General features: G+C 45.6%; 3 protein-coding genes across 4 annotated transcripts; 2 read left to right on the forward strand and 1 right to left on the reverse strand.

Moving 5' to 3' along the window:
* Positions 1-3,278: 3,278 nt before the first annotated feature.
* Positions 3,279-7,059, forward strand: LOC144141104 (mitochondrial inner membrane protein Mpv17-like). The gene is made up of 2 exons (XM_077672631.1): positions 3,279-3,787; positions 6,245-7,059. Exons 1-2 carry the CDS (start codon positions 3,633-3,635, stop codon positions 6,630-6,632), a joined length of 543 nt encoding a protein of 180 aa, XP_077528757.1. The 5' UTR covers positions 3,279-3,632; the 3' UTR covers positions 6,633-7,059.
* A 3,452-nt stretch (positions 7,060-10,511) lies between these two features.
* On the reverse strand, positions 10,512-59,416 carry LOC144141105 (actin-related protein 6-like). Its single transcript, XM_077672632.1, has 11 exons — positions 59,232-59,416; positions 56,899-57,016; positions 54,413-54,481; positions 51,688-51,811; positions 44,632-44,767; positions 38,598-38,753; positions 31,391-31,511; positions 21,272-21,395; positions 18,014-18,089; positions 14,537-14,599; positions 10,512-11,197 (listed from the first exon to the last, which is right to left on the reverse strand). The coding sequence occupies exons 1-11, from the start codon at positions 59,306-59,308 to the stop codon at positions 11,068-11,070; spliced, it is 1,194 nt and encodes a 397-aa protein (XP_077528758.1). The 5' UTR covers positions 59,309-59,416; the 3' UTR covers positions 10,512-11,067.
* A 6,907-nt stretch (positions 59,417-66,323) lies between these two features.
* Positions 66,324-71,009, forward strand: LOC144141106 (tubulin beta chain-like). Of its 2 annotated transcripts, none has more exons than XM_077672634.1 (6): positions 66,324-66,507; positions 68,471-68,579; positions 68,911-69,018; positions 69,129-69,573; positions 69,663-70,099; positions 70,610-71,009. In XM_077672634.1, exons 1-6 carry the CDS (start codon positions 66,451-66,453, stop codon positions 70,789-70,791), a joined length of 1,338 nt encoding a protein of 445 aa, XP_077528760.1. In that variant the 5' UTR covers positions 66,324-66,450; the 3' UTR covers positions 70,792-71,009. The 2 variants fall into 2 exon arrangements, with proteins under 2 accessions (XP_077528760.1, XP_077528759.1); XM_077672633.1 differs by having other exon boundaries at positions 66,326-66,507; positions 68,908-69,018.
* The last annotated feature ends 303 nt before the right edge of the window (positions 71,010-71,312 follow it).

Raw genomic sequence — 71,312 nt, forward strand, 5'->3', positions numbered from 1 at the left:
CTGGCAATGGACCTTTTTCCAGTAGCGATCTGCGCATGCGCGGGCTGCTGGTCCGCCATTCTTGGCAGTAGCCTCCGGCAAAATAAACAAAAGGGCGCCCCCCCAGCTTTCTGTTTGGGGAGAGGCTATGCTGTCCAGAGCTGCGCGTTTTTATTTTTTCTCTTTCAACAGCTCGAAGTGGGTTCGTAAGTGCACACAAAAAGGGCTTTCTAGGGAAAGGGGCAAATACATTTGAGGCTGACACTGGAAGCACATACAAGCCAGTGGGGGAGTAACAAAAATGAAAAAAAGTAAAGAAAAAGGGGCGCTTCAACCACTGCGAATTAGTCACGGGAACGACGCCTGCTACGGTGACATTCACGTGAAAGGCACGGGTGACCGGTTGGTGCGGAAGGGGCTACAGTACCAGGATATTTTTTGTGGACGAGTTCTACGAAAGCTCGACGTTTTGTGGGCGTGCATTGCTGCCAATTTTAGTTCGGCGTGGCGGCCGCTAGGTGGATCGGTACTGGAAAAAGGTCCATTGGCTGCGCCACGGCTGCGCTACTGCACGGCTCCCCGGCCGACAGAGTCAGTAGGCCCAGCGTTTCGTCCGCCGGCCGCCGGCGGGTCGTCGCAATCAAGGAGGTTAAAAAAAAAATTGCTTGGTCGCAATTCGTTCGCTTAGTTGAAACGAAGCCAGGACACGTTTGTGAATGGAAGAATGTGCCTTTCTTTACTTGGTTTGTTTGTACACTGTGTCTAGCTCCAAGTCAAGGTCGCTTCACACAAGCGCTGCACATGCGACGCTTCGCTGACTGGTACGCCAGTAGGAAAATATAAGGCCTCTTGAAGGCGGGAGAAGAGTCAGCGAAGTCAATATAGGTACTAAGCAAATAAAATCAACTGATATTTTTACCGTACAGCGTAAAACTAGGGCGCGGGAAGCACTTTTTTACGCTGGGCGAACAAGCACAGCTGTCAGCAGCACGACTACGCATCTGCGAACGCTTTTCCGTCTACGAAATGCAATTGCTAGAAGTGAGCTACTGTGGAAACTCGGGCGACGCTTACTGCACGATCGCAGTACAACAAATAGTCACCTAAGCGGCTTGAAATGCCAAAACTAAATAAAAGTGTAAACCGGTTATACAATATATACCCTATATTAGCAAGGCTTTCGGTTCCCGCTCCGTAGCCTAGCAGTCTGGGGCGGTAGGATTTCACCGTAGATGTTTTGCGAGTCACGAGTTCGAATCCCCGCGGGTACGTGCTTTTTTTTTTTGAAAGTTAACTTTTTTGTTTTCCGCCGATGTTTTCTATATTGAGTTCACCTTTTTTGGGGCCGCAACGTTCATGGCTACACGAACTAGTTCACAAAACGCGCGCAGGCTGGCACTGGCGCGCTAGCGAGTTCTCGTTGGCGTGCTGTTGCCATAAGCACCGACTGCTTGCAGGCAGTGGGCACAGGCCAGAATGAACAGACCCTTGGCCTGGTGCGAACACGCTTTTTACGATACAGGCATGAGGGAGGCAAGCTCCAAATATGGGGGAAAAGCGCATGACATTTGGGCGTCTGCGGGTACGCGGAGGGCGTTCATGCACTGCGTAGGTCTCGGCTAGTGAATGCTACGACTACAAGCCGTCCTGGGAGGCTTATCTTGTGCATTTTACAGCCGACAACATGGCAGAAGCTCGGTACGATGATTACTGAGATATTGAGAATGCCCATCCAACAAAGCCATTGGTTATGTTTTACAGAACCGAAACCGAAACCGAAACTTGTGTGATTGCTAACCTTGGGCATCGTCCAATCACGGCGCCCCTCCTCTCAACGTCACAGCCTTAGTTGGTGCGGCCGCCGCAAACCGCGCATGGTAGTTTTTCTTCTTTCGCGCTTTGTAAAATAATTACCGATTTTTCAACCGTATAAACGATGAAAAGTGTGCTAATTTGAGCCAGTCTACGCAGTGCAAGCAAAAACGGGAGCTTGACAAATTCACTTCAGTGTCCCTTTAATGGCCTCATTAGGAAAGAGGGCAGGGCTGCCCCGCAACTCGCCCCCTCCACAACGGGTCCACTGACAGGCTTAATAACTGAAGAGCACCAGAGCTAACTGAAGCGCACCTCTGTTCGCAGACAGGGCGCTTAGAGCTCACTCAGACGGGGCAGGAGATTATCTCGCGCCGAAACACCCCGGTCTCGCAGTAGACCCAGGAATCATTGCCTATCGCTGTTGATGTGCACGAGCAAATTATCGTGAGACCTTACCAAGACACATGCATCCTGTTCATTTCTGATCATCAGCATGCCCCCTTTGTGGAGAGCACACCACACTAAGTACCTCCATATGGGAATGCCCCCAAGACCCCTTCTCTGAAATCACCCGCACGGAGCAGTGGAGGGAGGAGGCGTTGGTAATCTTTCACAGGACTGTACAAGAAGCACTGGTAAGAAGAACCACTGAAGTCGCCACACAAGCCCCTGGATGGGTGGCCACCGCGCGTGCCCCTTGCTGGAATCTCTCTCTCTCTCTCTGCCACTGTGACTCACTGGCATGCATTTCGGTGCTTGATCTGCGTGAAACACCATGAATGTATTGCAAGACCGCCCGTCGCCACTCTCTTGTTCTTCCTTTCACAACTTTTCCCTTGATAGTTTTTACAACCTTTTCTGCCACAGAGACCAGCACCGCATAACGGTACCCACTTTTCTTAAGCCTGTCAACTTGTCTGAGCAGACTTTCCTCGGTGCTATGAGGGCATCATTTCATGACAGTTTGTGAAACACGTGCATGAATGCGCAATGCCACGCTTGATTAGCTTGGAATGTGTTAAAACAAACGGGAGTAAATCTTTCTCCGACGTTGGGCGCCAACTTCAACATGCCTGTCAAGCGCATTCAATCAGGTTGAGGTCGAGGTATTTCAGGAAATACTCGGCGAGCAGTTCAGTTGTAAAGAGTACAAATCAAGCTAGGCAGATCCCCCATTTTGTTTATCTTTCACATATCTGCCCCGAGACATGCTTTCAGAGGAAACATGTCACATGGTACAGCAAGGTGTCGCATGCACATTGATTCGCTACTGAATCAGTATTCGAAATCCGCGGCTCTATACCGAAATACGCTCGCCCTTTAAACGGCTCGGACATATGTTGTTATAGAGCTGCCATAATGATTGATATAGTAGATAAAAAACTATCCTGGAACGTTTGTTTTTCTTATTGTTGAACAAAACCAAGAAAAAATAGTTGACTGACGCGCCAGTTTTGACGAAGTTTGAGTTGTTCGTCGCCAACGTAAGACAACATGGCGGCGCCCATCAACAAGTCGCGGAAAACTTTTTTGGCTTTTCTTCGTGGGGGCAAACATCTTTAAATGGTTTATCTGGAGCCGATCCTTTCGCATTCTCGTTCGCTCAACAGATTTGACAGTTCGTGCCCCTCCAAAGGGCCGTGCTTCGCTGGTTGTGAAGTGGATAGAGTCCGCACGTAGCAGCGCTACGTAAGCTGCAAACCCACGAGTTTATCTAGTCCGGCCCTTATCATCACTCATCCTTCAGCGCTTCAGCGTTGGTTCCCCGCAAATAACGCGTTACTTACAAGCGACTGTGCTCGGCCGGACTTGCTAGTGATTCATCGCGAAGTGAGAACATGCGGAAACTGTGGAGTGCGTACGCGCGGGTGATGCGTAATCACCCCGTGAAGACGCAGCTGATTACCACCGGCACCGTGATGCTTTCCGGGGACCTGATAGCTCAGACAGTCCTCGAGCGGCGATCCACAATCGATGTACCGAGGGCTGCGAGGTGTGTATGTGGTGTGTAAGGTTGCACGCCCGGACGGTTTCCCCGGTTTTGGAGCACGCGTTCTTTTCATTACTTCTGGGTAAGGACAGCGCGTGCTTGCTAGGTTCTGTGGCTTAGTTAACTTAGTCAATGAGTATCTGCTAATCAACGTTAACAGATACTCACCCAAGACAATAAAAGCGTGGAGGCGTGCTATAGAACATAAAACAAAGAAAAAAACGGGGAGGGGAGGGAGGGGGGGCTCCAAGAAGCGTGCTTGCTACGATCACATTCGACGCGTGGAGCTCTTCCAGACAACCTCGGACCTTCAGCAGAAAAGTTTTTAAGGTCTAAAGCATCCCTAGTGTGGCATGGGAGAGTTCTTGGAATTGAAAACGGCGGCTAGTGGGAGTTCAGGCGAGCGGAGACTGTAATTCCAAACTGTAATCACCTGTAAAAGTATTCCAACGTAGTCGGCCATTACATGGCACAAGTAGCAAACCTGAACAAGTAGCAATCGAGTCTGGGGATGCAGCAGTGCAACAGCATCTTTGTCACATTGCAGCAGCCATGAATTCATGTGTGACAAATACTAATAAACAAAGCATTACGTAACAAAAGGGATTAAAATCGTTCTCACGAAAAGACAAAATGCCTTATGTTTCAGTCCTGAGCGGGGTACACGAGAATGAGGACCTAGACGTAAAAATATTAACAGCAGGACAAGACCAGTGTGTGCTATGGCCAGCGTGCTGGGACATTCCCAAGCATTGCATTTAAATGACAAGCCAGCCTGAAATGGGGGAAATAAATCGCAAATCTTCTTGAAACACTGCAGGTCTTGAGGAAAAGGGAAGCATTAACTGGAAAAGTTGGAGATTGCAAGGAGTGAATTGGATGCCAGCTAAAGTAGATCATATCCGTTTAGAATGTTTTCAAATTATGGGGCTTTAACATGCCAAAGCATGTTACACCTTTGCTATGGGGCGCTCAGTAGTGGAGGGCTCCGGATTAATTTCAACCACCTGGGCATCTTTAACATGCACCGATATATCGATCGATTGAAATATCAATTGCGACCCTGGATCCCAATCATGAGGCAGAGATAATTATAAGGATAAGTATGGGGTGGAGTGCATTCGGCAGGCATTCTCAGATAACGAATGGCAGCCTACCATTGTCCCTGAAGATGAAAGTGTCTGACAGCTGCATCTTACTGGTACTCACCTACGGGGCAGAAACTTGGAGGCTCACTAAGAGGGTTCAACTTAAATTGAGAGCGACTCAGCACGCAATGGAACGGAAGATGATAGGTGTAACATTAAGGGACAAGAAGAGAGCTGAGTGGGTCAGGGAACTAACGCGTGTTAAGGACATATTAGTAGAGATTAAGAAGAAGAAATGGGCGTGGGCAGAGCATGTAATGCGAAGGCAAGATAACTGTTGGTCATTAAAGGTAACAGAGTGGATCCCTAGAGAAGGCAAGTGTGGCAGGGGGTGGCAGAAGGTTAGATGGGCAGATGAGATGAAGAAGTTTGCGGGGCTAAATTGGTCACAGTTAGCACAGGACCAGAATAATTGGAGATTCATGGGAGAGGCCTTTGCCCTGCAGGGGACATAGACAGGCTGCTGCTGATGATGAAATATCGATCGACGCATGGTCGATTGATGTTGTTGCTTTGCACCTCCACCTGAATGCATTTAGAAGATCATGCATTTTTTTCTGGAAGGGGTGTTTAAAAAGAACCTGTTCAAGAAATTTCGTAGTAAAATGGCAAAATGCAGAACCAACCAAAGCGAGAAAGTGATGTACGCAAGGCACCTTCTGGTGTAGCTGTTTGTCTAATATTGTTGTTGAGGTCAAAGACGTGGATTTAATTTGTGGCAACGGTACTTTTTTTGTTTTTGGTTAAAGCAAGAACAGGGATATGGCGAGGTGGATAGAGTCAGTCAAAGCAAACGGTGAAGCCACTTGACGGGAGGTCCATGTAGGTTCCAGGTGGAGAGGCCAGCGTAGGTGCTTTATGCGCCGATTTATCCTCTAAAGTGCTTTGGCAAAATGAACCCGCCATGGCGGTGCAGTGGCTAAGGCATTGTGCTGCTGAGCCCTAGGGTGCGGGTTTGATGCCTGCCGTGATGGCTACTTTTCTAATTTAGGCAAAGAACGGAAAAGCTCATGTTGAGCCTTCAGCGCACATTACAGATCCCCAGGTGGTTAAAGCTAATTCAGAATCCCTCCACTACGGCGCGCCTCATAGCACTATTGGCACATAAAACCCCCAGAATTTGAATTCTTTTTATTTAGCTGGACGATTTGCTTCTGAACATGTAAAAATGAAAAATTGCAGCATTTGATTAAAGGGCAGCGTTACTTGAACACTTGAGTGCAGTTCGTTAGTGACATAGAGGGAGGGCTTGGAGTGGACACATTGTCCATCCCACTTCGACCACATTCCCCCACCCTCAATGTCTTTGCAGGTTCTTTGTCATGGGCATTGCATTTGTGGGGCCCATCCTCCGCGTCTGGTACATCGCCCTGGAGCGAATCGTGGGCAGCACTGGTGGCGGGGCCATGGTGGTCAAGAAGGTTCTGCTCGACCAGGGAGTGTTCACCCCAGTGTTCATCCCCAGCTTCCTGACCACACTGGGGGCGCTCCAGGGGCGCTCCTGGGAGGGCATCAAGGACATGGTGCGGATGGACTACCTGCCCATCCTCAAGGCAAACTACGTGCTGTGGCCTGCGGCGCAGCTAATCAACTTCCGATTTGTGCCATTAGCGTACCGCGTGCCCTTTGCGAGCTGCGTGGCCCTTGTATGGAACACCTACCTGGCATGGAAGGCTAACCGGACATTCAAGAAGACATAGCTGTGTTGAAACTTGTTTGTTTTGGGCAATCTGTAAATGTTTTTGATTGGAGGAACTTCAGCAGGCGTGTTTCTAAGCTTTGCGGTGCTGTCATCTTGGCAAGATTCCAATGTTGACAAGAGAACAGGGGACACACAACAGTACCGACTTGCCTTTCTTTAGTGTGTGTTTGTGTGTGTGAAAATTTTATCTTTTCTTTTGAGCACCATATTGTCTATTTAAGATAGTATACATTTGCTTCTATGCGAATAAAAATTAGCTGTGAGGCAGCGTGCTCTCTCCTTTTCTCTTCTCACTGTGTTCAAGCGCTGTTCTGCACGATTTACTCTTGCCCATGTGGCCAATTTGCCTGTGCTCTGTGCTGTGGGTGGGCTGGCTTGGTCAAACAGTTTTGCCTTTTCTTCACGTGGAACTGTGGACAGGCCTCACAGTACCGTATTTACACGATTGTAGGTCGACCCTTTTTTTTCAAATTTGACAATCCAATGTTGGGGGATCGACTTAGAATCGAAATCGAACTGTCTACCGCTAGTAACGGCAAGAGAAACGAGAAATCTGGGGTGCTACGAGGTGTGGACAGCTTTGTACCCTCGTTCCCATATGGTTTACAGTGTTAACCGCATGTGGCGTTTTCTGCTCACGAAAATGCGCCGCGCTGATGCTACCGCAAATACCACCCGCATGCTGCGCGCTACGCGATCGGCGGCGGCAACTTGGCGGCGTCACCAGCCACGAAGAGGTGCGCGTAGTTCCAGCGACCGCTTGTGACCGCTCTTTAAGATATCACCGAAGGCACAAACGAAGACGTTTGTGCAAGAAAGGGGCTGATGATGTGGTCGAAAACGACACTATAAAGCATCATCCGCGCCGCTAGGGAAAGCGCAAATCAAATATCTGCCACCGTGGTAAGCCTAAACTTCTCCAGCAGCGCCAGCCGGCTGTCCCGAGCGCTTTCAAACTGCTGCCATGAAGAGCGCGCCTCCCCACTGGGGCAAGTCGTCAGGCTCCTCCCACTGCCGCGCTCGTCGCGCGCGTCATACCGACGTAGAACTAGAAGCTGCCGTGCGCGCGGAATCGGCGACGCGGGCGTAAAAAAGTCGCCCTCGCAACGCTGACGCGCACGAATCGCGTGCAGAAACGCGTCAAGAAGTGTTTTATTCGTCCCTAATAAACAAAATGAGTATTAGCGAATCCCTTGATTCAATGAGCGGAGCTAACGTAGCCCAAATTAAACAACATGGCGGCCGCTTCCGTTGGCCGCCATGTTGTTTGTTTTAGTATCGTGCGGCAGTGGCTGCTGCCTGTTGCTTCTATGGTTGTCACCTCGCAGCGAATGTGTTCTTCCCGCTCAACGCGTTGCGCATGGTTATTCCGGGTGCTTATACAAAAGCGTTTATTTTTTAGCATCTACCACACATACCGCGAGCGCCCGGCTCTTGTGGAGCATCGATCATTGATGGTAGAGCCGCTGTGTGGGTTGCCGGAAGAGCTTTTCTTTGTGATACGACTTCATAGGCAGCACTTTTTTTGAGAGAGAGAGAGAGAGAGAGAGAGAGGGAGAGAGAGAGAGAGAGATGCAACTTTTGGGGGTCGACCTACATTCGGGTCGACTTACAATCGTGTAAATACGGTATGTTACAGAGGTGCAAGTCATGCTGTTGTCAGCAAGGCGAAACATTTTGTCCTGTGCTGTTGTCATGTCTTTGTCGATTTTGGGCTTTTCTTTTTCATGAGTGTTTGATGAGTGCTTTTCTCATCATGAGTGTATACCAACGTGCCAAACTGGGAGTTATTCTAGATGCTTACAAAGATTCAAAGCTTTTTTAAGGGGGCAGATGGGTCTTTGGGGGCCGAAAAACGGTCAAAAAATAATTTTCCGGGAAATGGCATTTGTGGCATCCACGACAATTTTTTTTTATCAGTCTGCGAACTTCCTTATCATGAGGCACCACATTTTATTTTAAATAGCATTTTAAAGTGCACCCTACATCTCAGTTAATGAGAACCTCGATGGTGAAACGGCACTTTTCTTGCAATGTTAAGCTAGCATTCACCTTCAGATATCTCGACGCCCTAGGTACAACTAATTTTTTTTTTGCTTTTGATACGTCATTGTGCGAAGAATACAATGGTGGCAACAAATTTTTCAAATGGAGGCTTTGGGAAATTATTATATTGTGTTCAACTGACACCACCTCTGAGCCATTTCTGTAAGAGCACGGGGGAGTGAAGTTCACCAAAAATATGTCAAAAAAATTCTTCCAATGTTGTATTCTTTATTCATTTGTCTCCCTAGCCACGTGGTAATTGCCATTCTGTATGGAGTGGTTATGTTGTAATTGTGACCCAAAATAATGGCAATTATTGATTATCTCAAAATAATCAACTTGCAAAAAATCTGATTGATTGTAGGGTATAACGCGCCGGCGCAACGCAGGCGATGAGGCGCGCCGTAGTGGAGGGCTCCGGATTAATTTTGACCACCTGAGGTTCTTTGACGTTTGCCGAAATTTCGTACACACGGGCGTTTTTGCTTTTCGTCTCCATCAGAAAAGCGACCGCCGCGGCCGGGAACCGAACCCGCGACCTCGTGCTCAGCAGCGCAACGCCTTAGCCACTGAGCCACCGCGGCGGGTGTCTCGCAAAAAATCTAATTGCAGATTTCAAATCGGCGCACAAATCTCTGCAATGCTGTGAAGTTTCATTAAAATTGGTTAGTAAATAAAAAGAAATAGCTCTCAGACCAGTCAGCCCCCTTAACAGTGGTGTCAGCGTCGACAACTTTTACACAGCGAGGGAAATAAAGGATTGTTGGGTAATTTTGCTTGAAAGATGCTGTACATGGCTAAGGTTTTGAGCGTTTCGCCTGCACGCTAACAACAATACCTTGCAGCAAAGCCACCTTTATTGCAAGTGCTCTGGTTGAAATGGCTGCGGCTCGTGTTTTGCCGAAACTTCGCGCACAAAATCTACATGAAAATTGGCTACTATGATGACGCTATCATTTCACAAAGTTTCATTTACTCGTAATTAGTTCACAATAAACGACTTTGCGCCTTTGTTAAAAATTTTGAGTCATTCCTGTGTGAAATGTAAACAGCATCGCTGGTCATCCAAATTCTTAGTAGAATGGTTCCTGATTTTTACCTTTCACCACGAAACGGGTGTGGAGAGAGTTACAAAACAGGCAAACACGCAACTAAAGCCTGGTTTCATTTCCTTCAGGTATCAAAAGAAATATTTCACCTCCCTTTTGAAATGGAAACTATTTCAGATTTCAAAAGGGAGGTTAAACCTCTGTTTTTCTTTGTGTGTAAAGAGAAAGAAAAATAATCTTTTTTGCACAGAATACACCTTTTTGATCGCAGTGACATACAAATCCTGTAGCTTTACTCAGTTATTAATTTTGGGGCAACTTTACGAGGGTAATAGTTTCACAACTCTGAAAGTATTCATAGTTTCACAACTCTTGTTATTGGGATGGGTAATTAACTACTTATTAAACATTTGCAGACGAGTCAAACAGCAGCTTTAAATGGCAAGAATTTTGCTTGGCGCCATTTCAGGGAGTAATAAGTGGCAACAAGGAACCACAACAATAACAACAAACCGTGACTGTCTAGTGTCCAAGTAGCACCGCTCAAAGCTGTTCAACAACATTACGGATGGCTCCTGGCACATCGCACAGAACTGCTTGCTGTATTGCCCTAACAAGTAGCTCACCAGAGAAGACCACATTTGCCAAGCTTTGCAGCCTGCGACATTTTAGGGCAGTGTGAAGGACCACATCGACACAGATTATACTCTTTAATGCATTTTATTCTTTCTAGGTGACTTTCTTGAAATGTGCTCAAATGCATCATTCCACTTGCCACAGGTTTGAACCAATTCGTTACATAATGATGAGACGAGGGTCCACCTTTTTGGCACCAATTATTGGCACAGTAATGTTTGCACTTTCCATGAAGTGTCCACCATTAGCGAACAATGGTAACACTGATATCCACAGTAATGCTGAATTCTCTTCATGGAAGGTGAGAAGCAGTTTCCAGAATGCGACAGCTCTAACAGACAGTGATGAAACTGCTTAATCCGGATAACTGAAGAGCCGCACCCTTGTTGCGTGGTAGACCTACACTGGAATTGATCTCGTGAAGATAAATGCACCATGTAATTATACAGAAACTCTTATTTATTCCTTTACACACTTTACAAAACGATTACAGAAAGCACCAGTGAAGGAATCGGCAGTGTATCACAAACAGAGATTGACGATGGATGTGCACACTATGACGCGAGGAACTCAACTCGATGCCCATGATGAAGGAATGACTGTCCTCCTGCAGTGGCCTGCACTGAGACACGTGACCTCCCGGTCTCAAAGGTCATCACGTGACACCCCCAACTCGGATCCCCTCCCAGGGAGACGGAGAGGTCACGTGTCGAACTTCTCGAGGCAGTAGGAGGGGCCGTTCTCCTCGTACTGCTTCTTGGTGATGATGAGCTTGCTCATGTCCGGGTCCTGGAAGGCCATCACGCCACCGTGCCATGCGTACGTGATGGGGCTGCACAGAGATACGAGGGATTATGCAAAAAAAAAAAAAAAAAGGAGGACATTGGGTATGAGCTTGAAAAAGAGTGAGGTAGAATTGAAGAGGTATGCCTTGGAAAACTAATTCTTTGAATCTAATACTTAACAAAAAGAAATTTCCAGTTTTCGAAATGAACTGAATACAAGCTTATTCTACCTGGTGCCACGTAATTATGAGCTGTGATAGAGAAGTGTTTGGGGTGTTGTTCAGGGAAATCAAAACGAAACTGACGTCTAGCAAAATTCAGCGAGCAAGGGCCAAAGTTCACAAAGTGCATGAACGTATCTCCAGTCTCTTAAGTGGCGGAGACCCGCCGTGGTGGCTCAGTGGCTAAGGCGTTGCGCTGCTGAGCACAAGGTCGCGGGTTCGATTCCCGGCCGCGGCGGCCGCTTTTCTGATGGAGGCGAAAAGCAAAAACGCCCGTGTGTACGAGATTTCGGCGCACAATAAAGATCCCCAGGTGGTCAAAATTAATCCGGAGCCCTCCACTACGGCGCGCCTCATCGCCTGCGTTGCGTCGGCGCGTTAAACCCCTCAATCAATCAATCAATCTTAAGTGGCGGAACAAAGAGGAGCTTCTTATTTATTTCTTATTTGCAGGCATTCCAATTGCGGAGTATTATGTTCATGATAAAGAGACAGCTTTTTGTATACCGTATTTACTCGCGTAATGTTTGGGTGATGAACAGGGATCCCTGTGTGTTTCGTAGGCCCAAAGAAGGGAAGTTTCCCGGTGTGGGAAAACAAGTTTTGGAGTGCCTCGGCACCATGGAAGATGGTGCGCAGTGGGCTGCTGACAAATGTGAAGCCACAAGCGACTTCAGTGAGGAACACAGCTCCATGGCGAGTAGGGGACCACTAGCATGTTGCGAATAGAAAAGAAATTTCATTACATACTAACCTAAGTGTTTTTACAAGACAGGAAAGGCTTTGACAGCGTTTCTTTTTAGCATCTTTATTGCATGGAATCCCAACTTTTAAAAATCTGCCAGAACTTTTCCCCACATAATTAACCCTACCCCCAAATTCATCCTGAATTTTCTGGGAAAAAGAAAAAAGGTAGCTTCATTACGCGAGTAAATACGGCATTCAATTTTTGCAGACTCTGATGTGAAGCCCACCACTTGAGGTTACATGAAGTTGTTGACTATTAATAAACTACTGTAAAGTTCCAAAAAAAATGCCCACCCAAATTTCAGAAATATTAAGTGAAAAATACAACATGGACGATCTTTTGGGTGAGGTGCGAAAAACTATAAAAAAAAGGTGGTGGCGCGCACCGTTGAACAAAACTGCAGATATTAAGAAAAAATGCAAGATGCCCGAAGTTTCGGGTAAAGTGTGGAAAAGACCAATAAGTGAACACATCAACACACGAATAGATGATTTGCAGTTATTTTGTTCGCTCATCGGCACTGAAGCCACCGATTTTAGGGGGTGGGGAATCTTTGGAGTCTTTTAGCAAATTGAATATTTCACTCCTAAAGGGGGCGGGGCAATGTTTCGGGGGATGGCGTTCTCTCGAAACTTTATGGTATGTATTTTTTATATCAAGTTTCCAACCATAGTTGAGCTGTACAAGCTTGCCTCAACTATTTTACAGCCCTTCCAATAAAAAATAAAGCGCCAGATGTTTTACAAGTTATTTGAAAAATGCACGCATTGTCTAGACAGCCACCATGCTGACACAGACCGCAAAGCACTAGGACCAAATCCAGAACACAGCTCAGAGTGGAGACCTAAACCTTGCTAAAGCACATTTCAATGATTCTTTTTTATGTACAGATCACATTTCAACCTGGAGAAGTTTTTACGATTTGCTTATTGTAGAGTGAAGATGCTGTTCTTTAAGTCACAATTTTTCAAAGACATTCTTTTTTTTTTAATCCTCAAATACCGCGCACAAATTTAAAAAAGGGGGGGGGGGGGGGGGGGGGCTCGGAACGGACCAGTCTGCACCTGAGAATCAGTGACCCCAAAAGCTGCTTTCACCGCACCTCCGTTAACTGAACAAGACACTGGTCCACTCTTCTTTGTTTAGAGTGAAACTTTCACCACTCGTGGCTCAAATTCAATGTCCAAGGGACCCAGTTGGCCACTACTTTTAAGGCGAAACTTTCTTGGTTTCCCTGATGGCATTGTCAAAACCAAACACACTTCAGGAAAGCCAACTTTACACAACAGGAGGGAGCATGATGATGGTGAGAAAAAAAAAGGAAAAAAAAAAAAAAAAGAACGCTTTGTATGGCTGGAATCAAGCCTGGGTTGCTTGCATTATAAATTGATTGATTGATTGATTGTGGGGTTTAATGCGCCGACTCAACGCAGGCGATGATGTGTGCCGTAGTGGAGGGCTCCGGATTAATTTTGACCACCTGGGGATCTTTACCGTGCGCCGAAATCTCGTATACCCAGGTGTTTTTGCTTTTCGCCTTCACCAGAAAAGCGGCCGCCGCGGCCGGGAATCGAACCCGCGACCTCGTGCTCAGCAGCGCAACGCCTTAGCCACTGAGCCACCGCGGCGGGTACTTGTGTTATAAAGCCAACGTCTATTTCATTGTGCTATCATTGCATTGAGGGACAGTGCTCGTAGCACGGGCACTTTGGGTTCGTAGCACGGGCGTTGACTTTGTAATTCGGCAGTTTGGATTTTTTAGTTTAGCTCATTGGCAGTTTGCACTCTGATCGTTGACGCTTTGTTTCTGATTGCAGTGGCTTTGACCTGGCACGTCGGCATTTGATTTTCGCACGCAAGAAAGCTTTGCGTTTCAACCACTGTAGTTGCTAGACAGAGGGGCGTCCGATTTTTTACACCTACCCACCGGAAAAGTGTATGTACCCACCAGCCCCCTCTCCCCTCCCAACCACCAAAGCATCCCTAGATTGAAAGCATCCTAACAAAACAGGTTACCTTTCTTTTCACAAATATGGGGGACAGCCCCGAAATCAGAAAATAAGGAAGATTTTTCAGCAGATTTTTTTGCAAAACTTTCCCGCACAAGTGTTTTGGTTGAATCCAAGCAATGCACAATATTCTTTCTTTAGTTTGAAAAAAAAAAAAAGCTAATGTTAGCCCTAGAGTGAGTATGCACTTGATTCTCCCTTTAGCGCCCCCCTAAAAAATCCAGCCTGCCTACTCCATGATGAATCTCGTCAAAAGGCTTGGCTAAGCAAGAAGTTGTTGGGCAGTTATTGTGCCACTCTGCACTCCCTTCCGATCCCCGTCTCCCAGCTTCAATATTACTAGGCAGCCCAGATCCAATGTGGCAAGAAAGTGAAAAACAGAAATCGCTGCAGTGCAGAATGGCTCACTTGTCGGGGGCTGTGACGTTCACCTCGAAGATCTCCGGGCACTGACTGCGCAGCTCCGTGTAACTGCACGGTGGGAAGAAGGAGGAGATACAACCACAGGGTTTGTGACCGGGTGGGTCTTCAACGTCAAGCACCGATTTCAAGTGCCAATCAAGGAAGGAAATACAGTAAAACCTCATCAAAAGAGACACCCAAGGGACCCGGAAACAGGTCTCTTGTAACCAAAGTCTCTTGTGTGTGATGTTGCTAAAATAGGAACACCAACCAAACCACTTTTAGTTAATGTCTCTTATAACCAAGCGTCTATTGTAACAAGGTTTTACTCATGCACCATGGAGTGGGAATCTGACATGAGGGGGTGGTGATTGTCTTTCACCTTGTCAGTGGATACTGTATGCAGGGTGCCTTATGCAATCTTAGTTAGAAAAAAGGACTTTAAATCTGCACACACACACACACACACACGCACAAAAAAATAACGAGTGTACCTGTGTGTTTACCAAGTGGGTACTGCCAGAAATACAGTGAAACCCCAATAATACGAATTTCAAGGAACCATGCAAATGCTTCGCATGACCAGGGTGTTGTATGACCCCCGGTCATACGACGCATGAACAGCGACGTATAAACAGCGCCCTAGTAGACAGTCTCACGCTAAGGGTGGGCTGAGAACTTACTTAAACTACTATATTCAGCACGTTATCGCGTAAGTTGCGAACCTTTAGCTAAAATCCCAAGTTTGTAAAAACAGAAACGCCTATTTTGTGCCCCCCTCCCCTCCGTGGCGTTCCCGCTAGCCCACTAGCCATGCAAGCATGCTACATAACTCCCATGCCGACTCCCACAGTGATGGCTTCTCACTTCTATCTGGAAGAAAATACCCTGCCTTATTTCAGTGTAAATTTGTTTGGGTTCACACACAGTGCAAGGCGTGGATCTGGCATTCACTTCTCATTTCTTGCCCCCATGTCATGTAAAACAGTACTCATGGTAATTAACGAGTTGGTTTTGTCAATCAATGAACATCACAAAGGCACTACACATGCTGTGAAAAAAAAAAAAAAGAAAAATGAAAGAAAATGAGAGAGACGGCTAGCTGCTTGATTTGTTCATATCCCAGGAAAGAAGCTTTAGCAAAAGAAGCAGCATCAACAAAGCCACAAAAGCTGCAATGCTGATGCTAGAACAACAGCTTGGTTTGCACTGGTTGTTCCTCTGATGCTTCAAGCATTGCGTAATAAGCAGGTTTAAGGGGGCACACTGGACTCAGAAACTTTGTTCTTCCTTTCCAACTAATTTTGACGATACTTCATGGACTTGTTCAGTTTTTTTAGCCGATTTCAAATATCTAGGGTTATTAGTTTTGATGTGAGGTTACTACTTTTCAAGTTAATTAAAAATTTTCTTTGATTGTCCTTGAGGACAATAGGAAAAAATCTATTCAACAAAAGATTACCAGCAATGCATGAATAGATACCAGAACTCGTGGGAAGCAGTGTTTTTTTTTTGTTTGTTTGTTTTGCAATCACATACAAGTTTACATCAATTTTAACTTCTAGGTATGTTTGAAGTACTCCTGCTTACCAACTAAAAATAACACTAATCAAACCACTGAAACACAAAATGCAAAATATGCTGCCATATTGCATGGTTTAAACATTCAGCTTCACAGTGCTTAAGAAATTATCTTCCTAGCTGCACCACATACTGGGATGTACCTGTCGAGAATTTCTATCACTGCGATACCACTTGTGGCGAAAAAGGGGGATAATTATGAGAAAATTGTTTTTCCTTAGTTGAAATTGGGCCTCTATGGCTTTTATAAGTAGCTGGTTCTGCTCCACGTATGGAATTTTTGGAGGAAAAACCGTGCAAATCAAGAGAAAAGTGATACCTGAAAAGATGCTTTCTTGAGCAATTTTTCCGTCCCGAAGACCCATGTGCTCCCTTAAATAAAGTACCGTAATTACTTGATTCTAACGCGCACCTTTTTTTCCGAAAAATAGGTCGAAAAATCGCATGCGTGTTAGAATCGGATACGAAACCGAAACTGCCGAAACAACGGAAATTTCGTCTCGCCCATCGCCATCTCAAGATGGCGCCAAAGCTTTTAGGCACAGTTTTTCGGACGCAGGAAGCATAGGCGCCCAGGCTTTTCTATCGGCGTTCACACAAATCGTCCAATCGTTCCACTTGCGCACTTGATAACAGCAATGGCAGCAGCGGCTCTCACGCATTCAAAACGAGTGGTCGGCTTAAGCATGCGCCTCTGGAGAAGTTTGCAGGATGGGCGTGCGAGGCGTGGGCCATGATCCCATCAATCATGGTTGAACGTTCGTTATGAAGTGTGGCATCGCGAACGCGCTTGACGGCACCAAGGACGAGATGTTGTGGTCAGCGGAGAGTGATGAGGAGGGAGGTGGGTGAGATTACTTCGAGAAATAAATCGCCTGTTTATCTCGCATTCGTTTTTCTTGCTCACAAAGTTCCGTGCGCGTTACAATCGGAAGTGCAAGTTTTTTCGTTTTTTTTGCCAGGAAAATAGGGTGCACGTTAGAATCAGGGGAGCGTTAGAATCGGGTAATTACGGTAATGCTTCTGTGTGTGCGTCTCCCTTAAGTCTGTGGAGCCATGCAGTAAATTTTCTCACAAACGTACAGTCATGTTTTAAAAATCCCTGAGCAGGACAATTTGAGACACAATGCACTTCCTGCAATGCACTTACAAATGACATTCAAGAAAATAAGCGAACGAGGCTTAGTAAGCCTCATTTACAAGCTGCTGGGGAGCAGGCAAAAGACGGCACATTTCAACAGTGAAGCTGTTTAGAAAATTGCAATTTTTTCTGTTCACAGTTAAAAATATGAAGAAATTGTTGAGTGCATGCACATGAGCGCAAGCCTCGTGCACGCGGCGACCGTGCACCCGGCAGTTAACAAAACCAAGACAATGCCTAGTGCTTGTGTGTGCATGCCTCACGATGACTGTCCAGTGTCCCCTGTGCGCGTTTGTCAAGCCAAGCATACCCACCTAGGGAGATTGGCCAAGATTGGCCAAAACAAAAAACTCCAGTGTTCGCTGTAATCGAGGCAACACTTGCTGGGAATGAGAAAGACACGTCATAGCGTACGCCCCTCCACAGTGGTGTCCAATGATTATCGCTACCTAAAAAAATGGAAGAAGCTTACACTTACCGCAACAATGATGGAGTAAAAAACGTTGCGGCAGCAAAGAAGAAGCAACTCGGCTGGAATTGTGGAGTTAAACTGTCGTGGTGATCGAGAAGGTCGCGCACAGCTTTGCTACCTCCAAGTCTTACGCGTTAGTGTGAGCTTCCTTCATTTTTGTTTCCTTCTGCATTGCGGTGTACAAGTCTCTTAGATAGCGCCTCTCAGCTCCCGTGCCTGCACACGCAGACACAGAGCATTTGTGCAGCATCCTGCAAAAAAGATAGACGAAGGTCTTTGAGAGACTCACACTCGCTCGCCAAACCCGGGAAAGCAGGCATTGCCGCCAGTCAGGAGGACGTTCTTGAGCATGTGCGGCCGCATCTCTGAAAATGGAAAGCAGGAAAAGAGAAGGAAGAATGAATGAATAAAAACCGTTCGTCTACAACAGGTTCTGAAACTGAATTAAATTGCCGGTTTTTCTGACGATGACTGAGCCCTTTTTGTAAGGGTTTCAGGGTCACAAACACACCATCAGGGGGGACTGTCATAGTGAGGACTTGCGTGATTGGGAGAGGATTTTTTTTTTCTTAGCGCGTGAGGTATGGTAAGGGGCATGAAAACTTGATTAGGGATATAGTCAGAATAACAAACAGCCTTTAATTGAAGGGAACCTACCACGTAATGGAACAATGTCAAGCATGAGAGGAAGAAAGAAAAAACATAGCAACTGAAAACTCCGCCCTGAGTGTTTAGTTCACCAACCCGTCTGGCACAATAAAAACGCCTATTACTAGAGAGCGGAACTTTAGGCAAAATGCCTATTTTTCCCTATTTAACATATGAGCATTAACTAAGAAAAAGGGAGCATTTTAAGCAATAGTTTATCGTGCCTATAAGTGCCTGCTTGGATTATATGGGCTTTTTAGCACCTATTTTGACTATATGGGGCTATATTATAAGCTTTGTAGCGCCTAAAAACGCCTCTTTTCCTTTATGTGTGCCTGTTTTAGTTTTTCGTACTGACGTCCTGCAGGGACTGCCTTGCTTCAGAAGCCCGCAACGGGATGTTTGTCGCACGCCGTTTGTCAGAAAAATCCACAAGCCGTGCCCATCACGCAGAGAAACAGAAACTGCACATCAGCCGCCGCCACCTCAACCCCGCCACATCAGCCAAGTCACCACAGGCCCGTACGCAGCGATATTGCAGCCAACCTCACCGTCACCCCTGTCCACACGAGCTGTTTCGTTCTATGGCTTTCTGACGAAGAACAGAATAGCTCAGTTCTGCAGAACAGAACAGCTCAGTAATTTGTGCGGAATTACTGCTCTTCCCAGTAAAATCTATGGTATTCATCGGTGCTGTGAAGAGCTGATCTTGTGCTCTGTCAATGAATCAATACCTGCAATTAAGATTTCTGTTTGACGCACAGTTGTGTCTTCAGCAGCAGCTACCCCATAAAGAACTTGGCTAAGATCGGAAAACTAGTATGAAAACATTCGCCGTTGGAATCAACAGCTGCGCAGTCCCGCCAACGCAATTCTGTGCTGGCTGCGCCTAGCCTCCAGGCTGCCACACCGCCCATGCGCACTTCTATGAAACAGAGCAGCGGAAGCAATCGGCGCCTTTAATCAATCTCGCTTTGCAGAACTCCTATTCAGTAGCTGGGTGCCATGTGATCAAGTATGTGCGAGCAGCTCTGGACCTATCGCGCTTTAGCAAGAGAAACAAAAAGCGCACATACCGTACTTACCAGATTCTAACGCGCACTTTCTTTTCCGGAAAAATAGGTCGAAAAATTGCATGTGCGTTAGAATGGAATACGAAACCGAAACTGCCGAAACAGCGGAAGTTTTGCCCCACCCATCGCCATCGCCATCTCATGGCGCCAAAGCTTTTAGCAACGATTTTTCGGACGCAGGAAGCAAGGTGCCTAGGCTTTTCTATCGGCGTTCACACAAATCGTCAAATCGTTCCACTTGCGCGCTTGATAACAGCAATGGCAGCAGCGGCTCTCACGCGTTCAAAATGAGCGGTCAACTGAAGCGTGCACCTCTGGAGAAGCCCGCAGGATGCGCGTGCAAGGCGTGGGCCACGATCCCATCAACCATGGTTGAACATTCGTTCAGAAGTGTGGCATCGCGGATACGCTTGACGGCACCGAGGACGAGATATTGTGGTCAGCGGAGAGCGACGAGGAGTGAGATGAGTGAGATTACTTCGGGAAAAAAATCGCCAGTTTCTCTCGCATTCGCTTTTCTGGGTCACAAAGTTCCGTGCGCGTTACAATCGGAGGTGCAAGTTTTTCAGTTTTTTTTTGCCACGAAAATCGGGTGCGCATTAGAATCGGGTAATTACGGTAACTGCTGTGCTGCTCTCACGACTACGGCCCTCTGGCCATACCAACATCGACCACATTTCTGTGCAATTGCATTCCAGCACTTCACAGCAAGATGACGATGAAACAGCAGCAAGCCCTGCTGCTTTTGGACAAACTTCAGATAATTCCGCTGTATTGAGCAAGCCATATTCAATTATGGGCGCCAAAGGGTCTTCGGGGCTGAAAAACCGGCAAAAAATTGTTTTCTGAAAAATGGCATTTTGGGCATCCACGACCATTTTTCTACCAGTCTGAAAATTTCCTCATCAAAAGGCACCACATTTTATTGCACATGGCATTTTAAAGTGCACTCTACTGCTCCGTTCACGCAGAATTCAATGGTGAAACGGCCCTTTTATTGCAACGCGAATCTAGTGCTTTGCTGAGGGATATCTGGGCACCCAGAGCAGGTAAAACTGTAATTTTTTTTTGCTTCTCATACCTACACGTGCGGAGAATACAATGTTGGAAAGAAATTTTTCAAGTGGAGGCTTCGGAAAATTATTATTGTGTTCAATTGGCACCACCTGTGAGCATTTCTGGCAGAGTGTGGCAGGAGTGAAGTTCAGTGCGTTGTAAAACGACGAAAAATAGGTGAATCAGAAAAGCCGTCCCAACGTTGCATTCTTTAGTCATTTGTCTGTGTAGGGGTGATTGATAAATTGAGGCGATAAATTGAGGCAATGCAATGAATCGCCAAAGCGATAAAGTGATAAATCAATCGACAAAGTGATAAATTGCGATGGGATAAATTGACAGGATGCGATGAAGTGACAAAACCTTTCTGGCATCAGAGTGTGGGATTTAACGCATCGAAGCCACACGTGTGCGTTAAGGTGGGTTTCAAGGAGCTGGGGATTTTTTAACCTCATGCACCGAAATGCCGGGCATGCGGGTGCTTTCGCTTTTTATACCCCCATCAGAAAAGCGGCCGCAGCGCCCGGCATCGAAAAAAACCCCGTTCTTGGTCTCAGCAGCAAAACACCTTTGTTAGCCGCTGGCCACCACGGTGGGTTAGACAGGGCGTCCGACAATCTAGCGGATACGGATAAATGGCCTTGCAGATGTGCCTTGCTGAAAAAGCAAGGTGGTTTATCCTGCAGCGAAACTGTTAATGCAGCTTTATTCACAACCTTCCAGGAACCGACCTCTTAACAATAAAGGCACCCCCTCACCCTCTCTCTCACCTTTGGGCAGGGTGTCGACGACGTGGTGCACGGCCTCCGGGATGCCCATCTCGTGGATGCCGATGTCCGAGGGGTGGAACAGCAGCTCAGGCACCATGAAGCGCTCGTTGTTCAGCCGGAGGAGCTGTGAACACCCACGGGTGAACATTCGGGGAACAGGGTGAACAACAGAGAGCGAGAGAGAGAGAGATGCCTTTGGTAGAAGTGTTTGAAGCAGCTAGATTTGCAACAAAATGCTGATATACATGAGGGACACCACACCATTTGACAAGGGGTCTCACACCACAAGAAAAGGACCAACGTAGTGGCTGCTCAAGTGTTCGGAATGTAACCCACAAGTCCTGTGGCCACGTTATGAGAGTAATTTGTGGGGCTGGTATTATATCACGAGCACAATGCAGCTGTTATTAAGAAAACAACACTAATGTAGTTCGTGACAGCATCTTTACTCCCTTAAAAGTTGTTCAGCAGGGTTGTTAAGTAGCTGTGAGAGCAATCAGCCTCCTAGGCAGCAAATATTTCCGCCAAGCTGGGGGCATGGTGTGTGAGATAAATGGTTGGAAAATCTTGTCCTTAGAATCGCCCACACACCTTTTAACTCTTTCGGGACCACTCCCATAGGCCATCGATCACATATGATCGATGGTTTCGCGAGCCTGCACAATACAAATTTTCGCTTGATGGAACATCCAGCGACATCTAGGAGATAGTTTGAAAACTGGAGTTTTCTCTTTTGTGAAGTTTCTTTTTTTATCGGCAGGCGGCACCGCATCAGATATTTTATTCTGACGGGCAGTGTTCTTGCATGTAAACAAACATGGCGTCATACTCGCGCGAGCACGATAAGAAATCCGCGTCGTCTCGTCTCGCATATCTTTGCCTTCTACTGTGGATTTTAACGATGAGAGTAACAGTGAAGAGTCGGAATGCGACTTTAGAGATTGGATTTCAGCTTAAGTGAGGATTCGGGTGTCAATCAGCCTGGAACATCAAATCCGCTCAAAGGTGGGTGTTGGTTTCGGTTTCAATTGGCTCTGGAGTAGGTACGTGCGCTCGAAATATGTTCTAGCTGGTTTATATTTGTTCGCTAGGGTGTTAACTACCTATGGTGGTGATCTCCTGCCACAAGCGAAGAAACGGATCAAGTTTTCACCGAGGCGAGAGCCCGGCGTGTACCTGGGCGATGGCGTAGCCATGGCCCCAGATCACACACAAAACAAAAAACCAGTTACACCTAGCCACATAAAACTTTCGCGATGAAGAAACAAAGAATTGTGTTAGATTTTGTATATCCTGAAATAATTTTATTCTTTTTTAATATTTGTATATTTACGTTTTTTCTGTAGTTTTTTTATGAAGTTTTTACTTTCAGATTTTTTCATGGTGTTATCGTCCGTGTTGAAGTAAAACATGGTATTGTATGTTAAAGAACATATAATTAGCTGTATTTTAGTATATGCTAAAGCAAGATAGTGCCTTTGCTTTATGTAATAAAGAATTTGTAACGAGACCTCCCTTTTCCAACACTTTTTCCGGCGGCCCCGAAAGAGTTAAAACCTTCAGCCCAATGGGCTGTGGCTCTGACAGGTCACTGTGGAAGCCCGTGAAATCATTGGAAATTTCTAAAGCCCTCATTCATTTTTATTTTTTTGTGTGTCTGCCTTCTCAGCCCATAGCCAACGCCATTTTGAGGATTTGTGGAGTGGAATTAACACCAGTTCACATGAAACCAGGCAGCAACGGTGCTGGACAAATCCAGAAAAGAAGTATCACCCCGTAACTATCGGGGAAATGAATGCACAGTTGTGATCTCGAATTCAATGCCAGTTGTGTGAAAAAAATTTTATAACGCTGGCTTTTTTTGCCAGCCCCCTGTTGCATTTACAAGTTTACTGTACTGGAAGTAGCTGTTCACGTAGGTGCCAGCAATACTTTGCTTTATGCTAGTTAGTGTTGCAAACAGTGAAAGAGTAATAGAGCATCTAGTTGTGCTCATTCAATTTTCTCAGTAAAAATATAGCGTGCAATGAATTAATGGAACAAAGTGGACAAGACCAAACACAAGGTGCTCTGCACACACAGAGATCAGATGACCAGAGAACACGTGGAGGCATTCTACAGTGGCCAAAATAAGGAAATATGCATAAACCAAACCACATAAGCCTCGATGTCCCTGCGAAAAAAAAAGACAACTAAATCATCCGTTTTATGTTTACCTGACTAGCCAGCCCTTCCACAGAGCTGTTTTCTTTTTGGTGCCCTGGTTCCTCTGCACACGTGTATAAATTCTTTGTGTATTCCAATTAAGTTCCAGTTGTGAGTCGGCGTCCCTTTATCTTAATCCTGTTCGCTTGTGTGCTGTAGTTTTCCTAAGACGCTCTACCAACTGGCCCAACTTTCCGCCCCACGTCTTGGCTAGTTTGTGCCAGCGACGAGCTGTGTGCTGAACAGAATATGAGACAAAATTAGCCGTTTTTATTCTGTATGTACTTTGACTTATGCAGTTCTGTCTATGCGTAGAAATTACCTCCTCCCGAGTGTTCCATTTGCATACCTCCTCCCGAGTGTTCCATTTGCAAAGCCTAATTTCACACGGCACACACGCACTCTTTCATTGGCCAGCTTTTGACATTGGACAACCCACTTTCATTGTCACAATGGCACTATCTCTACTGCCTTGTAATCACAAAGTGACAACGTGGCGGTAGAAAAAAAAAGAACAAAAAGGAAACCTCCAGAAATGAATTCTAAGAATGTACGACTTTCACAAATGCTGTACCATATGTTGCCACCACACATCTCTGAAACATAAAAGGCATTGTGCATGCTTTAGCCCTGTTCAGTGCTGTGGTCTTAACCCACATTGATGACCAAAATAATTCCCTAGACATACATTCAATAGAACAATTGAAACTCAAATTACACTTGATAAACAATCAATCACCAGCTGCAGGCACTATCTCTTTGTTTTGGGTGGAATATTTAAGGTGCATCTTTTCGGGGTGCAAGCGGGCTTGAGAATTTCGGAACAGCTCAGGAAGCAGGAATATTGCTCTTTTGGAGCAGCTTTGGAGGAGCAAACGCCAAATTTTGGAGCCCAACGGGTCTTTTTGGGAGCAGATTTCTATAGTAAAACATCATTTACTTGCCCTTTTGTCATGTGTGGTAAACACAAAATAATCCAACTGGGTTTTCCTCAAGATGTGATCAATACTGGGCCGACCACTTTTTCAACAAGTTGGAAAAATTTACGTTCCAAGAAATGAAGCATTGCAGCTGACACAGCAACAGGTAATTAAGAAACAAAAAAATGACATGGGCGATGCTTAGAATATCTCCCATATTTTGCACAACTGACGAATAAATGTTCTGGTTGTTATAACATCGTTGCACCCAGAAAAGACCAGAGATGGATGAAGCGGTCTCTCTTGCACGCAAAATTAAAGCTTTACCTTGATTGTACATGTAACGAGATTCCAGACCAGGGGTCTCAAACACTCACCCCACCGACTTCTCGGTTGTGGCCCAGCCTGCTTATGAGTGTCTTCATTCATTTACTTTTTTTTATTTTGAGCGTACTTTGCTCGCGTAGCTGAGGATATAAATTCCAAGAGAACACTTGAAGACGTCCCAAAATCGTGTATGGATCTGCATCCTGGAGATCAGTATTGATATGCTTTTCGAAACCTAGCGCCCAATTCCATACAGAAAGCACCCGCAATATTTACAAGATGTAAAAAAGGGCTTTTTTTCTTATTTCAAATGGCAGCTGACATTTTGTTAGCCCCTCCCCCCTCTCTCCCCCAAATTCCCCCCCTCATTTCAACCATCTTTGATGTCTCAGCCCTTGCGGTAGTAAATTTCTTGACTGCGGCCTGCTCATTGATGTGAGTTTGAGAACCCTGCTGCAGAAAAATGGAAAAAAAAATTAACAAAAATGAAGAGGAGGGAGAAATTAGGAAGAAAAAAAAACTAAGAGGAAACAAGAAATAATTTGAACTAAACCTGACTAGACTCCAGAGAAATTTTTGAAATGATCACATTTACAAAACCAAAGAGGAAAAATTGTGGAGGAGGCTTTACCCCCTCTAAAAATTACCCCCTCTAGTGATCAAGCAATACATGCTTCTATTTATGCAAAAAATACGGTACAACTGTGTTGTGTTAATCCAAATACTGAACGTCCCAGCATTTAGCAACGTTTTTTTTTTTTTTTAGTGGACGCAGTGGGCTTACGGATGTAGGGGGGAGGGGGGGAACGAATCTCCCTCCCCAAGAAGAAAAAGCGGTGCTGTATGGCTAGGCACACTTACCGAGCCAATAACCTGCAGACAGCTGCTAGCTTAAAGGAGTCATGAAGACAAAATACAAGTTGGGTTTATTAGAAAGACTGCTTAGTCCTGATAACAATGATACCAATATCATCGCAATCTTCGAACAAATAATGGAGATATGAAAGAAAACGTGTGACGCAGTCACGACCCCCTAGCCAATTTCTTGCAACTTTTCTATGACGTCACGGAACCTTGCTTGCGCGATTGGCGGCCGCCTAAGTGACCTGTCGCGACGACACATGACTGAACGTCTGTAATGGGGCGTCTAGTTCGATTTCACCGCATCACTTGAATGCTAACGTGCAGTTAACGCAGTGAAAATTGTTTTATTGTTGGCCCGTATGACGTCATTCTTGCTCATAACACGTCACTGTGGCGCAAAATGTGAAAGTTTGTAAATACTTCTTGCTCTTTTTTTCGTTAAAAAAATCATCTTTTGTGGCTGTAATGGAGCTGAGTGAGATACTGAATCCTAGTTCTTTCAAACTAAACTAAGTTTTATTTTCTCTTCATGGCTCCTCACACTTGTGCCAAGGTGCTTGTGTCAAGGCCTTTTAGCTCATCCTATTCAACACGGCATAACGACACCTAACCTTGGGAATGATTACAGGTGCACTTGCGATAAGATAAAATGGTCCAACTGAACAGTATAAATACTTTACTCTTTGCTGTTGACACTAAGAGGGTAGATTGCAACGACAGCTTGTGATGACGATGCATGCTTCATGGCGCAGCACGCTGTGCGGTGAAGCTGCATTTAGGGCCTAGCTTTGCGCATTACCCGCACCCCACGTTCACTCCCAAGTCTTGTGAAATCGTGCCCACACGCGGAGAAAGGATGACAGCTGAATGAATGAGTCCCATCTCACAGAAGCCTCACATTTTACGACACCATTTGGGAGCAGTTTCAGCCCAATGCTGCCTTTTGGAGCAGCGCCCCTGATCTCCTGCCAACTCTGACGAGTTGTCAGGCAAATTTTGTACAATAGCTACGTGCGAGCTCTTTATTAGAACAAGGATTGGGCAAATATTCAGAGACTGTGTGAATATTCAGTTTCAAATAATTCACCAACAAAATTTGCCATTCAATTCAACTTCCAGTGCACTTTCACGGTTGAAATGTAGAGAGTAACAGCAGCATAAAACTTAGCTGGACAGTGGCAACGCAGAATTTCTTAAAATTCACCACGAAACACATGCCCTCAGGTTGGCTTCCCCGCACGACACTGCAGCTGAAGAAGAAAGCCTACCATGCATGAACCTCACACGAGGCAAGAGTGCTAAGTGCTAAAGTTCGATGCTGCTTGTAGTGTAGGTAGAGTTTATAAACAGAACAAAAAAAAAAAAAAAAAAGGGTCTGTCATCAATAACAACATAAAAAAGAAAGTCACTGATTAAGACGCCTCGTCAAACCAGTCACTAGTGTGCCTCTTTTGACTACAGTTCCGGCCCACTATAATGAACACATTGGGGAAACAGAAATCAGTTTGTTATGTCCGTTTTTCGCTATATCTGAACATAAAATATATGTGTACAAATGGTGACGGGAAACAATGGTTTGTTCTTCACAGCCAGGATTTTGTTAAAACTGGGCTACACTGTATATCTCAACTGCTTTCCTATTCTGCCATAACTTGTCCCCTTACTATATTCCCCTGCATAAGTTTTTGATTGACCACTGCTATTTTAACTAACAGGTGTTGTAATATACTGACCACAATTTCTTTTTGTTCCCAGCTATGTTTAGAAGCTACCCAACCACGAAACCAAAGGCACAAAAATAATCCATTTGATTCACGGTCAGTTTCTTTACTTGCATTCAATGAGAGGTTCAAAAGCTCCCATCCACATACCTTTAAATAAAACTTAACAAAAGATTTGAAGTACACAAAATGACAGATGCAAATGAGGTTTATCGCTTATAGTAATTAGTTGGCTGCGTCTAATCTCGTGGCAGTTGTGGGAATTACGTCCAGGATATTCTCACGGCAGTTTCCATAAAAGCTGCCTGGCCTAAAATTTGCTGAATAATATTATGTCCCAACGTAACCTATCATAACATAACCTCACCGAATTCAGCGTAACCTCACCGAACGTGTCATAATCTACCCAAATCCAGCGCAACTGCAACAAACCTAATCTAACCCAGCCCAACAACACAGAACACAGCCTACATTAACTATTTCGCTACCGCGCCTATTCAAACTTGATCAATTTGATCGATACTTCGGGAGCGCCTTTTCATAGCAAACCAGGCGTTGCTCGAACAAGTAAAGCTGTTCAGAGTTAGATCAGAAAATGGCCTTTCAAAATCAGTTTTGTTTTCATTTTTGCAACGGAAACGTGAATTTTGACACGGTTTTGAATCACCTGGATGTAGAAAAGGGGCGTGGTCATCGTGCGTCACTGCTACCAATGAAGAATGCGTGCCACTCGTAATTACTCTGCACCAGCGTTTGTTTTTTCCTATCAGGGCGTGAATGGTGAACCAGCAAACGATTTTCAATCGTCAGGTTCGCACTCTGACAGTAATAACCCCAGAAATCGGCTGAAAATGTCAAGCAGTGCCTGGTTGCAAAGCTACTTTATGATTTTAGGCAGTTTTATTGCCTTTGCGCACGTTGTTCTAAGTTCTGTGGTAGTTCTACTTACCCCGGGACCATTCGCAAACAGTTTACAACAGTTTCGGTTTCGTCTCTGCATCGCGAAATTCATATTTAGCGCTACTACGCAGTTACCCAACTTCAAGGCTACCTGCCATGGCGCCTGGAACGTCCGCGACTGATCCTCGAACAAAGCATGCCGCTCCAGATTTCCCCCAACCCTAACCCGATTTCTGCGGTAAGAACTTCAGATGCAAGTCAAAAGGTCACACCCAGACGCCATATATCTGTTCCGCCGAGGCAAAAATGAGGTACGATGCGCTAGAATCGTGCCCTGCGATCTTTGGCCGAGTAGCACTTGCCCGATGAAAAAGATCAGCACAATGAGCCTCCTGTATTGCAGTGCCACCTAACAGTTTTCAAACAAAACAGTACAAAAACTTATCGGAGACTCCTTCCAAATAGACAGTTCAACTAAGCAGCAGAGCAAGGCTACAATTGCGAGTAAGAAGATGATAATAAAGCTCAGCTTTATGTTTTGAGAGGTAACTGACCGTGAAAGTCAACAAGCATCAACCACGGCGTTCCGTTTTCAACTTCATGCATGTTTTTTTTCCGCATCGCGTGCTTGTCCCAAATATTGTGCTCGCTGTAAATGCAAAGTCAATCATTGAGAAGATATTTTTTACGTTATGTGGGGGCAAATTGGTGCCTCTTATAACGTCAAACCACCAGATTTATTCCAGGGAACCACCCGAAATTGCACATTTTGAATTGGAGGTTGGGCTTCACCGCATGACACGAGCACCGTGCATGCTAACATTTTTTTTTATATCTGAGAAACTGTTCTGCGCAAGTCGACATTTTTTCTAGGGCGTGTTTTTCAAATTTTTCCCTACAAAATGTATATTTTAATTTTTTTCTACTACCGGTGGCTTGATATACACAACTCCTTTGTTATCATTTTTTTCGACAACTTGACAAAAATTTTGATTTTGATATTTTTTTTTCACAATTATGATATATAAAAACATTTAAAAAACTGGTGTTATTGGAAAGACCGTTAAATAATCTGCATTTTGTGTGCCTGTAATTAGTGCCTAACCGATTTTTTTAGCAGGGAAAAAATGTTTTCTCGGACCCCTAAAAATTGGTCAATTTTCCGGCGGTAGCAAAAGAGTTAAACGTAATTCAACCTATTCTAGAAATACTGTGCGTCGATCTCTTGATATAGTAAAAACCAGAGTAAAAAAAGGAATAACAAAATCACGATGACTGAAAAATTCTGAAAGTTGAAAAAAAAAAAAAAAAAAAAAACATCGCAATTGTCGGATTTGAACCTCAGCCTTCTCGTTTAAAACCAAGTACTATACCACAGCACTACAAACACGGCTTTTTAGCGAATATGTACCCCATAGAATCTCCGCGTAGCGTGTTCAGCCAATGAGAGGCGACGGCCGTGAGAAATTTCTGACGGTAATTCGCATGGTTGCCGGGATAATAGACACTACCTAATTATTTGGCTATTAGTCAGCTTGCTCTGTGCAGGCAGAACTGCAATTAAGAGCCAAGCTCAGCTTTTTCCAATGTCCTTGGGGAATGCCACATAGGGTATTTTCGTACCAACCACTGCCATTTATATTTGATTCTCTGCCATTTACTGTGCACCAAATTGATTTTTTATTTTTACGAGCTGCCGCCAACTTAATCTTTCTCCTTCGACACTTTCGCTTCAAAGTTCAATGTGCCAACATTGTAAAAAAATTATATGTGTAACCACCCTGCTAAAATCCCTGTAATGGGGATTCAGTATCAATAAATAAATCAATCAATCAATCAATTAATAAATACATAAATAATAAGTTGACTCCCCTCTTGCCACTGTGCTTCTCAATCTCTCATAAGGACAACAAAAAACAAAGAGAACTCAGACAAACAAGTGTAAACATAGAAAACGCGCGTCACAATTGCGGGACAAAAACACAACACATCAAAGCTCAACTTAAGAGAAAAAAAAAATTAACCCATTAGTCAACAAAGAATTCCACACTACAGAACAGAAAAGCACTAAGGGAAGCACCTGACACTTTTGACTTGACGCTGACTAAGTTTACAGCGAATACTTGACGCCAAAATAAGCTAATGCATTTTTTGCACTTCTTTTCTTCGCATGCAAACCACATGCCACTAAGCCTGAACCCCCCCATCGAGTGACACTTTCCCTGCGACAAAGATTTCACAACTTTCCACCGATGAAGTCGACAGCCGTAACGGATGGCTCCTTTGTGTTAAGGGCAGCGTGTGCGCCGTTGACAGCTGAATAGCCCCATTGTCAAACTGTGAGCATCGCTTACTTTTTGCTTCTCGTGCTTTAAACGCAGTCGCAACAATGCTTTTGAAAGCACTGAGCGACTAATCTCACAAATGCCGATGCTGGTTTTTTGAGACCTCGAAACACCACAGGATTCGACTGTGTAGTAAAATGCGGACTTGGGCTGGACTTGGGTGCAGAGGACAAACAACAGGGTGTAACACTGGAGTAACACTGGGGCAGAACTGGGGGAAGACACAGAATTCGGTGCTAGAGCTAGAGGAAGACAAAATTTGGTGCAACGTGTCAGTACAGTCACATAGAGAACAAGCGCAGTAAAAAACAACAAAAAACATAGGACGAGGCATAGACAGGACAAGCGCTAACTTTCAACAAAATGTTTATTGCTGAACCAGCGCATATAAACACGTCTGGATAGCGTGAAGAGAGGAGGAAGGACCGGGAAACGTCAAAATGGTGGGCAAAACAAGAAAAACAGTGACATAACGCCTACGACAAGAAATCGATAAGGCTATAGACGGCTTGTTTTCTGTGCGACTATGAACCAACACGCCCAAACCTTTTCCCTTCTGAAGTGTCAGTACCGAGCAGTTGCAGCAGTATTGAAGCATAGTTGGGCTGGACTTGAATTCAAAGGACAGACAACAACACGGTGCAACACTGGAGCTGCACTGGGGCAGAACTGGGGCAAGTGAGGGAGCTCAGTGCAACACATCAGTACAGTGCAGGCTGAAGAATTTGCCTATGCGGCAAAAACCAGACTTGGGTGGGACATGCCATGAAAAGGACAAACAGCAGGGGGTAACACTGGAGCAAGACGGGTGTAAGACAGAGAATTCAGTGTAGTCACCTGTTCGCTGTCCTTGGGCTTGCCGGTCGTCTCTTCGAGCGGTCGGAGGTAGCCACGCTTGATGACCGTGTAGTCGGGAAGTACGTAGTCGCGAGCTATTGTGTTCTCCGCGCCATGTTTCCTGCGAAACAAAGGCGGCGAAAAAGGTCACAAAAAATGCAAGTAAAGCCATCGATGAAAACAGTTTCCACTAGACAATTTAGCACTCTGAAAGCCCCCCATGATGAGTTTCCCACCCCCCCTAGAATTGACATCTGTGTTTCTTTTAGAGGAACTTTCATTAATCATAGCTTGTTAGAATATGTGCCCTGATTGTGTTAATACGCTGAAGCAATTCTGAGGTCGCCAGATGAGATGAAAGTTGCAAGCCGCCCAATATAAAATTTCACGCCACCGACGAAGCTAGTACCAGCACATTAGCCTTTTTGTGTTTTGTGCTTGTTCTATGCCATACCGAAATTTCAAAACTCTTTTGTTTCTCCACAAGTTTTAGTTAGGGAAGCATGCTTGAAAAAATTGTAAATTTCAGTTTTCTCATTGGAAATAGCTGAGTATTCAAACAAAATCATTATTCGCTTTGTAGTTTGGTTCGTTGATACTGTATCTGCACCACTACTGGAGTTATAAAATTTGAAGCCGCATGGATGCGAGTCACTTGGTATGAGTGCAAACCAGCGAGAAGCCATTTCAGCTGGCAGCGATAGCCATCACACAGGTGCCTCATAATATCAGGAGTGCTAGTAAGAATAGTGCCTAACACAAGCTCAGCTAACCTTTTTTCTCTCCTAGGTAGACCAAAAATCTGGCAAGAAGGGCGCAAAATAAGAAAACATAAGATGGTACAAGCACTAATGAACCCTTTGGTGACCAATGTGCCCTCAGTACCTTTGTCATTTTATTTTGTGCTGTCACTTCCATCCTGCAGTACAGCAGTGTTTACTGTATTTTCCCGCATATAACCCGCACCAAGAATGCAAAAATTTTAGAGGTAAATTAGATGTGTGGATTTATATGTGAGGCATTTTCTTTAGTGCAACTTCACAGCATTGCATGGTATGCCGTGACGCCCCTACACCTGTAACAGCAACTAATCCACTCTCCCCCCACTGGTAGTGGCCATTTTCCACACAGCTCAACAATATAACGACCCGAAAAAAAGTTTTGGGTGAGTCAGACAGGGTTTTCCAAAAAGTGTCGTTCAAGAGTAAAGAGTGCCAGTTCCAACAGTCAAAAACACCGCTTTACGCTATGATGATGCTAGGTACGAGTTGACTTTTGTTGAAATGAGGCGGTGGCTTTCACCACCGCACTGTAGTCCACTGTTTAGATGCCTGAATTATTCTCATGTAGATTGTTTCCAACTTTTACCTTTCTGCTGTAAGCGGGAAGACAGTACAGTGTTGAACCCTACGTGCAGAAGTGGAGGAAGAGGGCTTACGAGCTGTGCACCGTGACCCTAGGTTGTTTTGTGGCCCCAAGACCGGTGCCTACCCTGAACTAGAGATAATCTACAGTGAAACCTTGATATATCGAACAGCGCGGTGCCCGCGAAATAGTTCGATATAACCAGAATTTGATATATAAAATCACGTAAAAAACGCGTCATAAACTGGTACAAATCAACAAATGAACGAATTGTGCAGTAAATACTCACTTCGTGCTTCAAAGTATTTATTCTTTTGGCTTAAAGTACTGCAGCAGGGTAGCCTGGCGTGTTATACACGACTTACTCAACGTAGTCCAAACGTTCCACAAGCGACAGGCCAGTGCCTTCTATAGCGCTGCAGTAGCGGTGCGCTAGGGTCAAAACCGCTGAAGTCTCGGTCGAAGTCGGGAGCAGGGCACTATCAGCGCTTGCGGGTACAACCTTGGCAGCGTCTTCGTTTGTGCGCTCAGTAGTAACCTCCGCTAGGATCTCCACATCCATCAACTCCGCCGTCGTTCCGGTGCTGTCGTCACCGCCAACAAAGTCATCAATGCACATGCTTCGTGGCTCAGCACCAACAAAGTGCTCCAGCTGGCCCCAGGTTTCTTAAAGCTCGCATTCTTCTTTTGCACCGTCCAATTCTGCTTCGGTGCAACCGATGCGCAGCAGTCGGGAATGCCCATCGCGCCATCGCTAACCTCGAGGGTACTGCGGGATAGCTCGCCGCCTGTCAACAGAGTGGGAGCGGTCTGGGCAGTCTGGGGTGGCGGAGTTCGATATACCCGTTTCATGTCCGTCCCAGTTCAAAATAAAAAATTAAAAATGCATGTGATTTTTCGCGTGATATAGAAAGTGTTCGATATACCCGTGTTCGATATATCAAGGTTTGACTGTACAGTTAAACCTCGTTATAACGAAATTGAAGGGGCGCCGCGATTTGCTCGTTATAGCCAATATTTCGTTATAGCCGTAGCCGACATTTACTGCAAATATTATGCATTGTAGTTACCTAAAACAAAAAGCGGGCGAAATAGCATCTTGCTGCACGGCGATAGTCAGTAAAATAAACACATTCCGGAGGTAAAAAGGAAAAGTCACGAACCTACTTTATTGCAGTTCAAAACTCGTATTTCAAACAGACTTGGCTACGAAGTCCGTAATTGGACATTGATGCACCTTCCTGATGCGAGCGATGGCTTCCATCTTCGCCGCACTCGTGCGCGCCGAAGTAGCGACGCAGCACGTCCGCCGCATCTAGTCCCTCCGACGCCGTCCTTAGCGCTTCTTTTCAAGCCATGTGCAACAGCGCTGACGATGTAATCTCGGTTGCTCACGATGGTGAACAGCGTACTCGTCCACACGTCAGTCTCTAGCCACCTTACCACGGAGTGCACCTTACCTTCCTTCGCGCCCGATGCAACGGCTTTTATCATAGCCGTCTTCTGTTCAAGAGTGATAGTCTTTCGCTTTCGCTTCCCGCCTGTCACACCCGCGCTGTTAGAATCACGCCGGCAGTACGATAAAAGATAAGGCTGAAGACTGCCAAAACCCACGCACACACAACTACGCAGCGACGTCGGCGATACGAACAGGGGAGGAGGGGTGGGGGAGGCAGGCGACGCAACCGCGCGCGCCGTGTGCATTGGGGTTTTTCTCGGGCTCACCGCGGATAGTCCACGGATTCCCCGAAGCCATAGGGATACGTGGGAAAATCGAACGTCGGACTGCTTCTCGGGGAGCCCGCGGTGAGTCCGACACTGTAATTCGAAGAGCCCCATTGTCTGCATGGCGTGCGCAGAGAGAGGGGGGGGACTTCGCGGGCGCAGCGTCCGCATGGCGCGCCAGCCAGCTTCGCGCGCGTGGCGGGAGTTTTGAACTGCTAATACAGTTGCCGCGTCACGCACTGTTGTATTAAAATTAGCTCAAAATTTGATTTCTCAACGAAATTTGTTCGTTATATCCCGCAACGGGGAAATTTTACCTCGTTAAAACGAGGTTTTAAATACATTGGTTTCTATGGGGACTTTCAAGGGGAATTACGATTTGCTCGTTATATCCATTATTTCGTTATAACGAGGTTTAACTGTATAACTTCGTGTAGCGAAAAAAAAAAAAAAAAACCGACAAGGACACAGGGAGGTGATGGGCACAAGTCTGCTGGACTAGAGACACAGCTGTTAAGTTCGTTCAAAAAAAGAAAAAAGAAAAAGAAAAACGGGGCCATGTTGTGTCAGCCGAAATCGCTCAAGCGAGGCAGCCATTTCGAGAACCAGGCCTACCTCGCGTGTCTGTGCAGGCCACAAATGGTTGCACCGGTTTATGAAACAGCAAGGGCTATCAATACGACGGAGGACAACCTTAACTTAAGCCAACACTTGCCAGTTGCTTACATAGGAAAGTTTGTCAGCTATCAATGTTATGTGCCCAACCTCAGAAGGCAACCAACACGGTAACTCATTTTCACAGGCTGGCAATGCCAATCAAACACCTGCCTATTTTACAGTGATTGTGTTCACCAATGGGAATACGAAATCGAACTGCACAGTAATGCTGCGTGCCCTTGCCAACGGTACTAAATTTCCACTTTACACTGTCCTGAAGTGGAAAACATTTTCCAAGGTAACGTTGACTGCCAGTGTGATGGTACAACACAAAAGACCTCTTGGATCGACAGTGACTTTCATGGACTGGATTAAGAAACTGTGGGAGAAGAGGCCTCGATGCTTCAGCCTCTTGATGTTTCATCGAATAGACCATTCAAACCACACATCAAGTGTCTTTATGCTGAATGGATGGCTGAAGGTTTCTACGACTTAACGCCGACAGGCCGCGTACATAGGCCTGATGTTGCACTCTTTTGTAAGTGCATCGTTAAGGGGTAGCAGGCAATTTCAGGTGAGATTGTTCACAAGAGGTTTAAGAAATGCTGCATTAAAATCAGCATGGACGGAGCTGAAGATGATATTGTGTATGATAGTGATGACTGCAGCCCAAGTGATAGCTCTAACGAAAGCACTCAGGGTTCGTACGAGCTTCAAAAGCGAAAATTCAAGGGTTTTCAAGGACCAGAAAACACATTTTCAAGGCCGCCGTCTAATGTTTTATCTGCGATTATTTACAACTTTTTCAACACAGTGCGAAATTTCGTTATTGCCCAATACCCAAGCACATTAGTGCACATTTAGATAGGCGCTAACGGGTTCGTGAATGCTCCCCCAGTTTTATTTTTTATTTGACAGCTGGCATTTAGAGGTCTTTCTTTTTTCTTGGTGTTTTGCTGAGGCTGTTTGATTTCAAAACTTCATAATGTTGCCTGCATCTTCTGCTTTGTCAGCAAGAATATGAGCTGAAATTAAATCAGCAAGTGTTGCTGCAAGGCAGGAATAACTATGTACACGTCCACCATTTGCACGTAAAAGCAAACGCAGATGGAGCGTATGAGGCACAGCAAACATGCAATGAGCGGCCGTCCACAGACTAAATAGAACATGCAAGATAGAGAAGAGAAGCTGGCCTTCACTGGATTGTATCATGACATGGATTCTATTGAGGAATGCTGTTCACAATGTTGACTCGTAATAATGACAATCCACCAAACTCGTAATTTCATGCAATACACTGAAACTTGATTGTTACAATGTTTCTTTACATTTTTAACACCTAAAATCCACGACAAACACTATAAACTCTTGTGAAAAGATAGGGCCATTGGTTCTCTCCAGAAAAATCAAGGGTTTTCAAGGACCCTTTAAAAATTCCAGGACTTTCCAGGCCTTGAAATTGACACTTCTAAATTCAAGGGTTTTCAAGGTTTTCAAGGACCTGTGCGAACCCTGCTGCACTGACTGTGAGTGATCGTGGCTCCGGCCATGCAGAAAAGTTGTTCAATATGCAAAATATGGGTGAGTTTTTTACATCAACAAATGTGCCACGTTGCTTTAGTAGTAGCATTGAGTATTAGCCTTTCCTGTATAAAATGTGTAGGCAATACGCCGGGAGGATATTTCTTTTCATTCGTGGACTGATAGTTGGGGTGCCGGTAATGCAGGGGCGGGTTACACGCGTGAAAATACGGTATTAGATTCTAAGCTGCACCTTTTCCCCTCGAAAGCACCTTCCAAAGTATGCGTGGTAAAATTGAGTATCAGCCAAAACAGCTGTAGTGCTTGCTTATTATTATTGGTATAGAAGGGCAACCGTAGTCACGCGTTATGTTTGTGCGAGTAAGGCATCTAAGACTACCCGGCCAGCAGCAATGCACGTCAAAATAAAAAAAAAGACAACCAAACTGAGGTTTATTTCTTCTGCAGAGTGAAGGCCCATCACAGCAACGCAGGGAAAAAAATAAACAAAACGCAAATGCACAGAATGGGTGTATTGTATGCAAGGCACTAAGGTTGCTTGCTCCCTTCGTGGGGGGGCTCTGCGGGGCTTTGTGAGTGCTTCTTACGCACAGAAAAATTAAAGAACAAACACTAGCAGGCAGCCTGAACACCCGTTCGGTCAGCAAGCCCACCCATCTTCACACCAAGGTGAAAGAATAGAGAACTTTTGTAGTACCATGCAGAGCACACCCCTTCTACAGAGTTATTGCCCCTCAGAAACATTATATATAAAAAAAATTAAAGCCGTTCCACTCAATGTGAAAGCTGACGGAAGTGCAGAGAAAGTGATTCGCCACAATGTGCTGTAGCGCCGTTATCCGCTCACTGCTACCACCCAGTGCAATTCAAATTTCCCACCTTCGCAGTGCTCGCACGCCCCCTGCCTGAAACTGCGCCAACGGGAGTTCTGTTCTTTTTGTGCTTGCCTTCCCTCCCGCACGTGCCGCAGTTGCACTGCCACTTTTTGTCGCTTACTACTATCGTAAAAACCAACCCAACGAACATTCCTTACTAAATGAATGCAGGTGCTGCTGGTTACCTGCGCATATTTTGCCTCAAATGTACCTGTAGTGTTGTTTGCACTAAACAATGGGGAGATGTATGACAAGTGCCAGCGTTTCAGAAGTTTCAAACGGTTATATGACTATATAAACCGCTTAGTTTTCATAGCCTCTGTGGGACGCGCTGCAACGGAATGCCAGACTCTACCGGTGTCCGTTAATCTCGCGGCACCACCTGATTCTGGCAGTCGTTTGACATCGACCGTGACAGCGAGCTACGATGACAAGGCGAGCCCCTAAAGTGCTCTGAACTTAAAATGTTTTTTCCAAGATTTTGCTGCTTGAGTTTGGGAGAGCGGCCCCCGGAGCGGTTCAACAAAATCTATGCTGAGATTGGAGGGTGACGAGAGGCGTACCAGCACAATAACAAATGATAACAAATGAAGTTCAGGCACCTATAAATGGCTTGTTGTGTGAAGAAAACTGCCCTCTTTTTTTTGGGGGTTCATTGTCCTGAAAATCAGGTATGCATTAGAATTTGAGGGTGTGCTGGATTAGACAGAATATGGTAATTATTAAAAGCTATTATTTGTTTTATTACCTTCCCTGGCCTCACCAACCACCCGCAAACACATAAACTAAGGTTTACAGAGCGAACAAGAAATGCTTTCCTGCCACAATGCCCGTCCCCCCCCCCCCCCGTCGGCCAATTCCCCCAATGTTAGCTGTACTAGTAGCGCTACTTCAATGTGTCACGCCAACAAATTGCTTTGCATAACAAATTCAATCTTTTTACACCACAACACGAGCAGTCTGGTGTGCACGTGTCTCTGATTCCTTTTTCTCTCCCGATGCCCATCCCACCCTCCTGTCGGCCAATCCCCCCCATTTGTCACCTGGCCGTGTCCATGTGCTGGTTGAAGGAGTTGGAGACGAAGCAGGAGTCCTCCTTGACCTGGTTCACCACGTAGGTCTCATCCATGACGTGCACCTGCCGGTACGAGATGATGTCCTTCAGGTGGTTCGTCAGCGCCTTGCCCCCGAGGTTGATCCTGGTACAAGGCGGTACGGGGCGGTACGGTACAGACGGGGTCGTACACCAGGAGTGTCAAACAAACGAGCATGCGAGGTGCAAGAGGTGAACCACTGAGACAGAAAACCAGAACCGTAATACGTGCGCACACAAACGCATGCACTGCAGTGCCAAGGACACTCGGCTTCTACCCCTGTCAGACAGCAAATCTAATAACAGTTACAGCAGATGACATTAACTGTGAATGGTGCTAGTTCAGCACTTCACAAGAATACCAAAGGACACTTGCATGAATGGCATTTGGTGATTGATTGAGTTCGGGGAACATGTTCCCATTAGCTCCTGAGCAGAACGAGCTTCCTCCACAGCAGTGGTCTGTCACTAAACGTGTAATTTTAATAGTACTGTAAATCGAACAGTGCTGTGTCGAAAACCTCTCCGCAAATCAAATATTTTCCCTTGCATATTTTTCGTCAGCACCTTGCACCCCAGGCTGATCCTGATGGGTGGAGCGGAGTTCGCTGTGGTTAAAACGCAGCTCTAGCATTTTTGCCAAGTAAGTAATGGCTTGGTTTCCGTGCCGAGAACGGCCAGCGAACACGCACACAACCAGACAAAACGCAGATGCTGCTCGGCACAGCTGCCACTCTAGAATGCAGCTAGTGTCTCCTTCTTTCATTTTGTGAAAGTACGTGCCCTTAACCTTTCTCCTACCCACTCAGCGCCCCCCTCCACTTAGAACAAACGAGCAATTAGTCGCTTTCACAGCATGCAAACGCACAAAGTGCTCACTTCACCTTGGCTATAGTGAACTAGAAGACAGAGATGTGTCATCTGGGCCTGGTATCGGCGGGGGAAAAGTCCATTTTGCGATGAAAATTTTTGATGAGGAACTCATACGATAAGCAGTGCCCTATAGCGGCCTCTTCTCATTGGTCAGTTTTCCTAATTTAGTCTGTCGCAATCCATGTACATGTATTGCAATAACTAGCCCCATTTCTTTTTTTTTGATGGAATAAAGGTTTATAAGCAACTCCGGGGGTTAAAACTTGGTGGTTAAAGGAGTTGCAGATGGCACTGGCTACAACAGGAGCTCACGAAAGAACTCCTGTGCTACGTTGAATTTTTGCACCACAAAAAGAACCCGCATTCTCCATTGGTTCGCTCACCGCAAGACCCACCTCTGCCTTCTAGTGCACTGCAACCTTGGCTGAGCCTGAAGGTCAGATTGACGCTACAAAGAACGAGCCTTTTCCTGGATTTGGCCTGGAGTAATGGAGCTTTCCCTCTAAAACACACACACAGGGTGCGAGAAACAAGCTTGTATCACACACACACACACAGTAAACACCTATCCATTGCTGGAGACATGCTTTCAGTTGCAAAGTCAAGACACTATCGCCCTAAGTAAATAAAAAACATCTCACAACATACTTGCAAGTGAGAGAGATATAGATAGCACTAAGTTCCAGCACTAGGCCTCTTGGCAAAAACTTTCCGTGCTTCAATTTCTGCATTTGAACGTGATTTATGCCGCCAGCTCACTTGCAACCGTACAGTGCCTCAGATAGTGCTGTCATCGGCTTGACTTCCAAAAGCCCCAATGCTTACAGAGGCAAAATCCAGCTTAAATAAATAGAATAAATATGTTGTTAATTTAACCCTTTCAGGGTCACGGACGTACATGTATGTCCTCTGCAAACACCTTCAAAATGGTCAATAATGTACATGTACGTCATCGCTTGTATGCTTAAAAAGCGCGCCTTTTTCGCCAACTTCTCTTGCTTGGCATGTGCTGCCACACGGCGGAAATACGTCAAATTATTTTCTTGCGCCGATGGCTCTTCTTTTTATTTTTTTATGATTTACTTCAGCGGCACGCCGGCTATCGCTTGCCCATCCAGTAACGAGGGGGCACGCGAGGTATCGCCCACCGGGCGCCTGGGCGCCTCTCGCTTCTTGCGCCTGCCACAGACCAAGGTCGCCAGCGAAACTGATGAGGCTCTTTTCTCCTTTCTTTTTATTTTATAGGAGTGGTGCACTGTCTATCACTTGCACATCCGACCGCAAGTGCACGCGCGCAGTGGCTGGTTTTGGTATCCTCCTCCGGGCGCTTCCCGCTTTTTGCACCCGCAAAACTGATGTCTATCTGATTTCGATTCACTCAAAAGGTGCCCGGCTTGTTACTCTTCCGTTTTTATTTAGAATTTCTCTTGTGTTACTCATGAATAAACCACATGTATGTAACAACACAAACGATTTTTTTTTGTCACTTTATGGTCACCCTAAAAAAATTGCGATAATTTTTTCTCAGAATAGATTCATCCAAAAAATTTAAATCAGCGATAAAAAAAATCGACCCTGGGAGGTCGCATTTGTCATAAAAACTCGACCCTCAAAGGGTTAAGAGATGCCTCTTTCTTTCTTTTTTGACAAGAAACCAGTTGTAAGTGGCACTCCTTTTGTATTACTACACGTCTCTCTCTTGCCTTTGATTGTTGCACCTAAGAAAAGCTAGCCCAAGTACTGTATTCTAAGCAACCCATTCTTTTTTTTTCTTTTTTTGAGCCTTTGCTGCTTATTATGGTAAAGGTACGAGAACTCAAGCATGCCCACTTCCTTTTAACCTTTCCCTGGGCTAAAAAAATAGAAAACAAAACAAAACACAACATGCTTAAGCCTCAGACAAGCATTCGCTTGTGCAGATGTCACAATCCATTGGGTCACTTTGCAATGCCCTGCCGTCAATTAAAGGAGCACTGACACCAATTTTCGGCGTTAATATTATTGCACAGTTCGCTTCCTTCACTCAACAGAATACCCTGGCTGAAATATGAGCGGTGTGCGATGCGAAGAAAGTTCAATTGGATCTCATTTATCGCGCCAACGGAGCAGCGCGCGGAGCGGCACTCAGCAAATGGACATCAGCGTGACATCACCCCGTGAAGCCAAAACAAGTGACGCGACAGCGCTCGTCAAAAACTCGTGACGTCACTGCACGCGCGCGGCCCCACGAGCGGCGAGCGGGCGCAACACCCTCTCAAGCAAGCACCGGTGACATCCGCACAAAGCGGTGAGGTCAGGCAGGGAGTCTGTCATATGCGCCGTTCGGGATGAAAGCGCGGGAATTTGAAACAAACGATTTTCAGGCCGTTCAATGTAATTACCTATCGCACGCTGAAGTATATGAAGTGCTGTTTCAGGTTCGCCAGACCATTAAGCATCGATAAAAGCAATAAAAGTGTAACATAAAATTTTCGTGTCAGTGCTCCTTTAAGCTAAAGCCTTGCCCATCGTATAAAATGACATCTTGATGGATACCTGATCCGGTAGCCATTTTTTTTTTTTGCCCGCTGAAGCATTTAAAGCACTAATGAGCATAGTGCAGCGCCTTATGTCAAGCTCTGGACACAGATAATCAGCGTTCACTAAACAGTGCTCGAGTGTAGTGTGCACATGCCATAATTGGTGCCACAACGTTGCACTGCACCTAAACAGGCCCCCAATCCCTTGGTTAAACCTCGGTGACTCCCTTTGACTTTACAACAAACGTAATTAACTGTGCTCAGTTTGTCGGCCACATCAGCCATTCATAACAAGCGTAACTTTTGCAGAAAGACCCAAACAGTCAACACATTTTATATTTTGCAACAAAATAGATGATGAGCATTTTTGATCATGGTGGTTAAACTTGGAAATAAGTAAAGAAGTGTCTAGAGTGCAGCCCAATGACATTCAAATTATTAAGACTAAGCTGGCAGAGGGAAGAGCGTCTGTCGTTGTGGTGAAGGGGTCCCGTCTTTGCTTGCTGATACAGTAAAACCTCCTTACAAGAGACCCTCAAGAGACTAGGGAAACATGACTCTTGTAACCAAGGTCTCTTGTAACAAAAAATTTTAAGAACAGTGTGGAGTCAAACATTACCAATTTGTTATAAATCAGTATCAAAGCGTGTTCAGACAGGTCAACAAGAAAATTTGCACTACGGCTTTTAAGGAAGTTTGAGGGACTGCAGATTGTATTAGCTTCCTTCCCAACTTTTGTACGTAAAAGCACTTCACTTTGCAAGCTTTCCTGTCCTCGTAATACCATTGAAGTGCTCTTAGACAATTGTCACCCTTAACTACCGAGACTTTCTGTCCTACAGTACCCTCGTCATCCTCCTCCTCTGGTTCGTCCTCTAGGGCACCATTTACTTGCACAAGGATCACATGATCTGTAGGATCCTCGAACACACAGGGGGCCACATCTGCAGACACAAACTCCTCAAAAGTTTCTGGAACCTCTGTGGTGTGTTGGATGCAGGCCCAAGCTTTACCTTAGGCGCCACACACACACACACACACACGCTTTCCACAAGGTCCTTCATATACCGTATCTATTCGAATCTAAGCCGATAGTTTTTTTGAAATACTGATATATCAAACTCCAGGGTCAGCTTGGATTTGAGGATTTTGAAACCCGCGCCAATTTCCAGGTGAAATTGAGAGAAGTGGCGCACAGCTAGCACCACCCAGAAAAGAAAGTATTGTAGCCATTACTAGACGAGCCATTAGCCACTTAAGGGCTGGGGGCGATGCCGCCATTTTGAACTGTGCGGATAGTGGCCTGCGTGCGGTGTGGCGTTTGGTTTTGACAGCGCAATGGCACCTAACAACCGATGCCATTATAGTGCCGCTTTTAAAAGAAAAGTTGTTTTAGCCGCGGAGTTGTCGTCGAACGTTCAAGCGGGGTGGGACTTCAACATGGATGAAAAAAATGTCCGTCGTTGGAGGACGCAACGGGAGAGGATATTTGCGCACCGCAACGAGGATGGCATTCAGAGGCTAGCAGCGATGATGACTCAGAATGAGCACCGCATCTTCATGTTCAATAAACGTGTTTTTTTTTTTTTGTGAACCCTGACCTCGCCTTTTTGTTCAACCTACATTCGAGGTAAGTTTTTTTTTTTTTTTCTTTTTTCGTGGCTTCGGACTTTTGGGGGTCGGCTTAGAATCGGGGCCGGCCTAGATTCGAATAAATATGGTAAGGCCCCCCTGTCATCGTGTCTCTTCTAAATAGACACACAGAAAAAGAAGAGCGCGCTCACGTGACTGTAGAAGTTCATCGCTCAAGTGTGCAGCCCACCACGCACCCCGTCACCTATGCACGTGTCATGAACACCCATCCAACAAGGCCAGCTCCTTCGAGGTCGAAGATAGGGATGCACTTGGATGGACGTTCTTGATACATGCGTGGATGACGGGGTGCGTGGTGGGCTGCGCACTTGCGCGATGAACTTCTACGGTCACGTGAGCGCGCTCTTCTTCGTCTGTCTGTATGTCCCGTTGCTGTTATCAAAATACAGTTTGCGCCGGTCCTTCTCTGCTACGTCCTCTGCCTTCTTTGTGGCGCTTATGGTGTTATAATGGAGTACCAACTAGCTTGTACCAATACGTTGTCCACTGCTGTAATGTAACGAAGTCGCCCTCCCACACGTTTGCTCTGTCCGCAGCTCCCTCACTGTACCCAATGACGGCCATGCCCTGGTTGCTTGTGAAAACAGGAACTCTTGCTGCTATAAGTGGGCTCAACTGTATGTCAAAGGTCTACTGCCATTGATGAGGACCGTTCCACACCAGAAGAAGCCAGCCTGCCAGCCAGAAGCCAGCAAGGCCTGCGCTGCCTTGCCAACAGCAGGAAGACCCTGCTACTGTTGACACTACTTTGTTGAAAGTTTGTTACCGTGACGACAAAGAGGTGATTGCAGGTTTTGTAGAAGAGGACGATGAGGAACGATGACTGCGACCGGACGTGTTCTGTGTGTTATCTAATGTAAATACAGTTCTTGTCCTTTACTGAATAAATGTGCTGCAGTTGCAACAAAGTGAGCAGGCGAGCAATAAGCAAGCGCCCACCTCCTTATCCCCTTTTTGATGAGCTTGCCCTTGAGGAAGGGAGAGATGTGGGTGAAGGAGAAGCCGGAGTCCACCACCACGCACCCCATCTCCCGCACGTGCTCCCGCCGGTACTTCAGGGCGCTCAGCTGGCCAGCTGTAGAATTATGGGTAAAGGGTCGATTGATTAGAAGAGGCACGGCAGAACGCTCCCTCAATTCAACAGAGGGAGGGGAGGTAGCTTTGAGGGAAATTCAATAGCGCGGGGGAGGCAGCTTTGAGGGAGCGACAAACCTTCTTTCTACTTGTTCCAGAATAATAAGACTAGTTGTGGCACTACCAGCCTTTTCGGGCTTCCGTACTGTCTAAACTAAGATCCCTTAATTGGCGCTGTCATCTCACATTTGAGCTGGACTGGGAAAAGGGGGGACTACCTGCCACGGTGGCTCAGTGGCTATGGCGCTGTGCTGCTGATCCCAAGGATGTGGGTTCGATTCCCGGCTGTCGTGGCTGCTTTTCTAATGGAGGCAAAAAGCGAAAACGCTCGTGTGTCAACATTGCGGCGCATATTAAACATCCCCAGGTGGTGAGAATTAATCCCGAGCCCTTCACTATGGCTTGCCTCAGAGCCCAAGACGTAGTAGCTTCAGCAAGTAAAAACTCACAATTGAAAAAAAAAAAAAAAAAAATTTTTTTTTAGGAAGGGCTACAGAATTTAGTCTCATGATAGTGGGGAAATGTGAGACCAATGCTGTCAGTGTGATAGTTGACATGCTAGTGATATGTCTGCCTGTACTAAACCATTCCTGTGCTAGTAAAATTGCTCGCGGCATTAGAAACCATACAACTATTGTGGCAGAATTGAACATGCTCATTCTTCTACACAACTAGTCCACACAAAAAAACATTGCTGCGTCTTTGAGTGTTTCGCAAGATGTGTAGCGATATATGGCTTTCCATTCTACAGAACACATATAGCGCTGGTCATCTGATTGACATTTGCGGTGGTATTATCCGTTGCTTCCTTACTTAAGGAACCAAATTTAGATGCCTACGTAACTTTTCTAGAAACTGTCTGCAGAAATAAATGTGAGCAGTTTTTTCCTCGAGATGGGGACATTAAAAAACCTGTGCACCTATCAACTTTCATTGGCTCAAACAAGGCCTCCAAAAAAAAAAAAAAGATGGTACACCTGACTTACAGGCTACACTGAACTCCACAAAGACTCTTAAAATGATGGCACTGACACATTCCACCTGACAAAGTTCTTTCTTCTTTTCATTTTTTGCTAAATACAAGAAAGCTACCTCGTTGATGCAGCTCTAGCTGTTTGACGCTGAAGTTATCAAGAACCACACAGTTCACGTGATAGTGCAACAAACGTTTTGCAATACTGCAATACCACTTTTTGTCAGAATGCAGATAACACTCACACGCTGCTTCCAACTGCTTGATAAGTGTTTGGCATGGGACCAATGGCTGCGTGCATTGTAGTTCATTAAGGGGCAAATCCCACTGAGTGCCGGAGAACTTTTGATGGTGTTGATTTCTAATGTGGTCTCGCATGTTTGGCTGCCTCGGCCATTTTTCCTGACGTTTGCGCTTGCGCAGCCAATCATGTGAGACAACATGAGAAATCAACCCCACCGGAAGTTCTCCGGCACTCAGCGCGATTTGCCCCAAGGTTACCAGAAAACTGAGGCTACTGGCACCATGACATAAACGTGGACCCCCCTTCACAAGCTCAGCAGTTCTTTTTCACTGTAGTTCCCTCCACAAACACAGACCGATCAGATGCAACAGCCTGAAATATGGCAAAGCTACGAAAACAAGAAATGGCGCTCGTAACATAGGGGCACAGCTCAAGTCAGAGTAGATTTCAACCCATATACACTTCAGCACAATATAGTATTGTTACGGTTTACTAGAAGGGAGAGGTGTGTCGTTTGGGGCTGATTAGGGGGGGTCCCCTTTGCGATGAAAATCCTTGCTGAGGAACTCCTGTTGTAAGCAGTGCCCTTGGCCGCTGCTGCTTACCACTTGGTTTCGAAAGCTTTGTTTGTTAAAATCATCCTTATCTATTACCATAAATAGTCTTATTTCTTCATTCCACGACATAAAGTTCTATAAAACCCGTCAAATAAAAATTTAGTTTGATACAAAAACATATAGGCGGCAACAGGAGTTCTCTCGGGATTGCCTGCTGCTCCATACAATTTTTTCATCGCAAAAGAGACCCGCGCTCTTTATTGGTTTTTTTCCCCCAAAACGACACATTTCTACCTTCTAGCACACTGGGGTATTGTACTCATGACTGTATTGTTTTTTATAAACTGTGACGTCAACCAGCAACGACGAATACGACGGCTAGGGCGCAAATGATGCGGCTTCAGCACATCATCAGGCGGCAAATTTGAAACCAGTAAAGGAGAGCGCATGCAGTCTTCCTGCACCTTTCACTGCAAGTTTTGCGTTTCCAACTTGACATAGATGTGTAGTATAATATCTCAATCAGGTATTCCCGAGTGTGCAATCCAAAGACAGCATAGGTTAATTTTTAGTGGTCAAAGAGTGTTGCAAGGAACCTTTAAAAAAAAAAGGTAACTTTGAAGCGGAATGAATTATGAATCAATTGGGAAGTTAATAAAATACCAAACTGATGCCATTTCACCGTACCAATCAGTTGAACAAGGTACCATCAACAAGTGGGGAGGGAGGAAGAAATATGGCAGTGTGTTCTCGTAAACAAAAGATTCATCTTCAAGTTTATCTCTTTAAAGCTCCACACCAGAAATCATAGTTTCCTATCACATGCACATACAGATAGTGTGCCAATTATAAAGTCAGACGCCTTTAATCCTGGCACGGAACGCACACTCCCAACAGCCCAAGAGCAATGCTCCTGGCAAAACTGGACCATTTGTTTGCTGCTAACTCAAACTAAATGAAAGCAGCCCCTTTTTTAAAGGAGCCATGAAGAGAAAATACAACTTCGTTTAAAATTTGAAAGACCTAGGATTCAGTATCTCACTCAGCTCCAGTACAGCCACAAAAGATGTTTTTTTAACAAAAAAAAAGCAAGAAGTATTTAAAGGAGCCATGAAGAGAAAATGCAAGTTGGTTTTATTCGAAAGATTTCGTGTTTTATAGTGCCCCCAGCGCTTGTCCGAATACAAACGATGCTTTATTCACTGAGAAATTGAACAATTTAGGTTAAAATTTTGATTTTCCCGCTCAATCGTGCGTTTTCGTGGTCCCAAATGACATCACAGGAACCGACCGCTCTGCAGCCTAGAGTGCCTTCATTCACGCATCCGCCGTACAGGGTAGAGACACGTATACCCTGGTGCCGCCATTTTCGGTTGCTCGCTCGCCGCCGAAGCAAGTCATTGTGTCAAAACCGCGCTAAAATTATCGCCGCAACGCGGTTTACTGAAGAAGTTTGAATCATAGTGTCTGTTTCGTGTTGCTAGGTCTCGTGGGAAACGAAAAGAATAACGCGTTGAGCCCGTTGGCCCAATTGCGGCGGCACGGGACCGTTCAAAGGTTGTCTCCACCCTGCACAGCGGTGTTGGTTTGTTCCCGCGTTTCTTTACGTTCCGTAACCTAGATGGCGCCACCATACCGTGGCAAGCGTTTGGTTTGTTTTTGCCCGCATTTAAACCTGGCTTGTTTTTGTTCTGGGAGAAAATATTCGTTCCCTGAAACAGTGCTCGCTCGACAAATGGGGTCACGTAAGACACCATTGCTTGCGTCAATCGGCCAGTGTCGTCTGAGACAACCCCAAGCCCCGTAGTGCTGTGCAGCTAAACCAAGCATGCTGTGCGCAGTACGAACAGCAGAACGCATCAGTACTTCTATGTTTACATGTGCTTTCGTAACTTCCACTGTTTGTCCCATCATTCTTATTGCTTTGTAAAGAATGTGCCCTAAATTTAAGCGCAAATTGCTCGTTCGTCTAGTTTGTAAGCTCTACCTAATTTGTGTCTGCTTCTGCCAGCCTCCGCCAATCGCAGAGCTTAGCTCATGTGACATCATAGGTTCTGTTGCGGGAAATGAGCTGGTGGGTCGCATGACCATTCCCGTTTTTCCTAATTATGTAGCTTATTTGAGCGAAGTTTACGTTAAAAGTGGTGTCAGTATGATTCTAACGAGACAATCTTTTGAATGAACCAAACTTGTGTTTTCTCTTCATGGCTCCTTTAAAACTTTCAAATTTTGCGCCACAGTGACGTGTTATGAGCAAGAATGACGTCATACGGGCCAACAATAAAGCATAATTTTCGGTGCGTTAACTGCACGTTAGCATTGAAGTGATGCGGTCAAATGGAACTAGAGGCCCCATTACAGACGTCCAGTCATGTATCGTCGCGACAGGTCAGTTCCGTGACGTCATAGAAAAGTTGCAGGAAATTGGCTAGGGGGTCATGACTGCTTCACACGTTTTCTTCAATATCTCCGTTATTTGTTCGAAGATTGCGATGATATTGGTATCACTGTTATCGGGACTAAGCACTATTTCTAATAAACCCAACTTGTACTTTGTCTTCATGGCTCCTTTAACAGCGGTGAGACAAACAGCATGTCAGGCACACTACAGTATGCCAAAGCTGCGAGGTGTCTCCAATCAGAGGCCCTATGTGCCCGTTTCATAAAGGAACCTTTGAAAGCTTTTCTTTGAGGTACATTTTGGGCTTTGCCTCCGTTATTTGTGTCATGCAGAGATAGGCACAAAAAGAATTATCAAGATCCGTGCAGAATTGAGAGAGTTTGTCATTCCTATATTTAAAAATACAAGCAAATCGAAGTTTACTCTCTCTCTCAAAAACCGGGGGACTGTGGGACTGCTGCTCGCTTTTTACTCTCCCCAGTGACGTCACATCACAGGACCACTGCGGGCAGCGAAAACTGCCGCGCTCCAGAAGTATTAAGCCCACGGTTGTCTGACCTGGGAAGCTACTTTCTGCACTCGCCGGCAGCACCGCACCAATACAGCACATCATCATCATCATCATCATCACCAGCCTATCTACGCCCACTGCAGGGCAAAGGCCTCTCCCATTATTCTCCAATTACCTCGGTCCTGTGCCAACTGTGACCAATTTATCCCCAATACAGCCAATACAGCACATAGACGAAGACAAAGACGCACGCCGAAGTCGCCTGCCGTCGCTGCGCTGCTGTGTGTTGCTAGGCTTATGTTTCTGAACTCTACCATACTCTTCAAGCTATGTTTGGTTACCCAGCTTGAAGTTATGCCTCGAGTGATTTAAAGCGTGAAACGTGTGCACTGCCTTGCGCACTGTGTACTGAGGCTTCACATGACCTGCACATGTGTGTATACAGAAAGTCGAGAGACTGTTGCATATCCTGGTCAAAAAAAAAAAAAAAAGAGAACTCCTGAGATGCCCACGCACACACAAAAAAAGCAGCCCCTGCGGGGTCAAACCACTGACCTTCAAAACGAGAGTGGGATGCACTGCTAAAAACCCGACCGTTTAATTAAGCAACACGGCAAGGTGCAAGAATATGGAATACAATGCCTGGGCGTCAACAAATAACTTTATGGGTGTTTGGTTTTTACCAGTTCTCAAAAATTCTGCCAGTGATAACATTTGTTTATCACAAACTGATCTTCCAGATTAGCCCCGTCGTGCTACCGCAGTCGCGCGATTCTAATGCGAACTTTTTTTTTGCTAAAAGTAACCTTCCAATTTCTGTGTGCATTACAACTGGTCCCAAAGCCGAAATCAGCTTCAAAGAGGCCAGCAGAATTTCCATGTACACGAACGCCTCCAAAAATATAATTCAATCCAGTCAAAATAAGCATTTTTCTCTAAATTTTTAAGTAAGCTTTTCTGTACATTACAATCGCGGGGACACTAGAATCGTGCGACTACAGTAATACTACAACAAATTTAGCCAGAGCTCCCTCGTTTAACTCATAAACAGCTATCGCACAGTCACGACCTCCCCCGACGCTCGCTAAGTTAGTCATAAAAGGAATGCACCACTAGAATTACAGTTGTCTTTGGTAACAGCTTTCCAACAAGAAAAGCATGGTTGAATTTGTCTCATGGCAGCCGATGGCTGCTAGAGAAAAGAGGTGTGACGGATTTTCAGTGAACGGAACATCGCTTCCCAGTGCGAAAGCAAGTCCCCAAACATCAAGACGCTCGAGACAGTCTGAAAACCTCGAAGCTGCCATCCACTTTGCGATGCTCGCTGACTACACCACTTCTGGCATCAATGCTGATATCGTCATATGGAACGCAGACGTACATGAGCATTTTAGCGAAGCGCGCAGAAATTGGGCGAAGCTAACAGAGGTTCATCATAACATGACTTGAAAGGACACCCAAGCACTCGAGACGGGTAGCCTTGTCCGCCCTCTGTTACTCTCCGCGGTCAAGTTTTTATGCTTCCTTTAAGTTAAAGATACGACCCAAAACATTATCTAGGCTCATTTGGTCGAAACAATAACATATGCAAAATATTGCAAGCTCAGCCAATCGTAAGTTGTGTAGAGTCCCTGCGTTGCGTCGTCATATCCGGAGGCTTCCGGTGTGACGTAGGCGGTACAATATTGGCTTGTATTTGTAGATGTAAAATTTGAATAACTCTCTTATTTCCACACCGGTCCTGATAATTCTTTTTGCACTTGTATCTGAACGACACAAAGAACTGACATAGGGCACAAAAAAGTACCAGTGAGAAAGGTGTTGCAGGGGTACCTTGGGAAACCCAGAAACACAAGCAAGGAAAGAGGCCAGAAGCTGAAAACTTGCCATCTCTTCTTATCTTAAACGTCAATTTAAATAAGGATGACCCCACAGACTCTATATGTGGCATGCAAGTCCACCCACAAACTACTGCTACAATAAACATTTGCTTTAGCCAGTCACTAACAGCCAGTGTAAAGATGACTAGCTGACACATTTAATCCAGCTAGCATGGTGAACTGTGCAAGTGTGCCAACAGCTAGCCCTTTCTTCAATTTGACAAAAAATACCAACAACAGTGCAAACTCGCTGGAGAGAGAAAGAGAGAGGGGGGAGAGAGAGGAGGGAGCTCACCGGTGGTGAGGAGGAGGGAGTGGAACTGGTACTCCTCGTACACGACCTCCACCAGGCTTTCGCGGATCGAGGGGAAGTTGAAGTACGGCTCCGTCAGCACCACGCACGTCTCCTCGAACTGGCACTGCAACCGGGTGAAGGGTGTGGGAGGAGGAGGGCACAGGAACCTTTTATCGCACAAACACTGAAGACAGACGTACCTAGCATCTGCAAATGCAGCTTGCATGCCATACATCTATGGTCAATGGCTTTCTTTCGCTACAAGATGAAACGAGGAAGAAGTTCACAGCGATCGCTCCTCTGGTGTGCTCTGAAAAAAATCAATTTCACTTTGTCGTCTGCTCTGGGCGTCTTTCATGCGACACTGGGAGTACTTGCTGGTGTGTCACTAATCTGAAGCTGAAGAAAGTTCTGTTTATTCAGTGTTCTCTACCCTGAGGACTGTGTTTTGCCAAAAACTTTTATAAACAGAATCAAACAGCTTTTGAAGATTATGTTCCACTCATGTGGCATTTCTAATTTGAGCAATTCTGAACAACAGAATGCTGTAGTAACTGCAAAAGGCACATAAGGCTGCACAACACCATAGTCACTGGGCCTAATACAGTTCCGAGCCTCATTCTGATGTCTGTATGTAGTGCAGTGTTGCTAACAAAAAACCGCTGCTACGTTTTTTGCATGGGACGATATCAGAAAGCAAGAAACCAACAATGGTGTTTGTTAACTGATGTCAAACTAGCAATCACGCTAGTATCGGAAACAGTCTTGACACCCATCTGAAAGCCAAAGTTACCGCTCACAGCATTACAGGACTAAGGTGGGTAAACCAGAGACAGCAAGTGCTGGTTACAACGTCATGGCAGAGGAAAAGTAAAACAAAACAAGAAAAGCCCTAGAACTGCATGTCTTGAGTTATTTTATAAAAATTTACCTATATCCCTCTGGCTTTGCAGCAATTTGTGACCAACGTAGACCATATCCAGATAAAAACTGATCCCCCCTGCCCCTTTTCTTTCAAAAGCAGCGCAAACAAGCTATAGGCCTAAATCTTCTCTTTAGTTCCAGTGCCTGCAACTTCGAAGAAAAAAAAAACAAAACAGAGGACGCACTGATGAAATATGCTCCCCTTCAATTTGTGATCATTTTTGGTAGGTGCCTGGTTTCAAACATGTGTGATGCTTTCCGCAGTGAAAAAAAAAACTTCCCCTCCATGACTGTAATGGAAGGATGGAGCACGATTGATGGCTTCAATGCAATCAGCACACTGCTTGACTCTTGCACCAAAAATCGGACACATTAATTTGAAGCTGCGGTACTGCACAGCCACAAGCAGTACCCACTCCCACGGTAGCGTTGAGGCCCTAGAAACCCAAGCATTTGTTTGGCCAACCGTACGGCAGCTTGCACCTTTTGGCTTGCAGGGCTCAGCTGAGAATAGTGCAGCAATACGTTTTCATATACTGTGGAGCATTTTAATTTTAACTCAGGTCTTCCGTCCAGTACTCATTAGAATTTGCTATTTACCCTGTTATTACTTGTGAGTAGACCTTTCGTTCAATGCCCGCCTCTGCCTCTATGTCATCTGCTACTTTGCAGTCGTCTATAGAGAACACCAACCTACTATAGAATATTCATGAGCCGAACTTTTTTCAAATAGAATGTTCCCCAAGTACTATCATACAGAAGAGAACAGGTTACTAACACACACCACCGTTAATCGACCAGATGTAGGTGAAATCCCCAAGGTGGAGTAAGATTCTGTAAAGGAAAGTTTGACATCCACCTAAATGCAGCCATACGGCTACAAAGGAAAGCTAAACAGCTAAACACACACCACGAAAAAAATCCCCCCCCCCCCCCCCCAGACGAACAGGTAAATGCAGGCTCTTTACAAAACAAAAGTTCTGCGAACTTCCAAACCATTAATAAAAGAAGTCTGATAAACCTTGGAGCCTTGTTCGCAGTCATCAGCAGCACCATGCCAAGACCACTATTTTTATGTATGAATTCCTAGAAAGAATATTTTAAATGTCGTTCCACACTGCATCTTCGTTGCTACACGGTCTCATTTTTTTACCATCTTGTGATTTAAAAATTCCATAATTTCATTTATGGTCACAAAAAAATATCTACAGTCCAGGCCCTAAATTGCGAAGTTAAGTAGCAGTAAACATGCCCAAAGTCATTCATTGATTAACAAATTGGAACAGCAAAGAAAAAAGAAAAATAACAGCAGAAAAAACAAATTTGGGTCTCAAGAGTACTGCTACGTTTCCAAATAGGCTCTAAGCAGGAGTAAGCTGAGAGCTTTACAAATACACCAGAACACTCCAGAGAAGAAAGTTACTAACATGACTAAAAGAACAGTTGCCAATGGTACTTTGCTTTTCTCGCATCGGCACAACACTCTTGTCCCAGCTTCCAGTCGCCCAGTACCACGTGACCAGCAATCTGCTACGCAAAACAAACGTTGATTGATTGTAGGGTTTAACGCGCCGACGCAACGCAGGCGATGAGGCGCGCCGTAGTGGAGGGCTCCGGATTAATTTTGACCACCTGGGGATCTTTAACGTGCGCCGAAATCTCGTACACACGGGCATTTTTGCTTTTCGCCTCCATCAGAAAAGCGGCCGCCGCGGCCGGGAATCGAACCCGCGACCTCGTGCTCAGGCAAAACAAACGTGCGATGTGCACGTGATGCAAGTGAGCTGCCCTGCTGACTCACGTTGAAGACGTCCTTGCCGAACATGTAGTCCCACACCTGCTTCTCCACGTCCCAATTGACCAGGTAGCCCTGTGGGTAAAAGGTGAAGGGGTGGAGATGGAGGGAGAGAGGGAACACTCATGTTCATCACAGGTTCAACAATGTGCTTCCACACGCTGACGCTACTCCAAAAGGCTACAGGCTAAATCTCAGGCACACAGACGTTTCCACTCAAGAAAAACAGCCGCAACAGCCCGGGAAACGAAGTGATGAGGCATTGGTTCATTGGTTGTACTACACCTTGGCCACTAAGTGACTGAACCTTTCAAGAGTGTTGATTGGTGGGCTAGTTTGTATTTAGACGTTTCACATGAACAGCAACCAGACGGGACAGGACAGGAGAGCAACGGCATCGTGGCTGCGTCCCCTTTTTCTGTCCTGTTGCTGTTCGCTGTGCACAAAGAATGAAGCGCGAAACAGCGATAAAGGCCAACGGCAGGACAGTTGACTAGGAGGTGTGAAAAGCAGTCCCTGCAAGTATTAAGCAAATTCCTTAGCATGTAGTCACGGGTTTCATTTGGAGCTCAAAATAATGACTGGCCTTGTTCTTAAAGGAGCCATTAAAAGAAAATACAACTTCGTGTAATTTGAAAGAACTAGGTTTCAGTATCTCACTCAGCTCCATTACAGCCCCAAAACATGTTTTTCTAACAAAAAAAAAAGCAAGAAGTGTTTCGAAACTTTCAAAATTTGCACCACAGTGACGTGTTATGAGCAAGAATGACGTCATACGGGCCAAGAATAAAACATGATTTTCAGTGCGTTAACTGCACGTTAGCATTCAAGTGATGCGGTCAAATGGAACTAGAGGCCCCATTACAGACGTCCAGTCATGTGTCGTCACGACAGGTCAGTTAGGCGGCCGCCAATCGCACAAACAAGGTACCGTGACGTTATAGAAAAGTTGCGGGAAATTGGCTAGGGGGGGTTGCCACGGCTTCACACGTTTTCTTTAATATCTCCGTTATTTGTTCGAAGATTGCAATGATATTGGGTATCATTCTTATCGGGACTAAGAACTCTTTCCAATAAACCCAACTTGTATTTTGCCTTCATGGCTCCTTTAAGGCAAGGCTGACAGGGTGAAAAAAAAGCACCAGAAGTGCACTGTGACCTTGATTAGCACAGACTGGTTCCGAGACGTTTGCAATTTTGGGTGACTGGTTAGAAGTTAGCAGTGCAGGTGCATTGTAATTACAAAAACAAAAAAATAGTGCGAACACAGTTATTCTACCCCTTACCCTTTCTAAACAAAAATTCTGTGCACAGCTGGTCACCACTGAGAAATGGTTCAGACCTGCCAACAAACTGTTCCAATGTCATTTGTCACCATACTTTCTTTCTTAGAATGTTCCGCATTGATTTGCGAGAGTTGACAACATCTAAAAGGTAAGCAACTAATTTCACAACAACTTTCACAGAGAGGAAAAAAAAAAGGTGTGAAGATCAAACTCTATTACAGATAAGAGGCATTGTTAGAAAAGGATAGCGTCATTTAGATGTCGCCAATTAAAAGCGGGAGGCTGCAATATCAGACAATACTGGACCGTGAAACAGCTGATAGCCTGTGAACAGCGTAGAGCCAAAAACACATTCCTGTGGAAAAGTAAGGGGGGCGGGGCTCAGCCTATATCTGAGCAGTAACTGCAATGCAATTGATAAATACATGCACACATGCACATATTTTTGATAAGATAGCAGCGATAGAACTACACATGTGAATGCAATGGTGTAACAGTTATCTCATATTCCCACTGTTACCTTTAAACGCACAAAAACCTCTACGCTATGATTCCAAGTTCTTGTAAACCATTCTGTTTCTTCACAGTCCACCAATTTTGGAACACGGCTCGTTGGTATGACCAACCACATTTTTACCGTACCTCACACAGCCACCTATGTTGTATCATTTAGGCTTCTCTAAAAAGTAAAGCCAAAAACATAAAAACTCTACTCAATTCGCCTTCGGGAATCCATTCGAAGAATTCTTGCCAAAGTTTTGGCACTTGTATGCCTTCTGAAACAGGCCTCAGTGATTGCATCAAGCCGGAACATTTGGCCATAATACTGTGCAAATTTCTAGACTGAAGGCATATGCAACTCTTATTTATGGCCTAGAATGTTTAACACTACAAGCACATTGGAGAACAGGTGTTTCGATTTTTTTTCCCCAGCACAGCTACCTAGACTCCCCATTATTTATTGTCTACAGTGGCCTCCACTTGGAACGACCAACACTGGACAGAATCGACATGTAGAGTGCTACGCATAAAGGCTTTTTAATATATGGGGCGAGGGGGAAATGTGGCCCAAATGCCATCCCCACTCAGGCATGTCTCCTCGCCAGGAGTTCCCTAGCATTTGTTCCTAGGGAAACTTCCCCCCCAAAATTCCCTCCCACTCCCCCTAATTAGGTACACCGGGAATTTCCCCGTAACAGGTCTCACCTTCTGGAAAGGCAGCAGGTAGAAGAGACCGGACATGTCCTTGCAATCATCCAGCTGGTCCCCAATGAACTGCCGCCGCCGCTCACTCTTGGCTTTGGTGATGCAGTTGGGAAGGATCCTGTCGTTTGCGAGAAGGGCACGCACAACACGTCACAGGGGTGACTAGGGTTGACGTCGCCCTACTCATCACAGGAGAGAAATTTGATAGCTTCGCTTGAACCTGAATGCCCGTGCTACACGAGCGTTTCAAAGGCCTTTGAGTCGAATGTCATTTGACTCAAATGCCACCTTTGAAGGAGCCATGAAGACAAAATACAAGTTGGGTTTATGAGAAAGACTGCTTAGTCCCGATAACAATGATACCAATATCATCGCAATCTTCGAACAAATAACGGAGATATTGAAGAAAACGTGTGAAGCAGTCGCGACCCCCTAGCCAATTTCCCGCAACTTTTCTATGACGTCACGGAACCTTGTTTGCGCGATTGGCAGCTGCCTAACTGACCTGTCGTGACGACACATGACTGGACGTCTGTAATGGGGCCTCTAATTCCATTTCACCGCATCACTTGAATGCTAACGTGCAGTTAACACACTGAAAATTATGTTTTATTGTTGGCCCGTATGACGTCATTCTTGCTCATTACACGTCACTGTGGCGCAAAATTTGAAAGTTTTTAAATACTTCTTGCTTTTTTTTAGTTAAATAAACATCTTTTGTGGCTGTAATGGAGCTGAGTGAGATACTGAATCCTGGTTCTTTCAAATTACACGAAGTTGTATTTTCTCTTGATGGCTCCTTTGAGCGGCTACACGTTTTCGAAAATCTTTCGGTTAAAATTCCATTTGAGTCAAAGGAGCACCACCAACGACCTATGCAGTTCTCAAAGCCCTTTGAAACGAAAACGGTTGTACTCTCGGGCACATTTTCTGCACGCCGTAATTACAAAATAATTATTTACGAGTAAAACTTGGTGTTTAAAGTGCACGATCTCTATAATTTTTTACTCGTTTTTGTTTTTCCTCGCTCACTCTACGATTACGAGGGAACTTGGTACTACTCTAAATATCGCCGGTGCCAAAAAAGAAATGGCTGTTAGCACACGCTTTGTGCGTGTTTTTAGATTGTTATCAATTTGATCACTAATAACTGTGTTTCTTCTGCCCATTTTAACTGTAAAATTAATTTTTTGTCAAGAACGAAACTTGCAGCAGTGGTGACACCAAAACATGACTGGTGAACGCTGGAACTTCTTTCAACTGTTTTTGAGAATTGTCACGTAGATCTGCGGAACTCCTTCCAGTTCGAATGGCATTTGAACTTTCAAAGGCTATTCGATTCAAATGTCCTTTTAAACGCTCGTGTAGCACAAATATAAGTTTTATCTTTTTGGTTGTTCCGGTAACGGAGGTGGAAAGTACAGCAGACACTTGCTCATTAGGTACGTGTGGATGGCGCTTGCAACAATCTGCACGACTCACATTTTGTCATATTTGTTCTGAAGTGGAATCTTTGAGATACTAAAAATGCAACAGAAAAGTGCCACCAAAAACATATCCCCCACTCGTTAAATAGGAAAATCCTACGTCAATTGGGTGAAAGTTAAGGGCTGGGAGGGGAGTTGGCAAAATAGCGAAGCGAAAACAGGCGATATATTTGACGTGCTCTCTCTATTGGGCTTCACAACAGCGGCTTCCCAACAAAACATACGCGATGTTACTGTTTATCCAACATTGGAAATTGTGTCCCCATGCCCGAACTTCCGTGTCATGGTTTTCTTCACTGTTTGCTGTCTCTAATCCACGACGAGCGCTAAAATATCTTGTTTACGCGCACTTGACAGATTACAACGTGGGCAGATAACCACAGCTCACACACAAGAGGTGTTGAAGTGAAGCGGGCAAGTTGAGACTTTTACGTTCCACGCTGGAATATTGATCTAAAAAACACGTCACGACGGATGGAATTTTCGAAGTCTGAAACAAACGACGACAATCGCCGAAATAAAGTGCCAGTGCAAACATGGCAATGATGATCTTGATTACATGACAACACGGCAAGATTAATCGAAATTGCGACTATTGCCATTAACCTCATCAGCAATAGTTTGCCACTCAAGGCTCAGTGAATACCGCCTCAACTGCTATGTTCGGGGAGTTCTGACACCAAGTCCGGATAGAATTACAACTGCGATGTAGCAGTTACAAGGCGAGAGTGCGTGGAATTCGTTGTGAGCAATGGCCGGCTAGAGCACTGATGTACAGGGCATTAAATAGATGTGCATGCGATTTTATTGAGGCCAACTTGGTAACCAAACCACATGAATACGCACCTCGGAGCATTTTGAGTTGTGAAACCGGCTTTTATCGAGCCTCCGCCGTTGTCAACCACTAAACAGTGGGCCGCCATTAAAACGGCATGTTAGTGGTGTACATTGTTGCCGATTCCAACAAATATTGCCGCTGAATGCAGTACTAAACATACCCTGTCACTTTATTGGTCATGATAAGCCCCTTTTCATTTTGCCTACAGTGTTTAAAACAACGATCTATGTGCTACGTCACAACTTGATTGAATTGTGGGTAATTTGTTGGCAGCGTCTGGAACCCCGCGCGGGGCACGAGATCTAGCCCCCTCGCAACGGCTCCTGCCCCGCGTGACGTCATAAATACGTCATAGTGACGTCATACTAACAGCAATTGCTATTATATTGCGTAGTAGAATACAAAAAGCACATTTTTTTACATTTTAATAAAACATTAGGAAGCCACTCATATGTTAGAAGTTTTATAAAATAATTTTTTTTGTTCGTTCTTGCGGAAGCCGCCGATGCTGCCGCTGCTGGCGGTATGGCGTATCCGAAAGTGCCGAAAGCCCTGAATGCCTGAATTTCTTGGGTCAGCAACGTAGATGAAGCAGAGTTGATAGAGTTAGAAGCACTATCAGAATGTGCGAGAACGTTGCCGTATGCGGGGACCAAGCCAGCCTTTCCACACGGTAGCGAAATCCGCTCTCGAGTAATGCTGACCTGTGACCGCCTGCTGTATGCCGATGGTACCCGTGGTACCTGCGTTAGATCTACGACATCGCGCAGCCGAGTGGCCCCGTTCGAAAAACCCACGTCCCACGCAAGAAAAGACACCGTCCGAGCGTGATTATGTGAGCCTGCTGCGGCATGTCCGCGCGGCGGCATCTGCTATCAACAGTTTGCACCACGGCAAGTTCAGAATGCCTAAATGGGTGGCCTGAAATCGCGGTGTGTTTTCAAAATGACAGAAGCGCGGAACTTACAGTGCTCAGGACGTAGGCTAGACGCGGCCACTGATATTTGACTGGTCGCACGTGCGCATTACAAGTGCAAACCACGGATAGCTAGAAAAGGTAATCATTGGTGTTCCCACACATGTACCGCGTACAACCCAGCACAGTAGTTTCCCCTTTAAGGAGATTAGCAAAAAAGACCCGAAAATCGGCAGTTTGTCGCGTTTTTTGTATATATTTTCGAGTGGATTGAATTGTGGCTTAAAATTGTTTACCCGAAATACGTTTTGTGCGCGGAAAAGTCTGGTGATCATGAGCTTCTTGCATCATAAATGCATGGTATTCAGCGCTTGAAAAGATTTTTCAGAACAAATTATTGCAGCTGTAGTGGTGAGCCATTTCACTACAGTAAAATGTAGCAGAAATACATCTGCGATACAAAGGAAGTGAAATAGTGAGAACATTGGCAGTCTCGTATCCCGTGGCCTAGATTGTGGCTGGGTAGTTTCCATCATGCATTCAGCTCCTCACATTGGCACACACATGATGCTACGACAAATTAGAAACTGGGTCCTCCAAAAAGGTACACTAGCTATGCGCTTCATGCCATAGCTGCTGCATTGGCATAACCTTCACGTCTCTGTATATGTGGCTATGTTGGCCAGATTTTACCGATTCCCCTCATGCAAAGGGACTTAATTCAGGACACCCAGCCGATAGGGTCAGAGAAGAAGCTGTACAGACGGTAACAGGAAGGGTATACACTTGGCCGACTATCATGTCTCCAGCATATGAATACCCATGGGTTCTACGCAGGCTCAATAGTCAACGTCAAAGAGAATCTGAAGATGTGCCTGGAACGTGAAAACCTCAGCGGATGGTTTGTGTCCATGGGTATGAGCAGCGAGCACACTGCAAATGTAATTGATAGGCAAAGGTCAAGGCTGTAATGGTGCGAGTTTAACCAAAAGAAATGGTGAAAAACATCCCAATTTCAAGCTGCATTGATGTAATATGGGCACGAGTGACGTCATATGGACGTGCACTGTAAATGCAGTTATCTGTGTGCTAACTTTACGTTAGCACTCAAGTGATACGATCAAACGGAATGGAGGCCCCACTGAAATTGCCCAGTTATGCTTTTTTTGCGGTGGGTTAGGTTGGTGGCTGTCAATTGCACAAACAAGATTCTGTGATGTCATAGAGAAATAGCTGGAAAGTGTGTATGGAACTTCCACTGCTCTGCACATTTTCTGTACTATCTTATTTGTTTGAAGTTTACAATAAAATTGATATCATTTGTTTTTTGGGCAAAGAAGTCTTTTTAATGAACGAACCTTGTATTTTTTCTTCGTAGCCTCTGTAACAGCCTGCCTACTGTGCCCCTAAACAGTGGTCGCTAAACAAATGCCCACTTGCCAGCCAGCTGCAGGGGCTTGTAACAATTTACTAGGATTTCTGATGGCCAACATAAATTCCAAGGAATCCACAGTGGTACACTCCAGGGCAGTGCAAGTCTCAAAAGAAGTTTGACAGCAGGACTGGACACTAACACAACTAACAGGCTTCATAGGTGGAAACCAGAAGCCCACCCACACAATGCCATGCAATAAGCCAATTCAGTGAGTCTCTTAATTTTTATGCGAGGCATTCAACGTGTGGGTCGACTAGAGAGGTTAGCTGGCCAGTTTGGGCACATAATACTCACTTTTGTGATTTCAGACAGCTCTCAAAGGCCTATCTAGATGTCTTTGTTTTTTTCGCAAAAAAAAAAAAGTGCAAGCTCACAGTTGGGGATCTTGAAAACATTGTTTAGCCTCTCCAGCAATTGTGCGAGCCTGAGGTAATCCTGCCTATAGGTGGTCCTCATGTTTGCTAGCTCCCACAGCAAGCACATGAATGCAGTTAATGAGAAAGATGGTGGCCAAAGGGAGAAAAGGGGGCGGTTCCTGAACAAACAGCCCTTGATCATCAAAACAGCAGAAAAGAGCGCTGATGACTCGGAGTCCTCGGCTGGGGTGTCAAAATACCTTCTGGCCTACGTGTACAGTGCATTCACAAACGTTTCTATAAAAATTCTTGCGATTACACACACTCCCTCCATGGAAGGGGTTTGTTTCCGGCAAGGTGGTTGAGTTGAAATTTGTGATTAGTAACAACATCAACTCTCCATTCGTCCCTTTCATTTAGCATGCTTCCGAGCTTCACTTCAAAAACCCTACTTTTTCTAATTTACGTATAAATGGATTGATTATGGAATATTCTCTTATTTACCTCTGCTCAAATAAAACTGTGTTATACCTTAAACGCTGCTGTGTCCATGCAGGCGTAACATTCTTCAATGGTGTTGTGTGGGGCACATTAAGCTCAGTACTAATAAACTTAAAACCAGGGCAAGTGAAGTTTCCCCTATTGTTTCAGGGTATCCAAGCTATTTATAAATTTTTGTAAGCATTCTAACTGTTTACCAATACTTTGGGGGAAACTAAACTCAGCTCACCCTTTTTTTCCATACCTTTATTATTGTTCTGCTCTACAAACACATTCCCAGCTGGAACATGCCTGCTGAATTTAGGGCCCAAACCGTTCTTTTGCTATTTCACACGATTGCAGCTGTATGAAACATTGCTTCTGTGTAGTTTTAGCCTATGATTTCCAACAGGTCACTTAACTACTGTCGAAACCATATTAAAACATTAATTGCTATTTATAACAAACAGTATTCTAACATTTTACATAAAACATTTGGTTGTTACCTCACTTGACGTTTTTGCTACACAGCCAGCCTGGTTCATACTTATCTAGGTATGAAGGACATGTACACAACAAATGCCTTACTGCAATACATTCACATGCCCGTCTTAGAGCAAATCAGCAGTGACAGAAGCCACACGTTTTGGCTTTCCAGCAGCGCTTTGGTGTCAACAAAAAAGGAATCTTTCTTGGCTTCTCTGCAGAGCTTTGCACTCAAGCAAAAAGATCACTTGGTTGTTTTGCTTTCCTGCAGGACTGTAGTGTAGTGCTAGAAGGCATCACTTGCTTATTTGGCATTTTTTCTGCGTATTGTGTCAAGAAACCCTTGCGTTTTGTTTGGAAAAGGAACTTCATACCACAGACTGTGCAGAGAAAGTAGAGCTACTCACTGATTTTTTTCACAGCCACGGAATTTTGGTAGAATCACTTGTCATTGACAAACACCATGTTTGCTTTCTGTCTGAAGGTGTGAATCTGGGAGAGTTGGTTTATATTTTGGGGGAAAATACAGCGACAATAACAGTACTGAAGTACAAGGAAAGGTGCTGTGATGAACAGTGTCCATGTGTTCGCAGCTTTTTTGTCCAGTTTCTTTCCTGTGTTTTTTCATGAAGACTTGCTACAGTGCCTGATCAAGCCTGTTTTTGTCTAACAAAAATGTCAACAGCGAAGCACTTATCAATGCTCACATGCTGCCCATTGACACCAAAGCAGAAGTACGTTCACTGGAGTCATTTTATTGTTGAAGCCTTCCAGGATACATACAGCTTTCAGCTGTACTGCAATATTCACAAACACCAATAAAGACATTCACGTCCACATAGGTGTCGTCGGCTCCAGTTCCTGCACAAGGTATTAAGTACTCTCGGGAGAGGATAATGCCAAGCTGTACAAGAACCATTCCCTCGTAGATGTGCTCCATAACCTGTTTTTTAGGCTTGTTAGCTTAAAAAATAGTTTCAGTGCCCTGTTTTTTTCAAGCTAATCACCACCACCAGAGAATGTGCTTTCTATGTAGTCAAGAGTTCGACGAAAGTTCATCTGGTCAGGTATCACGATGAGGACAAAATGCGGTCACTGACCAGGTCAAGGTGAAAAACACAAGAGACATTTCAGAACCCGTACGAGTTCCTTGATCACACTCTAGTGATCAAGGAACCCGTAAAGTGTGATCAAGGAGCCCGTACGGCTCTGCTGGGTATGCATCGTTGCAAACAAAATATGGGACACTGCATTATGGCCCTTACGACTAAGCATAGTCACTTAAGCAATTAGCCGAAACAGTTTTTTACACAGCACAGAGTTAAAAAGCAAAAGAACATGAAATATCTCCTTGCAATTAGAAACTTTTACTGTTCACCCCCCTCCCCCAAACACAGAGCAGACAATTACCAGCTGTCAACACAAGTATTAACGTCAAGTTGAATTCCACAGGGTGCTCCGGATGGGTACATTGATGTCACAGTCAATCAGAATTCGTGAATCCTCTGTAAGCCTTCGAGAGAAGCTCTCACCATTACTGGCCATCCAACTGAGTGGGCATGAAAGTATTGTTGTTGGTTATGTTGACTTCCAAGCCAAACACGAGTAAACTAGCGTACCAAAATACATAATCAGAACCCCGATTTCATGCAGGTGCTGTCGTGTGTGCAGAGATCTTATCAGAGCTTTTCAGTCAACCAAACAGATGCAGGATGAAGTTTGTTGACTAACCGGGTTGAAGAAGGCAGAATGCAGTAAGGCAAAGGTTAGGGAAATAAAATCCACGCGGTAATTGTGAACGAAGTTATGAGACGCTGCCAGACGATCACCTGGTGAGGAGGGAGGGCTATCCTATCTATCCCTTGCTACCTCTTTACTAAAATTGAGCAGATAACAACCTTTCATTAAACTTGCTAGCTGGCAGTTCCACGTACCCTATGTAGAAAATTTCAAGGTAGACAAAACGTTGTTTCCTGTGCATTCAATAATCGCTGCCTACAGATTGCTTAGAATTCGCAGCTCATTTGAAGTCTTGCATATCATGAAAGCACAATACTATTATTCGAAGCAACAAATTCGAAAAACATAGATGAACAAGAGCCACTTGTTTACCTTGAGCACACCAAACTTGAAAGCACTATTTAACACAAGTGTCAAGCTTGGCACAAACGGCGATATTATCGGCTTGACTTCTCCCAAACTTGCACATTTGGAGCTTGAGCCTCCTTGCACAGGAAGCCAGCCAGTGAGCGGCTGGTTTCAGCGATAGCTGAGTACCTATGCTGCCCATGGACGGGCGGCTGCTGGGCTCTCCCATTTACCAGGCCACCCACGAAAGTGGAGCTGCGCTCCCTGCATGCAGCGTGTACGGATCGTTTCGCGGGGTAGTAACGTTTCTTGCAGTGCCCCGAGAGAAAAATTGCAGAACAGGCTACATGCGAGGACGGATGCGTTCGACGATGCCCTGCACTACCTGACGATACTTGATTCGTGCACACTGACGCCGCTGACACTGCGTTGCTCGCGTTATCACGTCATTAAAGTCAGCTACCTCGTTAGCCACGGCGCAAAGCGCTGGAAAACTGATCCGCACGTAACACGTTTCACGCCAGAATCAAAATACAAGGCTTGGAATGCAAGTAGCGATCGGAACAAGTAGACAACGAATGCAGGAGCATAAAGCCGATGGCACGCGAACTGCAAGACAATATGAAGCTAGCAACATATTTAACGGCAACAAATGGAGCACGGAAAAAAGCGGGGCGAAGCAGCTTGCCAAAATAGCACAAAATAGGATGCGTTAGGCTTACCAAGACTAGCAGCAGCAAGTTCACGAAAAATACTCAATAAATAACTGCAAACAATCCTCCCAACAAGAAAAAAGCGCCGCGAGGCAGCCGCTGTGCAAGGCGATAAGGACGTAACGTTGCGCAGGCTTGCGGTTGGAGCCAAGGCCAGAATCCCACATGGAGCACCATATCGAAGAGCTGTGGCCGTCAATGCTTTTAAATGTGCAAAAAAAAAAATAGTGACGTCACAGGAAGTCACGTGACTAGTTTAGTTTGACGTCACTTCTGCGGGGCAGGAGCCACCGCGAGGGGGCTAGATCTCGTACCCCGCGCGGGGCACGAGACTTACCCTAATTTGTTTTAAGTTGACTTGTGTATTTAAGTACAACCATGCTACAGAGTGCTTTTTTGCACTTTTTTATCAAATTTTAAACTGATAACTACGTAGGCTCATCAACTGCTTAATTACGAGCATGATAAGGCCGCAACAATTACAAAATGTTCCCGTATCGAAACCGAAACAAAATTCAACTTATAACAGTCACGTGACAAAACCCACCAATCACAGCGTAGGGAGTGGCCCGCAGGCTACGATTGGTTGTCGACCCACGTGTTGAATCGGTCGTTCGAGTAAAAACAGGCAAAATCCGGTCACGTCAGTTATTCTGGCCGTTGGACCCACTCTGTAGGCTCCTACTCCGCGCCAGGCTCGTTCACCGTAGACCTCATTGTCTTCCTCGGGTTTTAAGCTCTTCCAGATCCAACATGCGGGAAATCGTGCACATCCAGGCTGGCCAGTGCGGCAACCAGATCGGCGCCAAGGTAAATATCGCCCGATTTCGTGCTTTATTTTCTGAACTCTGGCGTGTTGGTGCGAGGCGGCGCTGTTAGGCTTAGCCGAATGTCAAATTCGCGCTCATGACCACGTCCCATCTGCAGCTGTCATTGCTGGTGCCTTATGTCGTCCAGCTAGTGCACGCTGTTTTCGCGGTCGCCTGTGAGCGCGCATTTCTGTTCGCCGTCTCGTTAACAAGCCCTCCAAGACGAAATGAAGCAATGCCACGCCCGTTAACAATGCCGGCGCGATGACCCGATTCTGACCGTTGCAGTCAAAGCCGGCTCATGGCCGTGACGGCGGTTAGTTTTCGCTAACGACGTGTTCTGTGCGGAACAACTTTTAAAGTCGCAGTGACAACTTCCTCTGATTTCACCTGCGCCGTATTTTTCGCATAGCAGCAAGGCCTAGTGGTTTTGCTGCACGGCGAGGCAACGTTTGTGGACCGTGCGAATCGTCGTGACTCGGTCGTGTCCTCATTTACGCCTTTTGCTGCTTCTTAGGGCAGACTAATAAATATTCGTCATATTTGGGCCCCCATTGCCGCCTCCTGCATGCCGTATCCTCTCGCGTTATTCCAATGCCGGTTTGCAAACCGCTTCACGCCTCTCGTGGTTGCATGAAAACAGTTGCAGAAAAACGTGCCCGTCTACTCCGCTCTGCGTAATCTTTCTTACTGGTCGCGAATAATTAGCCTCTTTGAAAAGCGGTTTCCGCTTTTTCGGGGTCGAGATCGTGTCTTGTTTTCCGTTTCATCGGCCATTGCGGCTGCCCGGGCATATATCCTTGTCGGGCGTCCATTTTGTCCCGCCGTGTCTGCTAATTTTGAAACGCCCCCGTGCTGGCATGTCCTTACAAGGATATTCGTTGTGGGTGTTAGTTCACACGTTTGTACGACGTTGCCTTTCTTGGCGCGTTTTCAATTTCCTTCTCCGCGGCCGAAAAGGCGCGTTCGCCTACTGCCGGGAAACTTCGAAGCACGGCGGCCATTGATTCGTCTTATCGGGTCGGCGTTGACCAATGGGCGTTCGAGGCTCGCCCTTTTGAATTTGAGTTACCCCGCTCGCTGCGCTGGCGGCCGTTGGCAGCGACTGCGCTATTGTTTTAATTGTGTACGCCGCTATTGCAGCAGTTATCGGTTCCTTTCTTTTTTTAAACCGAGCGCTGTTTCTAGGCCACGAGGCTTGAACATTGTTGCTCCGAATTACGCATCGCTTTGTCACGTAGGCGCTGCCGATAAAAAGGTGTACGCCGGCCGGCGTGCAGCTCTTATCGGAGGAATTCGCACGTTGTCGGCACCTGCCATTAGGTGATAATTTAGTTCGTCAAATACAATTGTTTCGGCGACGGCGTGGTTTCGTTAACGTCAAAGTGAAGGCCGTTGAGGAAGAAATATGCGTCAGCCGTGTTTTATTATCGATCGCAAGGTCGCTTCGTTTATGTGACTGCGGGTAATTAGATTGCGTCAAGTGGTTAGCCCGCGAGGATGTAGGCGTTCGTAAATTTGCCTTCGGGTAATACTTTCTAGTTTACTTTGTCAAATCTCTTCCGGCCTCAGGAATTTCAGTAGTGTAGTTCTAATGACAAAATGCTTTCGTTGACATGTGGCCAATCGCAGGTGTTTAGCCGTTTGAGTAAAATCGAGTCCGGCTGCTCACGCCGTAGGTTGGGGCGGGCGTGTCCATTCATTCAGCTGCCGAGATAGTAAGAGTCTTGGAGACTCGTACTAGATAAGCCCCAGCTGAACTGAGGAGCACACTGATTTCATAAGCAGTTTTGCTTGGCTGACTTATTGTATTGGTATGCTAAAAGTTTTGTCGCTGCTTTTTTTTTTTTTTTTTTCGGATTTTGAGCTTTCCCTTGGCGATTCCCCTGCAGTCTTTTGAGCAAATTGCGCCTTCACACTCGGGTGCCCATGTAAACCTCTTCCCCCGCCCATCGTGTATGCAGTTCTGGGAGGTGATCTCCGATGAGCACGGCATCGACCCCACTGGCAGCTACCACGGGGACTCTGACCTTCAGCTCGAGCGCATCAATGTCTACTACAATGAGGCCTCTGGTAAGTGCTTTCCTGGTGTATTCCTGCCCTCCGTTACAAATTAACACCAAAAGGCCATGAGTATCTCAACCACCGGTTTGTCGCTTCGACGGAAAAATGTAATAGTAACATTTATTGACCGTAACTCTTGCTGACCAACTATTTGCATACTGATGGAGTGAGTGTTAATCTAATACTAATCTAATCCACTTGCTGCTGTTGAGTTTGCCTGCTTTGTCCAGATTCGTATATTTATATGGCTACTCTATCCCCTTATTTACATTGTCAGTGCTTGCAGCAAGCGCCTGTGTGTTATTGCGCTGACCGTGCCTCTGTTGCCTTGTTGGAGGAGGCAAATACGTGCCGCGGGCCATCCTGGTGGACCTGGAGCCTGGCACCATGGACTCTGTGCGGTCCGGACCCTTCGGCCAGCTCTTCAGGCCTGACAACTTTGTCTTCGGTACGGCTTTTCGTCATCTTTATTCTGTCCTTGGGAGCTTTCCCAGGATGGAAGCTGGGGACATCCAGAAATTCTTGCCTATCTAATGTCCTTGGGACTTTTCCATGCAGGCCAGAGTGGTGCCGGCAACAACTGGGCCAAGGGCCACTACACTGAGGGCGCGGAGCTCGTGGACTCTGTCCTCGATGTGGTCCGCAAGGAAGCCGAGGGGTGCGACTGCCTGCAGGGCTTCCAGCTCACCCACTCCCTCGGAGGAGGCACCGGCTCTGGGATGGGCACCCTGCTCATCTCGAAGATCCGGGAAGAATACCCCGACCGCATCATGAACACCTTCAGCGTAGTCCCCTCTCCCAAGGTCTCGGACACCGTTGTGGAGCCCTACAATGCCACCCTGTCTGTTCACCAGCTGGTTGAGAACACAGATGAGACCTTCTGCATCGACAATGAGGCCCTTTACGACATCTGCTTCCGCACGCTGAAGCTCACCACGCCGACCTATGGTGACCTGAACCACCTCGTCTCGGCCACCATGTCGGGTGTCACCACCTGCCTCAGGTGCGTCCTTCAACAGATGCTTCCTCTGGTTCCCTGCTCCTTTCTGAATCTTGATGTCCACTTAACTCTTTCCGTTCTAATGCGTGCAGGTTCCCTGGACAGCTCAACGCTGACTTGCGGAAACTGGCAGTGAACATGGTTCCATTCCCGCGTCTCCACTTCTTCATGCCTGGTTTTGCTCCGCTGACCGCCAGGGGATCGCAGCAGTACCGGGCGCTCTCTGTTCCCGAGCTCACCCAACAGATGTTCGACGCCAAGAACATGATGGCGGCTTGCGACCCCCGACATGGCCGATACCTCACTGTGGCGGCCATCTTCCGTGGTCGTATGTCCATGCGGGAGGTGGATGAGCAGATGCTCAATGTCCAGAACAAGAACGCCTCGTACTTCGTGGAGTGGATCCCGAACAACGTCAAGACTGCAGTCTGCGACATTCCACCCCGGGGCCTGAAGATGTCTGCCACCTTCATCGGCAACAGCACTGCCATCCAGGAGCTGTTCAAGCGAATCTCCGAGCAGTTCACCGGTATGTCTTGGTTTTCTCAGAGCGGCTGTGCGGTGTGCTCAAGTTCGCTATTTGGACAGTTTTGCATCGTCCAGTTCTTCCACTCTTCAGTATAACTTGTCTGTGCAAAGCCCTTGTAGGTGCACACTGACTGGCCATAATGCAGCAGCCAAAAACGCCTGCTGCACTAGTGATTTACACCATTAAAAGGAGTTTTCAGTGTCTATTACACCTTAGTGAACATGACTCCTTTGCTTGAGTGTTGGACAATAACCTGTAGGGGTTATTTTAGTGCTTGCTAAAATCATTTGAACCCATTTTGTCTACACCCTACCCCCTATCCAATAAAAATGGCTGAGCACTGTTCAAAATAGTGTTCTTGTTTATGCTGAGCTGTAAGGTTGCAATTGCCAAGTTTTTGGGAGGGTGTTACAGTTTTTCTTTTAGGTGTCTTTTTCAGTATAAGAGTGCGTTTGCAGTGCTTGGCTATCTTGCTATCTCTTACCGCTCTCTCTTTTTCCTCTTGCGCAGCCATGTTCCGGCGCAAGGCTTTCCTCCACTGGTACACCGGAGAGGGCATGGACGAGATGGAGTTCACTGAGGCTGAGTCCAACATGAACGACCTGGTCTCCGAGTACCAGCAGTACCAGGAGGCGACTGCCGATGAAGAGGGAGAGTTCGAGGATGAGCCCGAGGCCGACGCAGAGGCCTAAACACAACCACGTTCCACTTGCCCCTGTTCTTTTTTTTTTTTTTTTCTTCCGTTCTCTTTACCCATGTTCTAGTTTGAGGCTACTTTCTTTTTTCTAATTCCCTGTGTTCCAGTTTGATTTTGTTCCCACTGTACATTCTTTTTTGGAGTTTGTTTCGTCTGCCCCCAAGTTTCCTAGCCTCTTCCCATTTCTTGTCAATAAATTATTTTGTTCCACCACTTTGCGGTGTTGTTGGTATCTGCGTGGCCATTGCATGTTGATGACGGTAGACTGGATGGAATGTTCTCATTAACCGCTCAGGGGGCAGTTTTCTACTGTGCCTGCCTGTGGAGACGGGTTTCTTAGGTGCTTCCAGAAAATTCCCTACACAAGGGTATTCATGAAGGCATGAATAGCATGTAGCTTATGTTTGGCTTTCTGCTAAATTTTCTTGTGTGACCATTTAGGCTATCTTGAGTTCATCTTTAAATGTTCTCAAGGCAATGTTTTGGCCGGTGTCTTGCCCAAGCATGAGCATATCA

The sequence above is a fragment of the Haemaphysalis longicornis genome, unplaced genomic scaffold (genome assembly GCF_048455015.1).
Source record: "Haemaphysalis longicornis isolate Haplotype H1 unplaced genomic scaffold, Haemaphysalis longicornis Haplotype H1 scaffold_6, whole genome shotgun sequence".
In the NCBI taxonomy this organism is placed as follows: Eukaryota; Metazoa; Arthropoda; class Arachnida; order Ixodida; family Ixodidae; genus Haemaphysalis; species Haemaphysalis longicornis.

Bases quoted from the DNA above. Each gene is read 5' to 3' on its own strand.
- LOC144141104 (XM_077672631.1), top strand. From the start codon at position 3,633: ATGCGGAAACTGTGGAGTGCGTACGCGCGGGTGATGCGTAATCACCCC. The intron at 3,788-6,244 runs GTGTGTATGTGG...ATGTCTTTGCAG, and splicing joins GATGTACCGAGGGCTGCGAG to GTTCTTTGTCATGGGCATTG.
- LOC144141105 (XM_077672632.1), bottom strand. From the start codon at position 59,308: ATGGCGGCCCACTGTTTAGTGGTTGACAACGGCGGAGGCTCGATAAAA. The intron at 44,768-51,687 runs GTGAGCTCCCTC...ATAATTCTACAG, and splicing joins CTCCCTCCTCCTCACCACCG to CTGGCCAGCTGAGCGCCCTG. The intron at 18,090-21,271 runs GTGAGAGAGAGG...TTCCATTTTCAG, and splicing joins CGTCGACACCCTGCCCAAAG to AGATGCGGCCGCACATGCTC.
- LOC144141106 (XM_077672633.1), top strand. From the start codon at position 66,451: ATGCGGGAAATCGTGCACATCCAGGCTGGCCAGTGCGGCAACCAGATC. The intron at 69,574-69,662 runs GTGCGTCCTTCA...TAATGCGTGCAG, and splicing joins GGTGTCACCACCTGCCTCAG to GTTCCCTGGACAGCTCAACG. The intron at 70,100-70,609 runs GTATGTCTTGGT...CCTCTTGCGCAG, and splicing joins AATCTCCGAGCAGTTCACCG to CCATGTTCCGGCGCAAGGCT.